This window comes from Notolepis coatsorum (genome assembly GCF_963971535.1).
Source record: "Notolepis coatsorum genome assembly, chromosome: 12".
NCBI classification, from domain to species: Eukaryota; Metazoa; Chordata; class Actinopteri; order Aulopiformes; family Paralepididae; genus Notolepis; species Notolepis coatsorum.
Window position 1 is genome coordinate 19,034,182 of NC_140176.1, and position 72,089 is coordinate 19,106,270.

The 72,089-nt window shown below is 45.1% G+C and overlaps 1 protein-coding gene across 1 annotated transcript; it reads left to right on the forward strand.

Annotated features, from left to right (window-relative positions):
• Positions 1 to 2,747: 2,747 nt before the first annotated feature.
• On the forward strand, positions 2,748 to 38,404 carry anks6 (ankyrin repeat and sterile alpha motif domain containing 6). The gene is made up of 18 exons (XM_084325677.1): positions 2,748 to 3,376; positions 4,910 to 5,128; positions 5,486 to 5,717; positions 6,233 to 6,383; positions 14,656 to 14,700; positions 17,618 to 17,822; positions 18,800 to 18,906; positions 20,754 to 20,905; positions 21,131 to 21,356; positions 22,724 to 22,773; positions 23,519 to 23,713; positions 24,069 to 24,231; positions 24,589 to 24,788; positions 28,572 to 28,764; positions 29,486 to 29,553; positions 32,632 to 32,748; positions 33,722 to 33,818; positions 36,133 to 38,404. The coding sequence occupies exons 1-18, from the start codon at positions 3,009 to 3,011 to the stop codon at positions 36,180 to 36,182; spliced, it is 2,838 nt and encodes a 945-aa protein (XP_084181803.1). The 5' UTR covers positions 2,748 to 3,008; the 3' UTR covers positions 36,183 to 38,404.
• The last annotated feature ends 33,685 nt before the right edge of the window (positions 38,405 to 72,089 follow it).

The window sequence follows — 72,089 nt, forward strand, 5'->3', positions numbered from 1 at the left end:
AAAGGAATGTGAATCACTATACAACTTTCAAAACCACTCTCAAATAGCACCTACTGCAATTCGAAACTGGCCCCCATAAATGTCTGAACCCCCCTCCCACCCCCTCCTAATGTGTTCCCTCCCCCCCATATTATTTACTTCCACCCACCCACCCCCTCCTAATGTGTGTCCCCCCCCCTCGTATGTAAATATTTACTGTTATGATCTCTGTTTAACAGTACTGTATATGTGCATATCTTGTATGTCATAAATGTAACAGTACTGTATATCTGTATGTCATGTATGTCATAAATGTCATGATTAGATTAGATGATTAGATTAGATTATTATATCTGTATATCTGTATGTTGTGTATGTCATAAATGTCATTATGAATTGAAAATGGGGGACCCTGATGTAAACAAGATGAAAGTATTTCTCTGGTCTGCATCCCCTTAACAAGTGTATTGAGCTGTACTGTACTGTCTGTACCCATTCTGCAATCTGTTAATTAAAGTTTTCAATCAACCAATCAATCATAAAAACATATAAAATATAAAAACAGGCACGGACAAAAACAGAAGAAACTAAATCACGTATGTATGTGGCCAAACGCCAACCTGAAGAACAGGTTTATTTTTTTATTTTTTTTAATCTTTTTTCCCCCTCCTTTTTCCGATTTTTCTCCCATCCCACTGTTAGTCGTTATGCCAATTCCCAACCCCCTTCCTGGTTGTTGCGCACTTTCCCCTACTGTTGGTCCGAGAGGCCGGAGACTGTCACATGCTTTCCTCCGACGCATGTGCAGCCAGCCGGCAGCCAGCCTGGTCGCGCAGATTCTCACTGGGAGAGTGTAACGTGTGGGAGGCCGCACTACCTCTCTCCAGATCCTACCCTCGCTGAGCAGGCGCCCCGACCGAACTGTAGGGGTCGCTGTCCACAACGCCCAGGACCCACCCGCCAGCTTTCCCCACCCCCTAATACTGCCAATTGTATTAGTGTGAACGGCCAGCCAAGCTGGTGACAACGCCGGGAGCTGGATTCGAACACGCGAATCCAGTGTCTCCAGCGTTGGTGACGAACGCAATCTCCGCTACGCCACCTGACCGCCCTGAACAGGTGGGTTTTTAGCTGCCCCTTGAACGAGTCCACAGAGGGGGAGGCTCTCAAGACCTGGGGAGCTCATTACAGAGCCTATAGGGCCACAGAGGGGGAGGCTCTCAAGACCTGGGGGAGCTCATTCCAGAGCCTAGGGGCCACTGCTTCAAACGCTCTGTCCCCCTTAGTCTTTAGAACCTCTTAAGCTGCGACAGCCCATATCAGGGCAGTTTTTCTGACTTTTTGCAACCGGCATTTTGGCGACCCCTAGTGGCTCGGGGTGCATATTTTGTAATACAATATATATATCGAATTGAAGACTTATTTGTTGCCTGTCGATAGCGACAAAATCCGACAAAATCCGTTCAGCGGTTCTCGAGTTACATGCCGTATTTGAGGCTTGTGCAAAGTACACGGTATTGCGCGAAATACCACTCCCGACTTAGGCTGCAGTAGTTCCATCTAGATCCGATCTCGAAAATGATTGTGGATCGTTGTAGCCAATGAGTGTGGCTTCCAATGATATGTGTGTGAATCAGGGATCTAGGTGAACAACTAAATTCTTTAACAGGAAGCCAAATGAATTGAAGTCTATGAGAAAACTGAGTTTTTCTTTGTACACAGTTTACCCAAATCACTCCTAATCACTCATTTCTTTATGATTTGGATATGTACTACATAAGGCTTCAGGCTATGGCTCCGTCTGGATTTGTAAGCCATACCACCTTCTGGGGAAATACTACCTCTGGACTACTAACTACTACAGAAAAACTTGAGTAACAAGTTTTTTTTACAACTCAAGTTCAGACCTATGTAACTCTATTACGTTAGCACTAATAGTGAATTTTGGTTTGCAAAAAAAGTATGCAGTCCTCAAAAACTAAAACTAAAATGGACAATTTTGGGGGCGCTTGCTAACAGGTTCCTGGTTCACCAATCACCGCCCTGATCAGAAGACCTCAGGGACAGGCTGGAGTTATATAGGGGTGTATGAGGTCCGAGGTGTACGTGGGGGCTGATATGTAACTTAAAAAAAAAAATAAAAAAAAAATCTTATTTTAAAGTCTTAAGCCTAGCCGATTTATGTAATTATATTTATAATTATTATACATTTATGAATTTATTTATGTATTTATTTTAGAATATTGTTGCCATGGACTTCATTAGATATCCGGGCTGCAGTGCTTTGTTTTTAATTCCTAAAATCCACGTCCACTGCAGACAACTCCCAGCTGTTGTTTTCGTCATTTTCATGGGGGAAAAAACGTTTCCTCCGGATGACATCACTTATGGGCTCAAAGTCAAACTCAATTAACTCTTAAACCAAATGAAACCGTGGGACGTGTGTGTGGGAGAGACAGTACAATTATGTTTCATACTATCAACCAATGGCGGGGAGGAGTTTTATCATAAGGGGAAATAAGCGGCCTCTCGCAGAAAACTATACACTATACATTCTCATGTTGCGCATGCCCAGAGCAGACATGGGGACAGATTCCAGGAGAAGCATGCAGCTGCAGAGCCGCAGCGCCAGCAGACCGCCGGTCCTCAGACCGCCGGACCCGAGAGCGCCGCTGGCTCTGCGGCTCTGCAGTTGCATACTATTGGATTCCAGAGGTTGAGACGGGGAACGGGACGCTGAACGGGACAACACCGGCATACGTCCTGACTCCTGTCCTATACCTTCGAACCCCCCCACACACAATGATGATTGTACGAACCGGCGCCCCGGTGTAGGTTGGCCAACGAAAGTACGTGTTATTTTTTATGGGAGATTCGGTTTCTCTTATCGTGCGTCATCATGATTCCCAAACACGGGCCGCCCGGCGCTGGAATAAGAAGAAGAGGGGAGGAGAGGAAAAGTTTTGAAACAGCATCGCAGCAACAACAGGAGTTGGGAAATAGAATAATAACGTTTTTTTAATGAGGAGATGAATCTCGGCATCCCCGCGAACTCGCTTTTGCTTTTCCGCGCCTGCGATGAGGGCGACTACGAGACCGCCCGGGGGGTCCTGGAGCCCGGCGGCGGGGCGAGGGAGTCCGGCGGCAGGCAGAGCAGGCTGCGCTGCTCCGAGGCGGGCTCGGAATGCAACAACGCCGCGGACAGCATCACCGCCGCCGCCCACCGGGACGCGTCTCCGCTGGTGCCCGTGGACTGCACCGACGAGGAGGGCAACACCGCGCTGCAGTTCGCCTCGGCCAGCGGCCACGAGAACCTGGTGCGGTTCTTGCTGAGGAAAGGGGCCTCGGTGGACAGCCGGAACAACTACGGCTGGACCCCGCTGATGCAGGCAGCTAGGTGGGGCGGCCGCCGGGCTCGAACTAAACTTTAAAAAGTGTCTGATAACTCTATAATCACAAACATGATATAGATGCGAACAGGTTATTGCTCATGCTACAGCTCTGTTATCTTCTATTCCGTTCCGTTATAGCATTATGTGCCTTAACAGTTAACCATGAAATTACTCCCATTTCCCCCACATAATATACATCTTCGTTAGAATATAATAGAATATAATATATTACCTACAATTGCCCAGAGCGTATCCGGGTTCTTGCACACGGGAGCTACAACATAATTACACCTGTTATAAGCCACTTTACAAAAGTGCAGTAGTAGTATGAAATATTTGATTGAAGTTTATTTTATGCAACAACAACAACCAATCAAACAACAAGTCAGATATAGCCTCAGCCTTAAGCCATTCAAATAATAAATACAAAAAATGTAAAAAGTCAAACTCAATAATTTGTCATTACATATTTGAAAAGGAGTGGGAAGAAGTTTACACTTATTTAATCCCACCCCTTTTTACTCATCATCAGATCATACTTTAATAACTTTACTATACTTGACTAACTGCTCTCTTTATTATCAGACTTATAATGAAAAATGAAGTTAGTTATGACATTTTTTTTTTTTAATAATTCCTTATTATTATTTGCCAAAACTGTAGGTTACCCTGTATACCATAGTTTCTCTCTCTAGGCCATCCTTCATCCATTCCCAACCAAACCTACTGGAAGACATTAGACATATCCATCCCTTGGTCTTAAGGCTGCCTGGCTGGGCCTATAAACAATGCCTAGTGGTACTATATCAATAATATACATGTATAATATAATATACATTTTAAGCCATCGAAAAGGTAAATAAAGCTATACGGTATTGTAATCGTATGAGTCTTTTCAGATCTGGCCAAAAACATGTATAAATGTTGTGCAGAAAATACTGTAGGCCTATACTTTACTTCATTGCATAATGAAATGTGCTATCATTCAACAAAGAGGCCTGTTTTAAAAATCAAACAAACATGCGGCACGGTGGTGTAGTGGTTAACACTGTCGCCTCACAGCAAGAAGGTCCAGGGTTCGAATCCCGCTTGGGGACCAGGTTTCCATGATGCCAGTTACCCAGGTGGGGTATCTCCCAGGCCTTTCTGTGTGGAGTTTGCATGTTCTCCCCGTGCTCGCAAGGGTTTCCCCCCCCGATAAGATAAACCCAATGGAAAAACATGCACAACAACAAGATCGCTAACGCTGTGGCGTCCTTGACGAAGACGGACAGGAGCACTTGGATTGGTCCCCTGGCGCGGCTCACGTGGCGCCTGTCTGCTCCCGGCTGCCCTTGGGGGGGAAGGACGACGGGATGGGTTAATCGCAGATACGCATTGTATGCATGGTTCGCATGTGTGCCAAATGATGACCTCGGAGCAGGTCCTAAATTATTATTATTATTATTATTATACATGATTTTAGAAGCGGTATCAAATTCAGTATCAGAACTGTCCCCACCGGTCCCAGCCCTGCTCCCCTCCTGTCCCCTCCCCAGGTTCGGTCACCTGAGCGTGGCCCACATCCTCTTGGAGAACGGTGCCGAGATCAACGGACGCAACCGTATGGGCGCCAGCGTTCTGGCAATGGCGACCCGAGGAGGACACACCCACGTGGTCAAGCTCCTCCTGGAGGGCGGGGCTTATGTCGACGACTACGACCACCTGGCGATTGTCGCGGAGGGCGTCTCTAATGGCAACAACAACAACAGCTGCAGGTAAGGCAGTCCGTGCATGCCGCGCCCTGAGGGTACAGACAGACAGTCATGGGATTCTGGACTAAATCATATCTAACAACAATAATCTTCTCAGATGGGGGCCCCTGAGACAAGATCTTATCAAATGTGACATGTTACGTATACATTTTGGGGTTCTTGACATGAAAAAGTTTGAGAATCGATGTCTTACACAAAGGGCATTGGCCTGTGAGCCACGGCTAGTGAGTGAGTGAGTGAGCGAGTGAGTGAGTGAGCGAGCGAGCGAGCGAGTGAGTGAGTGAGTGACATTGCCGCTCGAGGTGCTTTGTATCTAAACATGTAGATGGAATCCTGATCTGTATTCCTGTTGTTCCATAGTGGGGGTGGTTTTGGCAGTGGTGAGGGCTGTGTGAGTGGAGGCCTGGGGGGCTGTGGAGGAGGAGGAGGAGGAGGAGGCAGAGAGTTCATGGACATCACTGCGCTTCTGGTGGCCTGCCAGCACGGCCACGAGGCTGCTGTGCGCCTGCTGCTGGAATGGGGCTCCGACGTCAACTTCTCCCAGAAGACCACCGGCTGGGGAGCCCTGATGCTGGCCACGCTCAGTGGGAAGGTGTGATGCGTGGGAGGATGGAAGGATCGATGAATGGATGAGTGGGAGGATGGATGGATGGATACATGATTGAGTTAAATGGGCACTTTACCAAAAACAACACTGATTTATCTTGCATATAATCTCACACACATCCAAAAACTTTAAACAGTTTTGCAGTCAATTAGTTTGAATATGGCCACCAGTGATGTCATCGGGGACATTGAATCCTTGTGTTTTTTTTACTAATTACAACCCAATGAGATGATAAGGCAACAGTCCCTATAAGACAAGGTCCCTATTTTTTCATCAACATAATTTAATGTTTTTTTGGTGAAGTGACCACATCTTTTTGGTGAAGTGCCCCTTTAAGGAATTGATGGATGAGTTGGTGGATCAATACATGGATGGACATGTGGGTGGTATATGGCTCCTCATAGAACTAAACCATGACATAATAGAATCTCTTGAGTTTTATTGTTGTTCTGCTTTTGACAAAGGGTAGCAAGCAGTAAAGTGGTGTGTGTGTTTTGAAGGTGGGCGTGGCCCAACAGCTGGTGGAGCGGGGGGCACAGCCTGACCAGGTCAACGTTCTGTCCAAGACGGCCTTTGAGCTGGCTCTGCACCTCAAACAAAGAGACATCAAGGCCTACCTCGACTCCATCACCACCGTACGACCACAGACAGGTAGAACTCAAGCGTGTGCAAGGTGTAGACTCTTATGTACTTGAGCTATACTTGTGAGGACCAATCCAAGTAAGACGTAAGACGTGAGAAATGTGTGGATGAAGCGAGGGAGTTTTGGACTATTGACTTTGAAAAGAGGCTATATTAGGGGTCAGAGCTTACCGTTGGGTTTTGGTTGGAATGGAAGGGTCAAATGTAATAAATAAAGTATAGTAATGTGAGTGTCAAAAGTAAAAAAATTAAAAATAAAAAATTTAAAGAAAGTCAAAGTCATGTTTATTGTAATTTTTCCATGTGACATGGAAGCACGAGATACAGTACTCAGGTCTCGGTTATGGCCATAAAATACTAAATAACTAGAATAAATACTGAACCTCATAGGGGTGATGCATCGATTAATCGAAATGCATCAATTCTAATGTGATGATTCAACTGCATCGATTTGAAAATGTTTTTTTGTGTGTGTATAGTTTTTATTGACCTATAGTCCATTCATGCTGAGTGAATCAGTTCCCCCAGCCACATTTGTGTATTCAACATTTTGGGGGGAATTAACTGATAGAAAATGAATCGAATCGAATCGTGGTCAAATGAAGAGATTTCATGATGCATTGAATCGTTGCCTGAATAATCGTAATAGAAATTAATCGTTGTGAGGTCGCATCGTTACACCCTAACCTCCTCATGATAGACATACAAGCTGATTAAATAAAAATCCAGTAAAAACGAATCATTCAATAAAATAAAATAAAAATTATTCAGTAGAAAACGAATTAATTCAATAAAAACCTAGTCTAATTCAATAAAACTGATTGAATTCAATCAAACTAATTTGATTCACTGATTAAAAGCTGGGTTGAACTGTTCAGTAGTCTCACAGCATCAGTGTGTGTGTGTGTGTGTTTGTGGTGGGCCGGGTTTGGGGGTTGTGCCTGTGTGTATGTGACACAACTGGGTCTACTGCAATTAACATTAGGATGAGAGTGAAGCCAATACTACGCCTTTAGTCTCTCCTAAAGGACACTGTCACAGATCAACACCTTCACGCACCTGAGCCCTTTGATGTCTGTGTGCTTCTCACACAAAGTGTGGCTAGTGCACCTGTCACTGTGAAGCCCTTTCTCGTGAAGTTTAGATTATTATTTGGCACAATAAAATTAAATAATAGACAAAACAAAACCACATCCTGCGGAACATTCAAGATAGTATAATGCCAGCGGTCATGACCCCCCCCCCCCCAGGGGTTGCAAGGTGATTTTGGGGGGTGGGCGAAAAGACATGCAAATACATTGTGTTTATAATCTTTGGTATAGAAGCTTTTCTCTATTGAAACAATGAAACAATTGGTTAATCAAGTTCTATAGCTCGACAAGGGGAAATAAAAATCATTCTTAAATCAAATCAAATCAAATTTATTTATAGGGCCCGACAACACACGTTAATGTCCCCATGGGCCGTACAGGTCTTCTTTAAACAAGTCAAGAAGACAACATAACAATAAGTCAAGAACAGAACAAGAACACCATAGGGTCCAAACATTTTTTAGATGAATGCAAATAAATGAAAGAATGCAAGCACTCCCAGACATACCCCACGCGAAGGTAAGGAAAAACTCACTAAAACCTAACAATAGGGAAAAAAAGCTCCACAGGCAATGTGGAGGAGAGAAACCTTAGAAGGGCCGTTCAAGGGGGGATCTCCCTTCTTAGATGTCGGTGATAGTAGTGTTGCAGACGGACAGTTGGTAAGCATGCACTCATGTGTGTGGTGAGACACAGATGAGTGCATGCAATAGCAACTGTACATTTTGAAAAATTAAAGATAGAGCTAATAGCGATAGCAACTGAACATTTTGAAAGATTAAAGATAGAGTTGATAGCGGATCTATTTGAGGCACAGGGGCGGCGCAAGAGGGTCACGTCCTCCCCGTCTTAGTCACGGGACATTCAACACTCCGGTCGTTGCTCAGGGACAGCCGGAGACAGGGGGAAGGGGGGTGGCGCAGAGAGGGTCGCGAACTCCCCGACATCATCGCGGGACATCCGGCACTCCGGTCACCACTACGAGACCTCCGAAGACAGGGGGGCACGCAGAGGGGGTCGCAATCTCCCGGCCTTCGTCACGGGACGTCCAACACTCCGGTCAACACTCCAGGACAGCAAGTCATAGGAAGACAGGGAGACGGGACAGGCGTTAGACAGCTCATGAGATTGTAGTAGGCGGACATAGCAATAGATACAAGTGGTAGGCATATATGTGAATGGAGTAGATATATGAAGTAAGCGTATTATGTGAATAGAATAGAAGTACTTAACCCAGCAATGAAACCGCGTTGACTGTTAATCTGTTAACAGTCTGTTAATCAGTTGACAGGACCACGGACAGACGGCGGTGAATAACTGATCCAATGCCTCGGAGGTGCATGTAGAGCAGTCACTACAAGCTTGGCCAAGACCCCGAGGCATCCATCACCTTGGTCAGCGCCAGGAGACGGGTACTCAGAGAGAAGGGGGAGGGAGGGGGGGGGGGGGGAGAGGGGGGGGGGGGGGAAGAGTTAGAGAGTTCCCATGTTTGTGGTGCTGCAAAAGAGCAGACATGTAGTACCCTGTAGTGCCATGTAGTACCCCGTAGTGCCATGTAGTACCCTATAGTACCCCATAGTGCCATGTAGTACCCCGTAGTATCCTGTAGTACCCTGTAGTGCCATGTAGTACCCTGTGGTGCCATGTAGAGCTATGTAAGCCATGTAGTACCCTGTAATGCCATGCAGTACCAAGTAGTACTCTGTGGTACCATGTAGTACCCTGTACCCTAACTAAACTACCCTATAGTAAACTACCCAGTGGTACCATGTAGTACCCTGTACCATAACTAAACTACACAGATTAATCTAAAGGTCAGTCCCCGACCAGGTGAGATCAAGGTAGGTTGAAGGAGAGAGAGAAAAGATGAGTCTTAAGCAGGGATTTAAAAGCTTCGACAGAGCAGGCGCCCCTGATGACGGCAGGTAATTTGTTCCACAGGTAGGGAGCGCGGTAGACAAAGGCTCTGTGGCCGGCGGATTTCTTTTTAACCCTAGGGGTCGATAGAAGCCCCGCATTTTGTGAGCGCAGAGCACGAGCGGGCGAGTATCGGGAGATGAGATCAGATAGATAGAGCGGTGCAAGCCCATTTAAAATTTTGTAGGTGAGGAGTAGCACTTTAAAGTCAGAGCGGGCTTGGATAGGAAGCCAATGTAGGGCGGACAGAACTGGTGTGATGTGATCAAATTTTCTAGTTCTAGTTAGTATCCGTGCAGCCGCATTTTGCACGAGTTGAAGATTTTTGATGCTTGAATTAGGTAAGCCTGAAAAAAGTGCATTACAGTAGTCCAGACGTGATGAGACAAAAGCATGAATCAGGGTTTCAGCATCAGCCAGAGTTAAAATGGGGCGTATTTTTGCGATATTACGAAGATGGAAGAATGCAATTTTGGTGACATTTTTTATATGTGCATTAAATGAGAGGGAGGAATCAAAAATGACTCCGAGGTTTTTTATGGTGGAGCTCTGGGATACATGACAGGTATCAAAGTTGAGGGAGATGTCCTGAAACAGGCCTCTGTGGTTTGGGGGGCCAACAATTAACATCTCAGTTTTATCTGCATTAAGGAGTAGAAAGTTTTGCGACATCCATTTTTTGACGGCAAGCAAGCAGGCCTCAAGGTTTTGTAGTTGGGAGGAATCATTTGGCTTAATAGGTATATATAATTGGGTGTCATCAGCGTAAAAATGAAAGTTTATGCCAAATTTGCGTATGATATCGCCGAGGGGTAGCATGTAAATCGAAAATAGCAAAGGGCCCAGGACAGAGCCTTGTGGGACACCACATTGCACTGGGAGGGTCTCAGATGTTAAATCATTATAGACCACGCAGTGTGTTCTATCAGTTAAATAGGATTTAAACCAAGCTAGTGCGAGACCCCGAATGCCAACATGGTTCTCAAGCCGACCTAGAAGAATCGAGTGATCGATAGTGTCAAAGGCTGCACTGAGATCAAGCAATAAGAGCACAGAGGTGAGGTTTGAGTCAAGAGAGAGCAGTAAGTCATTTGTGACTTTGGTAACCGCCGTTTCGGTGGAGTGTAAGGCTCTAAAGCCAGATTGAAATGATTCATTAAGATTATTGTTTGATAAATGGTCAGTAAGTTGCGTTGCGACGATCCGTTCTAACACTTTGGATAGGAATGGGAGATTGGAGATAGGTCTGTAATTTTTCAAGATTAGATGGTCAAGGTTCGGTTTTTTAAGTAATGGTTTAATAACGGCTGATTTAAAGGCCAGGGGCACCACGCCAGTAGACAAAGAGGTGTTGAAGATATTGAGTAGGGCAGGGCCTAGAGTTGGGAAGAGTTTTTTGATGAGAGTTGCTGGGAGAGGGTCAAACAGACAGGTTGAAGGTTTAGCCGCGCCAACCAGTTTAGAGAGGGCACTAAGTGAGACGTTTTCAAGGCAGCATAGCGTATGACTGGAATCAAAGTCAGGGGGAATGCCCGTCAAAGGTTGGGAGGGACTCTGATTGTTGAGTAAAGCAACAATTTCATCTCTAATGAGGTCAATTTTCTTGGTAAAAAATGTCATGAATTCGTTAGCCGAGAACGCATGGTTTAGGGCACTTGGTTGTTTCTGCGTAAGTTTTGCAACTGTGTCAAACAGAAACTTTGAGTTGTTTTTGTTTTCATTTATGAGCCTGGAAAAATAAGAGGTTTTGGCAAGTGAGAGTGCCTTTTTGTAGTTACGTAAACTATCATTCCAGGCGAGGCGGAATACTTCGAGTTTGGTCGAACGCCATTTATGTTCAAGTTTGCGACAAGCCTTTTTAAAGGAGCGCGTTTCCTCCGTAAACCAGGGAGTTAGTTTTTGCGGAGCACGTTTAATTTTAGGTTTAAGGGGAGCGACAATGTCGAGGGTGCTACGAAGGGCGGCATTAAGTTTGTCTGTAAAGAGATCAAGGGGGCCAGAGTAAGAGAGGAAGGGAGAGAGGGTGTCTGGTAGGCAGTTAACTAGAATTGGGACAGTTGAGGCGTTAATACGACGGCTCATGTAGGATTCTACACTGTCTGGGCGAGAAACCGTCAGATCAATTTGAAATTTGATGAGGTAGTGGTCTGAGAGAGCAGGAACATAGGGGGAGACGGTCAAATTTGACACAGTGAGACCGCGGGCTAGGACTAGGTCAAGGGTGTTCCCACCACTGTGAGTGGGTTGGTCAACGATTTGAATGAGACCGACAGAGTCAATGATGTCGGTAAAAGCCTTATTTAGGGGATCTAGAGTTTTATTGGAATGAATGTTAAAATCACCAACAATTAAAATGTTATCTGAGCGCATAACAAGCTCAGAGATGAAAGTTGAAAATTCATCTAGGAAGAGGGTGTAAGGGCCTGGGGGGCGGTATAGGACAGCCATTACAAAGGATGCAGTGGAGGTAGGAATCAGACCGCCACACTTTCTGTTGGGTGGAGAGGGATGCAACAGGAGCACCTCAAACGAGGAAAACTTACAGTTTGCGTCGGATGTAAAGTTGTGCTTAGAGTCATAAATTAGAGCAACTCCGCCTCCTTTCTTGGAGGTGCGTGCGATGTGGGAGCTACTAAAATTAGGGGGTGAGGCCTCGTTTAAGGGCAGAAAATCATTAGGTTTAAGCCATGTCTCAGTGAGGCCAAATAGGTCGAGACTATGGTCTGTTATCAGTTCATTTACCAAAAGAGCTTTGGTTGGCAGAGAGCGGATGTTGATAAGGCCAACCTTCACACTCTCTGTATACTTAGCAGCGCGGTTTTCAGCCATGCGGGTAGGTTTAATCGCAATTAAGTTGGCATGGTTTATCGCACAAGGACGAGCTGGGTAAAGCGGAGCGTAACGGGATATTCTAGTTTTGATTGGGTATACAGGTTTAGGGGTAGAGATAGAAAGAGAGGAGTGGGGAGCCTGGTGGAGGAGGGACCGAGCAAGAAAGGTATAAGGATTGGCAGGGTCCATCAGTTTAGCATGACTAGCAGGCTCGCTAAGAGCCTGCACCCTGGCATGCTTGTGGGGTGGCTGTCAGCCCGAAGCTATAATCTTGTCTATATTGCGAGATAAGAGAGAGGCGCCTTGCATGTTAGGATGCACGCCGTCCTTTCTCAGCAAGCCAGGGCGCCCCCAGAAAGAGGACCAATTATCCACGAACCCTAAGCCCTGTTCTTTACAGTATTTTTCCAGCCATCGGTGTAGAGAAGCTGTCCTACTCACGAACTCATCATCATGCCGGTTTACAGGCAGGGGGCCAGAGAAGATTACTCGATGCCGACTCATCTTTCTGGCGAGGTCAGAAAGCCTAACTATGTTGATCTTTGTGACCTCAGAGACTTTCATCCTACAGTCATTATTTCCGACGTGTATAACAATATGGTCGAATTTATCTTCAGTGGGTGTGATACGTGGGTTACCTTTTGCCTTGACTATGCTATTCGCCAGAAATCTCAGGTTGGCTTCAATGTCGGTAGCTCTGGCTCCCCCATAACATTTGATCTCGGCTGGCTTGTCTAGCAAAATATGCCGGGTGATGGAGTCGCCAATCACAAGGACGGAACGACGGGGTTGCAGTGGAACCGGCTGCGTACTGGGACCGGAACCCGCAACACGTGTAAAATCATGTTGCGGAGCAGGTGCTGTTGAGGCCAAGGCCGAGCGGTTACACTGCCGCTTCGTAGTGGGCGCAAACGCCTTGTCCTGAGCACTATGTCTGGGACTCTCCAGACGAGAAGACCCCGCTAGAGGCTCCTCAGAAAAGCCTGTAGTGTCCAAGACGTCTAAAGCTGACTGTTTTCCTGACTCAAGTTCAAGGACACAACTCTCTAACAGAGTTAACCTTTCTAGGAGAGAGGGACAGACAGGACAGACAGAACACATAGCCATGCTTACACCAGGTAGAGCAGGAACAAATAAAGATACGAAGTACTATGGATCAGCTGCTAAAGGCTATGTGTATGAAGCCGATTGAAGGTTTAGCTAATGAGCTAAAACCAGTGGGTCGAGTAAGTTGACAAGCTAACAAGGCAAGACCAGAAAATGCAGGTACAAAGGAGTGGCCTGCTAGAGGAGGGCAGGTGAGGGGCAGTAGATACTCTAGTGCACTCGGTTGCCTCCTCAGATAACTCCAGCAGGAAAACTCCAAGTCTTTGTCTGTCTTAGTCGGTCGCCGGCGCTCTGCTGGCGCTTGGATAGACTACACTTAAATCCCTATTGAATATTGTCCCACACCTGTAGGGGGCTAGTCCCTGACTGATTGGACTAATTACCACAGGCTGCTCAAGTCAAACCCAATGGGGTTGCACAGAGCCTGATTGATTAACAACAAACAATTATCAAAATATACAATGGATTGAGTACTAACTTACATTACTCAGCAAGAACACAGTGAAGTCAGCTCAGGTTTTAGAGAAATGTGTGCACAGGCAAATGTATTTAAACAAGCTTTGCCTCTGACTGATTGGACTAATTACCACAGGCTGCTCAAGTCAAACCCAATGGGGTTGCACAGAGCCTGATTGATTAACAACAAACAATTATCAAAATATACAATGGATTGAGTACTAACTTACATTACTCAGCAAGAACACAGTGAAGTCAGCTCAGGTTTTAGAGAAATGTGTGCACAGGCAAATGTATTTAAACAAGCTTTGCCTCTGACTGATTGGACTAATTACCACAGGCTGCTCAAGTCAAACCCAATGGGGTTGCACAGAGCCTGATTGATTAACAACAAACAATTATCAAAATATACAATGGATTGAGTACTAACTTACATTACTCAGCAAGAACACAGTGAAGTCAGCTCAGGTTTTCTTCTCTGTAAAATGTAATAATTCTTTCCATGCTTAACTATGTATAGATTGGATAAATAAATACATACGTACATATTGGATACATACAATAGATTTGGATAGATACAAGACTTGCAGTCCAAAGTGCTTCACAGCAGTAAAATAGACATAAAATGGACATAGAATAGACATAGAATTAACATATAATTGATGTTTATTTTGGCTTCCAACGATTATGAAAACAAGATAATCGACTTTCAGCCAGGTCATGTTGTTGTTTTTCACTTCATTTTAATTTAAAAAGACAATAAATGCATGACGTGTGTACAACCCATGTTGGTCCATGTTGGTGAGCGACCTGTTGAAGTGGGCCTGTTGTTTGAACCCCTCAGAAGTCTATCTTCTCTCTGTCTTCTCTCTGTTCAGATGATGAGAAGAGGAGGCCAGATGTGTTCAGCGCACTCAAGTTGGGTGAGTTGAGTTCAACACAATATCAATGTTTTGTTTGAAGAAAGGTGTATGGTATGGTGTGTGAGAGAGAGAGAATATAATTAAAAAAATTATGTTTGTTAAACCACAAAAAAACAAATGCATGCAATAAGATAAGATATTCCTCTATTGATCCCCTTGGGGAAATGCAGGCATCATAGCAGCAGGGAGGAGGGGAGAAGGGGAGTGACAGGTATGGGCATAGTAATAGTAGAAAGACAGGCAATACAAATTATAGTACAGTAGAAAAGTAAAAAATATGCAGTGTAAACAATGGACCTAATTCTCGAACATGTTCATAACTATCTTTGTAAAAAGTCCTCCTCCGGATTCCTGAACGTGTGAAACGGTCTTAATAAATGGCCAAAATCATCACAGCTGTGTTCCCATGACTGAAGAACATCACTCATTCGTACACCTTCATTTGCATAAAGAAACACCCTGCCAGCTCCTTATAAGGAGAGGCTAACCAGTGCATCTGGTTTGTGTTAACCCTTATGGGTTAGATTAGAACCCTTTGATTAGATTAGATTCAATATGATATGTGCAGCCCCCTGGTTCTCCTAATAAAACAAGGCATTCGAATAATAGAAGTCTACTGTTGCTGGAACGATTCATTACGCACATATACAGTGTGTGTGTGTGTGTGTGTGTGTGCAGGCACGTGCACACATAGAGGCCAAGGGGTGCTTGAGCACCTGCCTTTTTGAGCCTCATCAAAAAAGTGCCCTTTTTGAAAAAAAAATATATATATATATATATATTTGTTTTACCGTTACGCATATAGACTGCCCTTCCAACTGAACAATTTCAGGATAGAATCAAAATATTAGGTAAAGAGAGAGAGATGCCCCATATTCCATTGCAGTTTGCACAGCCTTCTCACCGTGCCTCTCCGCGGACCTATATATTTTATGCATAGCGTGGGTGGTGATGATGATGATGATAGAAACCGCTGTGGCGCATACAGTTGAATGCTGGTATTACACTCATTGAGGGACACGAAGAAGTCAAGTCCGATGGGATTTGGGAATCTCAAATACAAATCGGGATTGGAATAAAAAATGCATTTATATTAAACAATACAGAATATACAGCACTTCTTGGGGTCTGTAGGGTAAGCACTTATTCCCTCCCCCCTGAACATTTATGGAGATGTATGGGCCTTTTAAGTCAGTGATAAAAGTGTCTTTCAAGGATAAGTGAGCTCCTGCACTGATTATTATAGTTCAATATTCAATATTTGATCACCAAAACCCCCCAAAAAGCATAAAAAGGGGGGCCCCCGCCCGAAAAGGGCCCTTAAAAATCGCGCTGGCGCACGCACTCGGTTAATATATACACACAGGTATAGTGCCCTTTTCAGCCTTTGAGCACCTGCCCCTCTAAAGTCCTGTGCACGTCCCTGTGTGTGTGTGTGTGTGTGTGTGTGTGTGTGTGTGTGTGTGTGTGTATGTGTGTGTGTGTATGTGTGTGTGTGTGTGTGTGTGTGTGTGTGTGTGTGTGTGTGTGTGTGTGTGTGTGTGTGTGTGTGTGCTTGGCGCAGGTGGCCAGCGCGCATCTCCATATTATCTGCATCAGGATGCTGCATGGTTAATGCAGGTTTAGTTCTTATTGCGATTGGGTTTAGTTCTTATTTATTTAGTAATTTGCCGTGTGTAATGCTCACGATGCCTCGTTGTTCTCAAGTTCTGCTGCCGTTAGGTCTCCGGCTGCTGGCAGCGGTCCCTGCCCACTGTTGTGGAGCCTGATGGCCACAGGTACAAAGGACTGGCGAAGGCGGTTAGTGGTGTGTCGGGGGGTATGAGTCTGTGGCTGAACATGCTTCTCATCTTGACTAGCTCCTCGTAAGATAAGATAAGATATTCCTTTATTGATCCCCTTGGGGATCATAGAGAGGGTGGGAGGGATTATCCAGTATAGCGGCCAGCTTCCTTCTCATCCCCCTCTCTGCCACCACCTCTAGTCTGACCAGCTCGCCTCCCACCACGGAGCTACCCTTCCTCACCAGCTTGTTCAGTTTGTTGGTGTCCCTTGAGTTGATGTAGCCCCCCCAGCATACCACAACATAGAAGAGGATGCTGGCTACTACAGACTGGTAAAACGACTGCAGCAGTCAATTGCACACATTGAAGGACCTGAGTCTCCTCAGGAAGAACAGCCTGCTCTGTCCCTTCCTGTAGAAGGCCTCTCTGTTGTCGGACCAGTCTAATTTATTATTTAGGTGTACTCCAAGGAACTAATATGTCTCCACCATCTCCACCTCATCCCCTCGGATGGTGATGGGAGTCGTGGGGGGTCTCTTCTTGCCTCTCCGGAAGTCCACCATCAGCTCCTTGGTCTTGCTGATGTTGAGTTGGAGGTGGTTGCTGTCGCTCCACCCCACAAAGCTTTCCATCAGGGCTCTATACTCATCCTCATTGTCGTCAGTGAGGTAACTAACAATGAAGGAGTCGTCGTAATCATAATAATACTAACAAATCAGGTGATAATCACAAAAAATTAGGGATGCTCGATATTGGCTTTTTTACCGATACCGATATTCCGATATTGTCCAACTCTTAATTTCCGATACCGATATCAACCGATATCAACCGATACCGATATATGCAGGGTTTCCCACCCCAAAAAACGGAATAATTTCAGGTAACTAATAATTTCACTGGATATATATATAACAAATATTGTTATTGTTTTTAGTTTTTTTTAAACCGATACCGATATTTTCCGATATCACATTTTACTGCCGATATCGGCCGATAATATCGGTCGGCCGATAATATCGGACATCCCTACAAAAAATGCATGAACAACAAACTCTCTCTTAGAAAGAAAGAAAAAGACAAAGAAAGTACTTTATTTCTCATTGTCTGTATATTTGTGTATTCGTATTAACTAGGTAACTCCCAGCTCGTTAAGGAGATCCTGGAGGAGGACCCGGCCCAGGTAAATTCATCCAATCAGGAGGGAGCGTCACCTCTGATGATGTCGGCAGTGAGCGGCCAATTGGAAGTGGTGCAGCTGATGGTGGAGAAGAACGCTGACATCGACAAGCAAGACGGCGTCCATGGCTGGACTGCACTCATGCAGGCCACCTACCACGGGTGAGCATGAGCTGTCATTACACGTTTCAAGTTTGTTTATTAAATATCACAATAAAATACAGGTACTTTACAGTGAAATGCTTGGTTATGTAGGAGCCCCTGAGTGTGCTTCATACAGTAAAAAAAAGTAAGTAAGTAAGTAAAAAGTAAGTAAAGAAAAAAATAAAAGTAAGTAAAGAGGAATATACAATATACATATATACAATATACAGTGCAATATACAATCTAAAGTAATAAAAATTTGTAAACAGTGAGGTACAATGCAGAAAATGAGGTACAAAACGTTGAGGTAAGGTGCAATTTCAAATGAGGTATGAATGTAGTGCAAATCTCTTTAATAATAGATAAATATAATGTAGTGTTAAAGTGTCTAAAGTGAGTGTTAAGGTGAGCGTTTGTTTAAAAGTGAGTGTGTTCAACCATTATCTGAATTAAAAAAAATAATATAAAAAAAAAAAAAAAAAATCTAACCCTAACTAACCGTACTGTCATGCACTTGTCCTAATAAACTAACCTACACTGTAGCACTCAACACTTTGATGAACATTGTTACTCAGCTGATAGAGTTGTGCCCTTCCTGATGGCTTGTCGTACAGAACTTGTAAGTCGCTTTGGATAAAAGCGTCAGCTAAATGACTAAATGTAAATGAAATGAAAATGTGTGCATGTGGATGTGTGTGCAATGAGTGTAGATGATGGGTTGTTACATGGAAAGCACAAAGGGGTATTTGTAATCACCCGTGTGTGTGTGTGTTCATGTTTGCCTGTCCTTAACCGTGATACCCAGCATTTCTTATCCAATTTGGCATTAAAATATTGTCCAAAACAGTCAAAGATGGATGTCTCTCTCTCTCTCTCTCTCTCTCTCTCTCTCTCTCTCTCTCTCTCTCTCTCTTTCTCTCCTTCTCTCCCTCTCTCCCTCTCTCCCTCTCTCCCTCTCTCCCTCTCTCCCTCCCTCCCTCCCTCCCTCCCATTAGCAATAAGGACGTGGTGAAGTACTTGTTGAACCAGGGAGCAGATGTCAACCTTCGAGCTAAGAACGGATACACAGCCTTCGACTTGGTCATGCTGCTCAATGACCCGGGTACTGTTTGTCCCTTATACTGTCTATATAGTATATCCTGCCTATATAGTATACTATACTGTCTGTCCCTTATACTGTCTATCTATATAGTACCATTTTGTGCTGAATATAAGACTTATACGATTTTCTTAGAATCTTTTTTGAAAAAGGGGCTTGTCTTATTTTTGGGGTCTAGACCTTTAACTCATTCCCCGCCAACAACAAGTTTACTCGTTATTGGGTGCCATGCGTTGAACGCCAACAACGAGTAAACTCGTTATTTGGTAGTTTTTTCTTTTATTCAATATTTGTATTCATTATACATCCACATACATACATCGCATCCTGCTAGATGGCAGTGTTGCCCACCCTTTGAAACCTTATATCTCACCCTGTGTTACACTTAAATCCCTCCGGGCGCTAAAGTTAGACGGAGCCGAGTAAATCGCTTGATTCGACCACTTCGAAATGCATCTGGCACACTATATCCATAAGTTGTGCCAAATTATGTCCGGGACCAGATGGACACCAATACTGAAAATCGCGATCAGACAATTAGAATATTCTTTTTGGAATAACCCCGATCAAAGGTAAAGACTATCTGACATCAATTTCAGCTTGATCCAACAATGTTTTCATATCGATCCAGCTGATCAGCGTGTGTAGTGTTCAACACGAATGCCGTTACTGGCCATCAAAGCATAAAAGAACGCCCCCCCCCCCCCCCCCCTTCATGCATTCATGATGAAACATAATACCTATTATATACATTTGATTTGGAAATAGTAGTGTGTCCAGGCAAGAAACGCCAACGCTTATAGTAGAATACACGTAGCACCCTATCAGATTTTCAGGAATGATCCCGGATCACTCCTAAACTATACATATATTCACCACGGGATAACGTGCAAATGTATGTATGAAAAAACTCTTTTTTGCATGTTCGATGGAAGAAAGTCACTGTCAAATGACCATAGTATTGTCTCCATAGCTATAATATAGAATATAGATATAGCTCTCCAAACATAGTGACGCACAGTGAAAATATGCTATGGAAACCTGGCATGTTAGCCACAAGGACCAGGCTAATGGCTGGCGCCCAATGTGTTAAATGTCAACACATAATTCACAACAGCTCGAACAAAATAACAATACAATAACAACAATAACAACAGAGGAGGACTTACGATTTAAGATCATGGTGATCAACGAAGCAGAGTCATCAAACAACTGTCGAGCAGCCAAGAAATATGATGTTACAGAGTGTAATGTTAGAAGATGGCAAGCCCAAAAAGACATGCAAACAGTCAGAGGAAAGATGTTGACCAAAATATTTTAAAAACAATAGCCTATTGTTTTATTCAATGTGTTTTTTAATAAAATATTACTTAAATTTTTTCGAATAAAATAATGTTTTTTTCCCAACGATTTGGTCTTCAAAAAGTACATTTCCAAAAAATTTGTCTTGAAAAAGAGAAGTGGTCTTATAATCAGGGCTGTCTTATATTCAGACCAATACGGTAAATACTATACTGTCTGTCCCTTATACTGTCTGTATGGTATATACTATACTCTCATGCCTCTGATTCATACTGTTCCTTCTTTCCCTCCTTCTGCCCTCTCTCCCTCCCTTCCATCTTTCCTTTTATCTTCATTCCCTTCTTTCCTCCCTCCCCCCTCCATCCCTTCTTCCTTTCTCTCTCACTTCCATCATTGCTTCCTCCCTCCCTCCCTTCTATCTATCTTTCTTTCTTTCTTTCTTTCTTTCTTTCTTTCTTTCTTTCTTTCTTTCTTTCTTTCTTTCTTTCTTTCTTTCTTTCTGTCCTCACTCCCTCACCAACTGACTATTTGTGTGTGTGTCCCACCAGACACTGAGCTGGTGCGTCTGCTAGCCTCAGTGTGTATGCAGGTGGATAAAGAGCGTGGGAAGCACCGTGGCAGACCCTCCATGAAGCGCTCCAAGAGTCGACACTCCCTCAACAACGTGCCCGTTCCTCCAGACGACAAGGGCGGCCTCAAGGTAAACCTCAACTGAACTGAACTGAATAGAAGGAATATAAGTAGGGAATGGTAGCGTGTCCTCAGAGTCTTTGTCTCCTGACTGGTAGGTAGGGTGTCCTGAGATGCTTTGTCTCCTGACTGGTAGGTTAGGGTGTCCTTAGATGCGTTGTCTCCTGAATGGATGGCATTCTAGTTTTTATCAACCCATTTAGTTTCCTAACCTATTTGCTTCCTCCAACATCAGTCCTGGTGGAACAGAATGTCCAATCGGTTCCGCCGGCTGAAATTGACTCACACCCTGAGGCACGGCCTTTCGTCCAATCGCCTGGCTCCATTCCCCGACGACATGGAGGCCTCACTGGACGCCACCATGAAGTCGGCTAACAGGGCCAACGGGTCGCTGGCCCCGCCTCCTGCCCCGGGCGGGAGTGACGTCAGCAACGCCTGGGCAGTCAAGAGCAAAGATAGTGGTGAGCAGCAGGGCCCGCTTTCAATTCAATCCATTAAAGATTATTGTTGATATTGTCATTGTCGACTTACTAATGATTGAATATCCAGTACAATCCTTCCTTATGCCAAATGTTTTTCAATATTCTAATTTGAAAGGTGATCCACTTCCTGAATAAATTTAACTGAGAGTGAAATGAACCCAACCCACGTAAGCATAGTAGTACTGTAGTTGAGAAGTATACTTGAAATATGCTAAAAGTACAGTATATTCTAGAGAAAACAAACAATGGTACCTTGTGGGCTATTGTTATGACCTGGCTCAAAGTCACGACACACACTGGTTCAAAGGAATAACAAAAGGACATTTATTGTAAATTAAACAAATAATATCAAATATAAATGGGATGTGTAAAGACAGTGGTGTCAGTAGTGTATGTCAGTGAATGCATGTGTAGTGGTGTAGGGCTGTTGTACGGTGCAAAGCAAAAGACAAACAAAACTACCGTAATATGACCAGGGTTACAGTAGGGCCGCTCCATTATGTAAAAAAAAAATCATAATCATGATTATTTCGATTTATATTGAAATCACGATTATTGAACACGATTACTCATTGATTTGAGAACATCATATGACGACTTGTTTGTTTTACCTTTCTGGCTGCCTTTCTGTCATCTTCTACAAGTTACCAAAGCGGTTTCAAAATAAGTGGAGAAACGCCTATGTGAAGGAAGGGGGCGTGCTGCATTCACAAGACAAAATGAGAGCAACAAGGCATGCGGCACAATAATTGTTTTATTTCAATTCTCTCGTTTGTGTGATCGTGGGAAGCCAAAGTGGTAATTGAATATCTCGAGCTGCAGCCACAATGAGCCCAGTGGTGGGTCATCATCAGCGGTAACGACACCCCTCCCCATCCTGCTGGACAGCCAGTCTTCTGAAACACAGAACAAGACACAAGGCACCAGCAGAGCAGAGACACCAATAGACATGGGGCAACAAGATCTTCCTTTCTGTTGCTGTAAAAGGCAGCGGTCAGGAAATCCCACAAAATATGAGCCTTAAACCTCGGAAAACAGAAACAATTATAGTCGCTGGAGACCGCGCTACTTCCATTTCCTTTAAAGCAACCATGAACCTTCCATTGTTCAAAATACCCACGTCTGTCGAGCCAAAAAGACATGGGAGTGTCCAGCCACTAGCCTCATTATATGGGATTCACTTGGCATCCTTGTGTTAAACCCTGAGACTTGAAAGAATGTTAATTGCCACCTACAGTAGGTATACTATCCAGTGAATGTATTTATTTGGGAACTTGTGTGTTATTCTGTGACGTGGATGAGGGAGTGTTGTAACGGTGATATTGTATCTTTTGTGTCTTGTCAAGGTCTCAGCAGGGTTGCCACGGAAAAGGACGACTTTCTAATAACCACTATGGTGAGAGTGTTTGGAACAGTTTCCACTGTACATTACTATTTAAAAAGCTTTTTTTTTTGTGATTGTGAATATCTGTGTATGTGACAGATCTGTTAGATTTGTCAGAAGAGATCTCGGTATAACGAGATAAAGATATAGAAATCTATGCAGTGGGGCAATAGAAGAGCTTTGTGCTTTCCGATACCAGTTTCCTCTCTGTGCGTTCAGTAGAAAAAGCTATCTGGCTCCATGTTAGCCTAGCTTAGCACAATGAATGGAAGCGGACATGGCCGGTTAGCCTTAGGGAGAGGTGTTAGTTGGACAATGCCTAGGCTAACCGACCATGTCCGCTTCCATTCATTGTGCTAAGCTAGGCTAACATGCAGCCAGATAGCTTTCTACTGAACGCACAGAGAGGAAACTGGTATCCATCTTCTTGTCTCTCTCTGGAGAAGACGATAAGCTAATTTCCCCAAATGTTGGCGTGTTCCTTTAAGTTTGATGTGTCTGCGATGAGTCTCCATGCTGTGCAGTATAGACCTATCTGGAATTAATCAACACCCCTCTCCAATCAGAATCGAGAAATGAGAAACCTCGGGAAGAGAACAACAGGAGAATTGTTGATACAGTTCTACATTTCCATACACTGTATTGAACACTGTACATACATTTTCTTTTTACATTTCATATTCTGAATTGAGATCGATACACCTGTAGAGATGATGGTATGTTCCAATTATTTTTTAACTGTACCCCTCCCCCCCAGTTGAGGAATGGCGCGCCCTTGACGCGGCTGCCTAGCGACAAGCTAAAGGCGGTGATCCCTCCCTTCCTCCCTCCGTCCAACTTCGAGCCGTGGAACTCGGACCGTTCCCGTCTACTCAAGGAGGGCAAGAGCGAAGCGCCCCGCCTGCCCATGCCCCCACAGAGGAAGCTCCACAGCAGCGGGAACTCAGATATCGTGAGTCTGTGGTGTGTGTGTGTGAGTGGGGTAGAGAGAGAGAGAGAGAGAGGAATGAAGTGTGTAAAAGGGGGTATAGAGACACAGAGAGAGAGAGAGCTTTCAGCAGTTGTCATACTGTAGCTCTTGTCATGTAAATGCATTAGTTGTTCTCAATCTGTCTTTTATTCTCTCTGTCTTTTATCTCTCTCTCTCTCACTTTGTCTGTCTGTCTCTGGTTGTCTCTCTCTCTCTCTCTGTCTCTGTTTGCCTCTCTCTCTGTGTGTCTGTCGTTCTGTCTCTGTTTGTATCCATTTGTCTATCTCTTTGTCTATCTGTCTGTCTCTCTCTCTCTCTCTCTCTCTCTCTCTCTCAGACGTCCATCAGTCGTGTGGTCAGCAGGTCCATTAAGTTTCCCAGCATCCCCAAGGGCCCGTCCTCCTCCTCACCGTCCAACTCTGGACACTACCACTCTCCCCACTCCTCGGGGGGGTCCAGTGGTGTGGCGGGGGTCAACCGTGACTCGCACAACCGCTCAGGTACACACCTATACACACACACATACACACACACGAAGAAGAACAAGAAGAAAGAACTTACACACTCCTCTCTTCCAACACTCGCTTACTGGACAACTTTTCAAGGCTAAGGGCTCTTCATCAGGTCAAACACACACATGCACAACAGATAAGCAGATAGACAATGCAAAAATACACATACACACACATACACAGGAAGATACTCAGGTGTGGAAATCCCATCCTCCCTCTCTCTCTCTCTCTCTCTCTCTCTCTCTCTCTCCTTCTTCATTCTTGGTCCTATTAGTTGAATGTTACACCACGGTATGCCATACAACAGTATACCCCATATCAGTATTGTCCCTCTCTCTCCTCCAGGGGGCAGCGCAGACAGCGTCCTGTCCCAGATCGCAGCTCAGAGGAAGAGGGCAGCGGGCCTCATGGATCCCAAGGTCCACGGTCCGGAAAACCCACCCAGCCAGCCCCAGGCCACAGCCCAGCTCCCTGCCTCGGTCCCCAGCCTCCCAGACATCCACTCCACCCCCAGCCTGGTGGCCTCCGACGTCCACTGCAGACGGGTACAGTACATGTGCTATGTTTCCTCCCCGTCTTCATCCTGATAATGTCAACTCCTCGAGACGACGAACCATAATAATAAGGCCCATTTTGATGTTTTCTGGACAGCCACGTTTATTTGCACTGGGGCGGCAACACACACATAATATAATAATAGTTTAATCTGTTGAGTATTGACTATTACTTCGATTAATCTGATAAAGAGTGCAAAAAATATAAGGTTTTTATAAAGTGTTTTATACAGTTCTTCTCAAAACATAAACCTGTTTAAGTCTTCAGTTTGAAAGGAGCTGAACGGTTTAAATGATAATATAGAAAAACATAAAACACAAACTGTAAGTGTTGACAGGCTTTGCTATACAGTACATTGCATGGCTTCAACAACAGGTCATGGGGGTGCTTCTTAACATACAGTAGACCCAACTTATGGATTTGAAATATAGTTGCAAACTATTCTTATAATCGTTTAGTTGACGATTAGTCGGTTAGTTGTTGCAGCTCTAATTTGCTGGAGTAAAGCCAATCTGAATCATTTAGATTTTTTGATACGTCACTCGAGAGTACTTGACCTCTACTGTCTTTAGCTATGCATGATCACTCCCAACTTACCATCTTTAGATAATTGGGTTTGAAGACAAAAGAGACGTTATTGTCGGTTAAAGGTTTTCAGATGTTTCAGACGACGTGAACTCATCTTCTCAAATGTCTCTTCTGTCTCCTCGGAAGGATCTGGTCGTGTTTGACAGAATATAATGAGGTTTTCTTTTTCATAAAATGGTTGAAACTGAGAAAGACTCAACGTATTTGGTAACCATATCAGGCATAGGACACGAGGATGACGCAAAGGGTATTAAATTAAAAAAACAAGCTTCCTGCGCAGTTTGGGGGAAATTCCTGTAGGCTGAGGTTTCACTATCCCATCTGGTGCTGTTTTGCAACTGATTTGAAGGGTCAGGGTTGGGATTGAAGTTGGATCCAACAGTTGTTGTTGTTTTTTGTTCCCCCCTTGTGCCCTTGTTTAAGAGAGTCACATAACTAAGCTTCCTCCTCTGGTGTTGGAATAAGGTAATAATTAAAACTGTTAAAGTGATCATTATTTTCTGACAGCATTTTTCAGCAATTCAAAACCTGCTCTCAGAAGGTCTCATTGAGTCATGTACTCAATCAACCCTGTTGACAGCTTTGCCTAGTTTATAAATCTACAATCTTTTTTCAGCTAATCTCATAATTACACTGTGCTGTCAGAACAGTATTATGTTTGTAGGTGAACTACTTACCTACCTTGTTTAACAATGAAGAAATGCGGCGGCTGGGTGGCGCAGCGGACATTGCGCTCGTCACCAACGCGAGAGACACTGGTATCGAATCCGGCCGTCAGCGGTGCCTCCGGCTTGGCCGGCCGCCATACTGGCTCAATTGGCAGAGTCAGCGGGAGGGAAGCCGGTGGGTGGTAATCTGATCGTTGTAAACAGTGACTCCTACAGGTCGGTCAGGGTGCCTGCACAGCAAGGACAGGAGATGGCGAGGGTAGTGTGAGCCTCCCACACGTTACACCTCGCCAATGAAAGTCCGCGCTGGCAGGTGAAAAGAAGTGGCTGGCTGACTCTGCATGTATCGGAGGGGACATGCGATAGATTCTTCAACCCTCCCTACGACCGGCCAGTGGGGGGCACATGCGAGCAACGACCAGGACAGGGGAGGGAGAATTGGCACGAGAGGAAATTGGGATGGGAGAAAAACACAGAAAAAAGGAGGAGAAAAAATGGATAAAAAGAAAATATGAAGAAATTCCCAAGAGAAAGATGTATGTATTGTAGTTGAAATCTATTCATGAAAACGATAATTTTTTTCACAGTGAATCTGTGAAACAAGATTGTGCCAATGTTATGTACTTTGTACATAATGATCACTTTGGCGAAAAAAGATAAGGCTTTCGTTTTGGGAGAAAGAGAACCAGTGCTGTGTAAACACTGGCTCCTTCTTGCCCTCTACGGGTCAGACAATAATTATGGCAGCTTTAAAGGGGAACATCACTTTGGCCTCGGAAAGTTCAATCAATATCTGTGAACATGAGCTACTGTCTCTCACTCAAAGCCAGAAACCAGAGAAGAAAGACTCAAACTTGTGTTGTCATCAGGTATAACGTCTGGAGCTGCTCCATAGACAATGAATGAGATACTGATTTTGTGGACCCACATAAAATTTTATTTTTTTATATATCAAATGAGTTTTATTTTATACTAGTGGTATGTACCTATGAAGTAAATATTCCCCTGGGTGCTCTCAGTGTCATCTATATTAACATCTTTCCCAATTCATTGTCTATGGAGCAGCTCCAGGCTTTATACTTGATTACATCACACATTTGAATTTTAACGCTGCATTTATATATAACACTCTGGTTTTTTTGTGAAGGAGAGGGTTGTTCGTTTTCACTAATATGTTTGGACTAGACCATAGGAATAACATGTATGAATTCTGAAACATTTCTATTTTAGATACTTCACTATATGGATTACCTATACTGCAATTAACACTAGTGTATTTGTTTGTTCATTTGGCACATTTTTACTGATAATATTTGTCTGGAAATAGGCAGTTTTCCTACTAGTGGTGAACTCTAGTGGGCTGGCATGTCATGTCAATAGCACAATTATGGATTATGGAATCCATTACTCAACTTAGGGCTGGGCGATATCACGATACACGATATATATTGCAATGTTTTGATATTTCCTCTAAAGCACTTAAAAACGCTTGATTTAACCCTTTGATGGATACAGTCACGCCAATATGATGATTATATAAACCTCTGTTGTCAAGCCTCGTCAATATACCCCCCCCCCCCACCCCCTTTCCCCACTAATGGAATTGGTGTCGTGGATCACTCCCCTGTGAGCGTTTCCAGGGTTAGCGGCTAATGTTAGTTAGCTTAGTTAACGGCTAACTTAGTTACCACCTCTCTGGGGGTGTGTGTGTGTACGTGACGTAAATTGGGCGAGTGTGTCTGTGTGAGGGAGAGAGGAAAGTGCTGCGCTAAACTAAGTCTCATCTCAGCCGCGGCAGCTTAGAAACTGACGTGAGGCTTTGTGCAAAACATCACGATGTCCACGATATGTTTAAAAAGTGTATCGTTAATGAATTGTACCCGATATTTATTTAATATCGTCATATTGCCCACCCCTAACTCAACTGTCAAATCATCCATGCCGATTCCTCAACCCTGTAATCAGCATAAGTGACCACTACAGAAGCAATACAACATAAATCATGACACAAATTTGAATACCAAACTCCAAGGCATGTTTTACTAGTGGAAAATGTCAATTGCCAGGGGAAACCTTTATTGTGAAAATGACTAGTATATATAATTTGACAGATTGTACTCCAACACCCTAATGAAAGCTAAAAATAGACAATACCCTGTCCACAGCAGGGTACGCTCCTGGGTGGTACAGGGTAAACAAACAATATTTCAGCACACACCACGATACTTAGATTGGCGCTATTGTATTAATAGATTACATGAAAACAAACCTAATATAAAACTTAAAAGTGCTATAGATAACATTCAGCTGCTAAATGTCGCACAACATTAATTTTAGACCTGCCAAAATCTTTAAAATGATAAATTCATGAATCAATATTTTTTGGGGGGGGGGGAAAGCAATACTTTTATTCCACACCTTTCTAAAGGTTCCGTTGATATATTTATTCATAGAAACCTTAATGAATGAAAGCTGTGAATGTGTCACGACAATGTTAACCTCATGTCTCGGCAGCAGAAGAGGGACCTGAAGAAGAGGCCGCAGTCGGGGAACTCCTCCACGTCCAAGAGCACCTCGCCCACGCTCACCCCGTCCCCCTCGCCCACGCCCAAGCCCCCTGCCGGGCCGGGGGACTCCCTGTCCTCGGCCTCCTCACACCCTCGCTCCAAGAGCAGTGGGGGCTCCAGCAGCGGCACCATCACTGACGAAGGTGAGATGGTCCGTAAAAGGAACACGCCACGCATTTATCATGTCCATGATCTCACACGTACTATTCCAAAACTATCAAGACTAAATCATTTGTACTCGGCTGTATTTCATACTACCTGGAATATGTGACATCATAATGACATCACATATTCCAACTCTTAAAGGTACATGCCGACATTATGGGAATTATGGTTACCATCTTCTACAGAGTCAGACAAGAAGAGATGGATACAAATTTGCTCTCTGTGCGGTTCAGTAGAAAGCTATCCGGCTGCAAGTTAACCTAGCTTAACACAAATTAATGGAAGCGGATACGGACCACTAGCCTAGCTTAAAACCCTGGGAGAGGTGTTTTTGGCCAACAGCTAGGCTAGTGTTCATATCGGCTTCCATTCATTTGTGCTAAGCTAGGCTAGCTTGCAGCCGGATAGCATTGTACTGATTGATCTCGCTGCTTTCTACTGCACCGCACAGAGAGGAAATTGGAGTCCATCTTCTTGTCTGACTCTGGGGAAGACAGTAAAGTGCATTTCCCATAATGTCGGCGTGTTCCTTTAACTGTAGGGAAATGTACTATACAAGTTAAGATGTTACTTACGTAACCTTTCACGTGACACGGAACGACTAGGCTCAGCTTTGCGTTCGCTGAATGCCACCATAGATGTAGGTTGATGTTCCCTACGCGCTGACTGACGCGCTCTATTGTGTTTTTCCCTCCTCAGACGAGCTGTCCAGTATCCTGAAGAAGCTGTCACTGGAGAAGTACCAGCCAATATTTGAAGAACAGGAGGTACCGTGTGTATTCCTCTTGTCCGAGACGGACGTACCGCATGTAATCGCTCCCGATAGCACAAGGCACATGGCGAGGCAGTGACATGGAAAAGACAGGACCGAGTAGGGCTGACCTTCGAATTTCTTTTTGGCATTCGAAGCTTCGGGCCGAGATTCGATTTTAATTCGAAGCGTCGAGATACCTTTTTTTTTTTTTTTCTAATTTACCTTTTTTTGTTATTATTATTTTTTTTTTTATCTTGTGGGACTTGTACAGCACTTTGTTTAACTTTGTCAGTGCTGTAAAGTTTAAACCTTTTTAAATCTTAAGACAAACTAAACACTTTGCTTTCATGAAATATTGTAAGCCGTCATTTGAGGCTTTATAAAAGCAGCACAATGAACACAAATCTGTCAGTGCCGAGTCCGACCTCATCTTAAATAACAAACAGCATTGTTGCTTGTTGTAGTTAACAAAGAGAGGCAGAGTTGATTTTGCAAAAATAAAAAAAAATCTTTTTTATATATTCGAATTTAATTTTCCCATTCGAATCCCATGCCCATCGAACAAAAGCTTCGAAGTATTTAAGACAGCCCTGGCGAGTAGCAGACACAAGTCTAGTGAAGATCTCGTTTCTGGGTCTCTTTTTCCTTCTACCTTCATTTATCCAGGGGAGGCTGAATGAACACACGGCAACGCCCTGCTTCACGCTCACCGCCGTTGCATTCAGCGGCACTGCTCAGTACAGATAGTCTCCCATGTCCGTTGGTAGGGGCGTCACGATTAATCGACTGCATGAGAAAGATTTTATATATACAGTAATAAATAATCCATTAAAACAAATTGCTCTTAAAAATATTTCATCGGTGGCAGTTAAATGTCCCTAAGCGTCTCATCTGACGGAAATACAAAAGAAGAAGAAGAATTATTTCATTCAGAAGCTCTACGATTGGTCAGAAATGCTCTAAAAGACTGTTAAAGCACAGCTCTAATTTCAGAAAGCATTCATAAAAAATTTAAAGCAAGTAAATGTCAGTGTTCAATTGTCATGGTCAAGCAGCCACAGTCTTCGCCCCAGGAGGCTGAAATGTTAGAACTTGGTAACAGGTGGGCAACGAGTAACACGGGTAACGAGTCTCTCCTCACGCAACATGCACACACACCGAAATCTGGCACACTTTTGAACAAAGTTATACTGTGATAGAGTGCCGAGAATGAACGCGTTCACAATTACGTTCATCTAGCAGAAATACAGTACGTTCAGTTCACGTTCGCCCAAAATATGCATGAGTTCAAGAACGATCGTTCATTGAACGCGTTCAGGTACATCACTGGCTGTGGATGACAGAGAGAAAAACTAAAATAAGTCTCCATGGAAAAAATACAGCACATGGGAAAAATTACAATGAAAAAAAAAACATGATAGAAAGGGAACGTCAAAAATCACGGGAGGGTTGTATGCAGGGAAATACAACAGCAAGAGAATTCAACACATAAAAAAAACAGCATTACGAGAAGTAATATAGAGGATACTTGCCAGGCCATTATTAGGGAAGATCTGTTACTGATGAACGGAGACCCAGGCTTCTTGTAGTGTAAAGTGATGAATAGGAACAGGTGTGGAGCCGCCATCCATCAGCGTGATTTCTTTCACCTGTGCCGATTGCATGCCCATAGAGCGAACGTCGAAGTGCAGGGTGTGTGAGACAGACACGGAGGATTAAGCTGATTGAGGGGGGTGTGGAGGTGAAACCGTAACATGAAATTTGACATGAATGTGTGAGTGAATGGGTAAAATGTGAGGAACAAATTGTAAAGCGCTTTGGATAAAAGCGCTATATAAATCCAGCCATTTACCATTTATAACAAAAAGGCACATCACTTCTACACGGATTCACATAACGTGACACAACCTTGATCCTGGGGCAAGGACACACACACACACACACAGAGACACACACCATTTTGCCACGGCCCCTTTCATAACTCATGAACTGTTTGTGGTAGACTCTTGTGGCAGGGGTCATTGGTATCTGCAGAGAGTTCCTTTTTCATTGGTGTGAGTTAGCCTTGCCCCCTATACTTTAGCCACACACTCCTTGCATAACTCATGAACCATTGTGTCATTGACTCTTGTGGAAGGTATCATTGAGTTACTTTTCCATTGGTGTGGATTTGGACACTGGGTTAGTGGGTTCACAAGATTTATGTGTGCATGCAGATCAGGCCAACAGCAGAGCATAACCCTAACCCAATTGGAGAGAGGGCCGGTGTTCAGTGCACTAAGGCCATTAAACCACCTACTACTAATCACCTGCATAGACATCTATCCAAGAAAGAGACAGGTTAGATAAAGATTTGATGAGCTCGCTGTCCCATGTCAAGTAGCCTATTTGGGATTTTAATGACCAGCTGAGAACATAATCCCATGTGAATCTGCCATGTCATTTGTATTTTGGTGTAGATTTGAGTGTATTTTGGTGAAGACAGGTCCCCTGATAACATTAATCCAATATGAATGCACACCCCAGTAATTTTGGGTCCAAATCTGGCTTTGCAGGAGCCAGTCAATGTATTATTTCCTTGAGGCAGTGCACTTATTATTACAGTAATTATTCTGAGGTTATTTTTAACATATTCAGATTAAAAATCATAATGGGTCAAATCCAGGAGCATGTGAAGTCAAGTTCAATATCAAGACACCTTGGTAAAATAATATCCTGTGGAAATGTGCCTTTGTAAAAGAGATCTGGGAGTAATTCTCAATTCCAGACGGTCCCCAAGTAACTAATATAAAGTCCTGTGTGAATAATAAGTTCCTGGTGACTCCTCTTCGCTCGACCACAATGCTCTCACTTAACAGAGTTCTGGGTCACTCACATGGCATTTTTATTGGCTGCTATTTCTTATCAACAATGATGCCTTGAATTTCAAACTCCTATTCCGTTATAGGACCTGGACTAAATGATAGGTAGTGGTAAAACCCAAAGGTGGGTTTTTCAGGCTTTAGTCATAGCCCTAGTGTGGCCCTCTCTCACTCTCTCTTAACCTCTATATCTCTCTCTCCCTCTCCTCTCTCTCTCTCTCTCTCTCCAGGTGGACATGGAGGCATTCTTGACTCTGACCGATGGGGACCTGAAGGAGCTGGGTATTAAAACAGATGGACCCAGGCAGCAGATTCTGGCTGCCATCTCAGAGCTCAATGCTGGGAAGGTGCGCTTCATTTACCATAATTGACCAGTTGTGCAAGGGATACTGATAGAGCTTTATCTTTAAAAACACATTATTACACATTAAAACACCTACTTTAATATGACTTAATTAATTATCTGCTCCATGATATTTGTTATCATGATCATGTTCTGATCTATTACAGGATAGGCCATAGGGCCTGACGCTGTCTAGAACAGTGTTGGTCTGTCTGTCTGCATGTCCTCTCAAAAGTAGACCAATCACAGCTGATGGTTTCACTGACATCACATGCTGAAACAGCTAGCTAGCTAACTAGCTCTGAGCTGCCTATCAAGCCATGGCAGAAATTCATTCCATTCATGGAAATAAACATGATACAAATGTGTCTGACAATCATTTTGGATGACAGAAAGCAAGCTACATTCACCAGCAACACACAGGAGCTTTGCCATATACTCTTTGAGAATAGAAGTAGATAACCTTAGCCGTGTGCTAACTGCGACTAGTCTTGCGCTAACTGCAATTAGCAATGCTAACATAAGTGAATGTTTGCTACTCAATATTTTATATTGTCTTGTACAAAAACGTTCACAAACCATACAATGCAGGGAATCATCAGCATGGCATTCAGATGACATCATGACAGCTAATTGAAATATTGAGTAGCATAAACGGATGCTAGCTATGCTAATTGTGATTGGACTTTGCTAAAGTTTTTCCTACTTCTGTTTGGAGGTCAAATGTATATGACCTCCAAACCTGTATATGTATATGGCTTTTAATGTTAGTTGCTTAAAAAAAAGAAATCTCCTTCCATCCATTATAAAATAATTGCAAAATTACTTCTTGGAAGGCCATTGTACAACCATTTTCCAGTTGAATGAAGGACCAATTCTAACACTAGGACCAGTGCCTGACTAAGAAAACCAATATTAATAATACTAAAACTTACAAGGTGCAAGGTATCCAATAACTATTTACTGTGTGTCTACAGGGCAGAGAGAGGCAGATCCTCCAGGAAACCATCCATAACTTCCAGTCCTCCTTCGGAAGCAGTGCCAGCAACCCCAGACCTCCGGGTCAGCCCCGCTGTGAGTCTCCAGCCTTCAGCACCGGGACACGGACCCAGGCATACAGTAGCATCGTGTTCAAATCAAATCATGTGCTATTTGCTCCAATTGCTGCCTTCACATGAGGTCGTGTTTACTGTGTTCACGAGAAGAGTCCATATGAATGGCCCAACGTTTTTTTAATGGTGGAACCTGTGGAAGTTAATTTCACAGTGGAATTATTGTCATTTTAATATTTCTTAGTAAATTAATAATAATATATCTAAGAAAATGTTTGATATTCTCAATGGTCTCATCTTTTTCCCGTCATTATGACTTTGCATTTAGTTAGCTACAGTAAATCGTTAGCCTCTGTGGCTTCCAAGACGCATTGCCCAGTTGCCTAGCAACAGTGATTTTTAATCACTTGAAACTTGAAAAGAATATTGTGTCCTCGACTTCCCATGTCGAGACCACAAGCTCACAAGTTCCATTTGAAGGCAGCATACATGTTTACCCAAAGCAATGTGAGTGCATACATTTTTATCATGGGTGGCGCAGTGGGAATCCATCCTCTTTACCCCGGTAGTCTTAGCTCGACAGTGTGTCTTAAGGAGATGAGTTACTGTAGCTGCATGAACTTGCTGCTTTTATCATGTTTCATGCGATCCATCAGTGCTATAGACGTATCAAGAAGGCAAAAAGGAATGTAATCCTGGACAGAACATCATGGCTAGTACAGAGAACCCAACCACACAACAAAGTCAGGCAGACAGGTAGTGGTAAAACCCAAAGGTGGGTATATTTAATGAAAGGCCAGACTGAGGGGGTCTTGGGGTGAGGGAAGCCAGGGGAAGGACTGGGCTGGGAGACATGGCTAGAGGGGAACTGGGCAGACATGGGGCAGAACAGAGTCCAGGGAGAGTGGGGGCAAAACAGGCTGGGGCAGGGGTCCAGGAGAGGCAGAGAGGAGACAGGCGGAATCTTCTGTATCACAGGAGAAAAACAAGTATTGGGCAAATGCAAAATATCAGCCGGTGGAACAGTTACAAGAAAGACTAGGAAAAATACAAAAACAACTAGAAAATGGCATGTATCAGACAAACTGACACTACAATCTGGCAATGAGTGGGTGGAAAACTAGAGTAGATGTACTGTTGGGTTGATGAACTGATGGAAGGCAGCTGTGCAGACTGGGCAGGTGAATTGGATGAACCATGATGAGTTGGGGACCAGAAGATGACCAAATATGGAAACAGGACGCTGCTGAAAACGAAAGAGAGGGCAGACAAACAGAGACAGGCAGAGAGAGAGAGAACAAGCGAGGGAGGAGAACTTGGCAGGAGTGGTGGAGATGACGAGTGCTAGACAGGGGTTGGGATGATGAGGGCTAGACAGCTATGACAATCCTAGCGATATAAACAATCAATCCATGCCAAAGCTAGATATGTAAAAGATGAAAGACTCACATGCTGATTTGGCTAAATGACATCCATTAAAAATTCCATTTTACATTAACAGTCATGCCTCAACGAGCCATTGTATAAATAAAAGCACTACACCAACACTGCAAATAACAGTGGATAAATAAATAAGAACTAAACCCAATTGCGCGGATATAGCTATAGTGGAATAGACTGTACTAATATTCCATATACCGTCTTGTTGCATGCTCCTGGCCACCTGCACTCAGCACACACACACACACACACACACACACACACACACACACACACACACACACACACACATATACTGTATATGTGCGGAATTAACCCTTTATCCAAAGCACTTTACTATTTGTATCTCACATTTGACCCATTCACACACCGAGGGCAGAGGTAACCATGCAAGGTGCCAACCTGCACACCAGGAGCAATTAGGGGTTAAGTGTCTTGCTCAAGGACACTTCGACACGCTGCCCGGGATAGGTGGGAATCGAACCGGGAACCTCCGGATTACCAGACGACTGCTCTGAGCCACTGTCTCCCCCCTAGAAGTCATTTGAATAATAGAAGCCTACTGTTGATGGAACAATTCACTACGCACATATACAGTATGTGTGTGTGTGTGTGTGAGTTGAGCGCAGGTGGCCAGGAGCGTGCAACAAGATGGTATATGGAATATTAGTACAGTCTATTCCACGACTATAGCTATATCTGCGCCATTGGGTTTAGTTCTTATTTATTTATTCATTTTCGGACATACTATAAATGTAAAACGTAATTGTTAATGATACAAATATTGTCGTATTTATTATTATTATTATAATAATTAATAAAAAATGTAAGAAGACAACAGGTTTATACTTCTCCACCTATCTGTGTTTCTGTCTCCCTCCATCTCGTCCTCACAGCTCCTACAGGCTCTATGAGACATCAGGTGCGTTCGTCCAACAAGAGGTAACTGCTTGCCATCCCCCTCAGTGCCGGAGCACAACCTTTCCAGGAAGTAGGCCTACCCCTGCAGGTCATAGGTGAACCTAGGAGTCAAAGGTGAAATGCTGATGACTCCGCCCCCCCACCCCACCCCACCCCCCGATCAAGCCCTCACACGTGTCGTAGCCTTTCCTGGATGGCAATGTATCAGTGCACTAGACACACGCCAGTGTGGGAGGAGACTGCAGCGTAACAGGACCGTCCCGGCCCGGCAGGAACTGCCCTTAAGATGACCACTGCGGCAAGATTAGGGTCCCTTTCTTTTGGGGATCTTTGTGCTTTTCGGACAAAGCTATGTGAATTTTGTAAAACAAAATGATGTGTGGCAATTGCTGTTCTTTGCCATATCGATGAGGCAATAGAGATGTGCCTTTGTTTATTATTTTCTATGGATAGCACTGCCATGCCTACTGCTGACACAGTGGAGGGAGGATGAGAAGGGATGAGGAGATAGGAAAGGTGACACACAGGGAGAGTGTACTGAAAGACTAAATGAAAAATGGTACAAACTATAGACTGGTTTCGGTAGAATTGCGTCGCTGGGGCACAGCTTGGACCCGGGTTCATGTCCTCCCAGCAGACACTGAGACACTGACTGACCGTTGTTTGAGCATCCAATCACGATGGATAAAGAGTAGTTCCAAAATGGAAGTTGTGCCGACATCATGGGACGTTACCTGGCCATCAGCTGGACGTCCTTCCTGGACATTCTAGCGACATGGAAATATGTTGTTACCACAAACGGGCCCATATTATTGATATTAGTAATAATATTTGTATTGGTATTATTTAATCTATTTGATCCATGATCAGATCATTAAACGTTAGTGCTGATCACCATTGGTAATGCATTGCATCAGGCATGGTTGTCACCTGCAATGCTGAGATAAATAATGATTTGACAGCTTAAAAGTTGTCAGGTTGAAAAAGGTATCAACCTCAGGTGTAAAGCATGTACACAACCGATGTGCAGGCACTGTCACCCGTATATATGGTTTCACAGGAAGTAATCAATAATTTGTTATAGAACAACTATAAGGCTATATATCTGTTAAAACATGTTGTGAAGAATTATACCGTGATTTAAACAAGTAGCATTTGTGAGTTATGATAACCTTTTAAACCCTACGGGCCCCTCCTGGGGCCCATTTACCACTGCTGCTATCGGAAAAAGCTCAGTGCCGTCTGAAAGCCAAGGAGCTGAGCTTTATTCACATGTATGGCTTATGAAGGTAATCCAAAAACTGCAGGAGTTATTGAGGAAGTAAACACAGGTAGAATTCTACCTGCTTCAAGGTCAACCATCAAGGTCAAATTCCGCCTAGACAAAAGTGAGGAAAAAGGAGCCTAAGAAGAATAAATCTGGTTCACAAACTTTATTGCAGTTGCGTAATAGTTCGAAGTTCAAAATGTACACGTGCAAAGTTAAATTGATGTGCAATTGTAGTGTCTACTTCACTAAAAACCTGTAAAAATCCAATTCCGATTTGGTTTTCTTGTGTACTGATAACATTTTGATACACACTCAAAACATACAGTAAAGTTAAAACAATAACAGATATTGAAAGCTGAAGTAGTTCTGAAAAAAGGATGAAAAGCACTTACTCACAGCACATTCTCTGACAATTACACAGCAATAACAACCTAAATATACCCAGGCGGACTGTTTCAGGCAAGCAAAATACATTCGAATTTGTCAAATAAAATGTAGGGCGCTGCTTGATGCAGTTTGCATATCACTTATCCTACCCCTATCAAGACAGGGTGACACCTTCAGCCTTACTATCAAAGAATCCTGGCTTACCATCATGTAATGAACTATCATCTCTCGCTATTCACATCACAAAATGAACTCCCCATTCCTAAAATGTCGCATTTAAATAGTACATTTCTAAATGATACTCATTGCCAGCCAAGCTGTTGCCAGGTGAAACAATTGGGCTGTTGAAATCGCATTGGGCGAGACTCGGCCATTGCACTCCCGTTGTATTGATCCCTGTGAATTCCTGAAATGTGTGAATCTCAACTAACAGATTGTTTTCCAACAAGTGGTGGTTTTAATAATTTTTTTTTGTTTTTTTGTTTAGCTACATTTTGTAAATCAATACATGCACTTTTGTTGTGAATTTAAAGGTACTAGTTCGTCTGATCACAACCATTTCACAACCAAATAAAAATTGTCATTCAAATGAAAAAGACACATGCAATTTTGCTTTTTTTCATAGCAATAATATGATCAATATTTCCTGGTTTGTAAGAGAGGGTCTGACTGGACCGTTATTGGACGTGGAAACAACATCACCGTCTGGCCGTCCACCTGAACCAACGTCACTATCCGACCAATGTTTGCTGGGCTGCAACATTTGCTAATATCAGACAGTAGCTGACAGGAAATCAAATGTAGTCCATTCTAGAATGTTTGTCGTAAGGCTCTCAAAATGAACCTTAAAAAAATAATTACACAATTAATCACATGACCCTTTTTGACCCCAACCGGCAACCGCTTCCTATAACTTTTACACAAAGTGTTTTTACATTCCTGGTCACTCTTGACATGCAAAGCGGGAGAGTAATGATCAAGCGACCAGACATCCCCTGAATGTTTTATTTCATTATATATAGTTTCCACCCTGACTTTTGGATTAAAACAAGTTGTATACACGATGCAGTGATGCATCAAGCAAGTAAGTACACATGTTGAGCTACGCTATGCTTGCAAGCTAATTGTGCTAGCTAGGAGTGTTGTTATAATAACAGATTGTCCCAAAGTGGACAGGTCTAATTACAGGTGACACACATTGAGGACGCATTGAGATCCGATCGCTCGGACCACATTTGGAGGTGGTCTGGTTCACATAGGGGCCTCATTCTGTTAGCAGCGTGGACACAAATGCATCCTGGGCCACACTGCAGGGCAGCATAGTCAACTGTACGTCATGTTGTGGCTATGAACTACCTTTTTCTATGCAACTCTATGAAACAGCAGAGGCGCAAAAACGGCTGCTCGCGATTAAGTGCAGCCTGTCGTGTGATTAACGTGTTAAAACATTTGTAATCGTTTGACAGGCCTTTGTTTCGAACAGAGGGCGGGCGTGCACATGTGTACAAAGAGTATGAGTGAAATATGTGTGTCAACAAGACTGTGATGATGGATACGACATTGCGGTTGTCATAACTGCGGCAAGTGTTTGCACTGGCGACGGCAGCAACGATAGAAAGAAAGATATGCTTGTGTCATGTATGTTCATCGTTATTACCCCTCTTTTCCTTTTGCTACTGCCAACTAGTGAGTCTGTGTCTACTTTAGAGATCAGTATTTAAACAGATGACTCTAGCCGGAATATCAGGGTGGCTGGCTGTTCTGTTATGTTCTATTATGATTAAATAAACATTGTGATGATGATTCAATGAGTAAATCATGTTTTCTTTTTTATCTTCTAAGCCGTTGGGACTTGAGGCAAGCCAAGGACACAAATCAAAAGTATTTTACGAGCTTTTATAAACTGGGTTTTTCAAAAGCGGTATGTTGAGCAATCGTCGTTCCCCCCCCCCCCCCCCCCGTGCTGGTTTGTCTCTTATTATCTTGCCCTGTTTGCATGCATCCAAGTATTGTTGGGAAATATCAGTAAGCGATAATCACTCCCTTTAATCCAACATCTGTCTATAATGGGATTTGAGATCATCTTCGAGGCATCCCGTGAGGTCATATCCTGTTTTCGGACGGTATCTGCTGATGTCACCGTGGGGCAAATGCATCTCTGCGAGCAGCAGGCTAATCTTAACCTTCGGGAAGTACTGTGATGGTAAGCAGAAAAGAAAAGTTTGACTTGGCTCCAGACTGAGCCGAGATCCGTGGTGGGCCCGCCGGGCTGGGTCACATCAGCTGCTTACGTTACGAGCTGCTTACGCTCCTTTGGCACCGTCTCCCCTCTCTCACTGCGATGCAAAGTCAATGGGAGTTTAGAATCCAGATGTGAACTGTGTGATTTGAGGGCAAACCGAGAGCTTATTTGAGTGTTTCCAACTGAACGAGCCACCCAGTGAGCGCGGAGTGTTATCAGTTATGAAAAAGAAAACGGGAGTAGTAGTGTCAGACGATGATCCACCTACAGTAGCTATTATTGTTGGTCTTCGCAATCATTTCACTGACAGCGCTGGGGCTGACAATCGTAACCGATCATCCTCGTTATAATTCCCTCATCTGTCATTCCTCAGTCTCTCCAGTTGGGAACTAGATGGAAGTGGAAGTGGGAACAATCGAAGATAAAAAACCTTCCTTTATCCGTCTGATTCAGATCAATCTGTCTGGCATTTTGAGCCACTCTCTCTGTACTTCCCGAAGGTACAGTGAAAGACATCAGTGTTGAAAACCGGCGGTATTCTCCTTTTAAGGATGAAAACACAACTGTATCTCTTCAAAGTGGACTCGGGTAGACAGCTGAACACATTGAAGACAGGAAGTTGGTAGTAGGCTAGTGGTCGAGGGCACATCCAGGGTACACACTACACATATACACACAGTACATCCAGGGTACACACTACACATATACACACAGTACATCCAGGGTACACACTACACATATACACACAGTACATCCAGGGTACACACTACACATATACACACAGTACATCCAGGGTACACACTACACATATACACACAGTACATCCAGGGTACACACTACACATATACACACAGTACATCCAGGGTACACACTACACATATACACACAGTACATCCAGGGTACACACTACACATATACACACAGTACATCCAGGGTACACACTACACATATACACACAGTACATCCAGGGTACACACTACACATATACACACAGTACATCCAGGGTACACACTACACATATACACACAGTACATCCAGGGTACACACTACACATATACACACAGTACATCCAGGGTACACACTACACCTACACAGAGTACATCCAATTGTCTCAAATCAACACTGATAGTGTGTGGATGTTATGATTACAACAAGCCTAAATTCTCTCTATTTGCCTGCGTGCATGGTCACATGTTCCGCCTCAAGGTGGCAACCTTTTACTGATGCAGTAAAGGAACTGCATCTAGTAAAGTCTCTCTCTCTCTCTCTCTCTCTCTCTCTCTCTCTCTCTCTCTCTCTCTCTCTCTCTCTCTCTCTCTCTCTCTCTCTCTAAAACTCAGGAGTCATTGAAGGAGACTCTCGTTGTCAATGGCGCCGTATGTGGCCTATGATGAGAGATTAAAAAGATGCACGCAATCAATTTAAAACATCCAATAAATCAATCACCAACACACAGTCAAAAATAAATACAGCTGAATATGCTAATACCGCATCAGATAAAAGCAATTACAAGATGCCATAGGACGGTTATTAATCAAGAATCTACACACCGTCGTCCAAAAGGGAAAAGAGTACTCAGTTTTAGGTCACGTTGTGAGAGATTCCATGACTCTGCTGCATCAATACAAACAGCAGTCCCTCCAAGATTCTAGCACGGGGTACCTGAGTAAATGTTCACCTTTTCTTTTTTGCTTTTCACAGTTTCACATAAAAATATTTGGGGGCGGCTACGTGGTGCAGTGGGCAAGGCGCTCACCACGAATACTGGAGACGCTGGGTTCGCCTGTTCGAGCCCAGCGCGCCACATTGCTTTCAGTTTAGCTGGTCGTCCGTACTAATACACATTGGCAGTATTAGGGGGTGGGAAACTGATGGGTGGGGATCGGGCGTTGTGGACAGCGACTCCTACAGGTCGGTTGGTGCGCCTGCGCAGTAGAATCAGGAAGCGATGGGGGCGGCGCCCCTCCAAAGCGCAGACCCCTGACGCTGAAAGATCGTGCCGCGCAGGTGAAAAGATGCGACTGCTGTTACCTCGAGTATCGGAGGGGACTCGTGCTATGTATGACTTAGTCCACATTGCAGCCGGCTTGTGGGAGGCAAGAAACAGCGTTCGAGACAGAGGAGGGTTGAATTGGATGATACGAAATTGGGATGGAAAAAAAATAAAAAATAAAAAAATAGAAAATGGGAGAAAAAGTGGATCAAAAAAAATATTTGGCAAAATTCGAATTAGTCTGACCTCCTTTGATTGACAGGCAGTTAGCCTGTTTGATTTCAAGGAAGACCGTATAGAAGACCAATCAATTTGAAGCACAAGGACATTCCTCCAGTGCACTCTTTATGTGTTCTCTGTCACCCCCGTATGCAAATTTCTTGCAGCCGGATAGCTTTCTACTGAACGCACATGAAAACACCAACATTGCTGGCAACAGTGGAGGAAGTTGCAGTAGAAAAAGAAAGACTAGAGACTACAGTCATGGAGTATGTAGGAATGCAGGGTGCAAAATAAGGGGGGTCTTTGATTGGCACTTGAGACCTCCTGAAAGCTTCAACATCAATTGTATTTAAAAGCTTCATGCTATATTATGTTATTATGTTATTTGATACTATCTTGTCTAGCACAGTCTCTGGAGCGTAACAGTAAGAAGCATTTTGTATGAAAGTATTCTGTACTTCTGTATGACAACTATTAAAGAACTTGAACTTGAACTTGAACTACAGTCATGGAGTATGTAGGAATGCAGGGTGCAAAATAAGGGGGGTCTTTGATTGGCACTTGAGACCTCCTGAAAGCTTCAACATCAATTGTATTTAAAAGCTTCATACTGTATGTCCATTATTCAATTAGCTAAATATTTAAATGTGAATACAGAGAATCTTTGTCATGTCATTTCTTTTCAAGTTTATTTCAGGAACAACGTACAAAAAAAACATTAGTCTCTGAAGAGAACATTTGCATTGCACCAGATTATAGCTTTTGCTATTTACATCTCCAGTCCCTTGTACATATACAATATAAAACAATACAATAAAAACATACAATGTATAACAATACAATAAAGGCCAGAGGCCCCAGTAGTTGATTCTCTTTAGGCAGGGCCAGGATTCAGAAGCACAGAAGGCAGATCTACCAAGTCCAGTATGGTAAACATGGTAAATGGTGCATTTATATAGCGCTTTTATCCAAAGTGCTTTACAATTCTTTGTTCCTCACATTCACCCATTCACTCACACAGATGGCGGAGGCAACCATGCAAGGTGCCAACCTGCACATTGGGAGCAATTAGGGGTGTTAAGTGTCTTGCTCAAGGACACTTCAACATGCTGCCCGGGAGGAGCGGGAATCAAACCGGGGACCTTCCGACTACCAGACGACTGCTCTACCTCCAGAGCCCCTGTCTCCCCCAGTATAAACTCTAGGCACTTTAAATGTAAGCCAATCAATGGTTTGAGTGCCATAGGGTCCAGAGGTCCATTCCAATAATGAAGTAATGTGATTTGGACAATCTCTAATTATGGCTTTATATAGAAACAAAAGCCAGTGCATTCTCCCCGTCTCTCCACCAAAGAGGACCACCCAACCCTATTGTACAGGACACAGTGGTGAGTATTATAACTATCATATGTGATACATTTGATGGCTGAATGATATACAGAGTCTAAGGGCTTAAAAGTGGAAGATGCCACATGTCTCTAAATCACATCTTCGTCGTCCAGAGCAGACTGGAAAACAGCTTCAACAACTCGTTTTCTGCTAATCATTGGGAAGCTGGCTCTATTTCTGTACAGAAATCCAATCTTTGCCACAATTTACTGGCAATAACGCTCACATGGTATTTAAATTTAAATCTCTTGACAGAGAGGGTTAACAAACAATCAGCACAGACTTAAAATATGGGTCTTTACAAGACTAGTGTGATTAATATGCTGATTGTTGATGGTGATTTATAGGCTGCCGTCACATGTAAACATTGGACCTGGAGTCTGTATATCATTCTACTTTCTGATGTATTACTGGTGTTGAATATGGTGAATATTGTTATGGTTTGTAACCGACCCCAATCGCACAACACAAGACAGGTATGAGAGTAAGCCAAGAACTGGGCATTTATTGAAACACACAGAAAAAGGCACTGTCCCTTTAAGGGAGAACACAAATTACTGGAAAACAAGAAATGGGAAAATAGGCACAGTGCCTTTAAGAGGCGAGCTGGCTAAGGGGAAGGCTAAGGGAAGGCTAACGGACTGGGACAGGGCAGGGGAACAGGCAGGAACAGGGAGGACTAGGAGGACTGGAAAGGGAGGACTAGGAGGACTAGAGAACTGGACAGGGAGGACTAGGAGGACTGGACAGGGAGGACTAGGAGGACTAGAGAGGGGAAAACAGACAAAGACTGGGATACAAGCATTAGAAGAATGTTGCTGCTCTGCAGCTTCTCCCGGGAAGGTTCGTCTGAGGAATCCGACAGTGACGTCAGAGCCGCTCTGCAGAATCCTCTCGGCAGCTCTCCGAGGTGGAAACGGGACAGAGAGGGAGAGAGAGAGCGGGTTAGCTCAGAGTACAGTTGGGAACAGAGCAGGTGACAGGAGAAGTGACTTGTCCCAAAACAGAGTAATCCAAGTGACTGAATCTTCGGTGTAAATACACACTGCGAGTAATGTCCCAACAACAATCCACGTGATAGAATCTTCGGTGCAAATACACACAGTGAGCGAAGTCCCAATTATAATCCAAGTGATAATATCTTCGGTGTGAATACACACAGTAAGCGATGTCCCAATAATAATCCAGGTGAAAATATCTTCGGTGTGAAATCACACAGTGAGCAAAGTTCAAGCAAATATTATCCCAAATGAACAATCCAAAAAGCAGGCACAGGGTGAGTGACAGTCTGAACAAAAGCAGGATCTCTTCAGTGTTTAACACACACGAAAAATGATAGGGTCAAAAGACAGTCTTGCAAAACTCACCCAGGCGCTGTGCGTAAAGAGAGCAGGATCAAACAGGGCGAGCGCGTCGCTACGGGGAACGGGTTGTCCAAGCGGAATACTGAGTGGTGCGCGGCGGTTTGGAGTACGCGCCGGTACGGAGAGCGTGTCTGGCTCGGAGGTCTGGATGCGCGTCAGGATGCGCGTCTGGAGTGAAGAGCGCGTCTGCTGCGCGGAGGTCTGGATGCGCGTCTGGAGTGAAGAGCGCGTCTGCTGCGCGGAGGTCTGGATGCGCGTCTGGATGCGCGTCTGGAGTGAAGAGCGCGTCTGCTGCGCGGAGGTCTGGATGCGCGTCTGGATGCACGTCTGGAGTGAAGAGCGCGTCTGCTGCGCGGAGGTCTGGATGCGCGTCTGGGCGTCTGCTGCGCGGAGGTCTGGATGCGCGTCTGGACGTCTGCTGCGCGGAGGTCTGGAGTGGAACACTGGAATACCTCCCGTGGAAGTTAGAGAGCGCAGTCCAGTGTCTCCTTCCAGGCAAACGGCGACAGGAGGCGAAGGCTTGAGCGCATCTCACGCCGGAGATGAAAACAGCATAACAGACAGAAACCGAAACTCCCGTAGGAGCCTTTAGACAGAGAACCTCCCGAAGGAGTCTTGGTGATAGAGATATGATACGGAACGACCCGACAGGAACTGAGGGGAGAGCGAGGTACTTAAATTAGAACTAGGCACTAATTAGAATACACATCAGGTGCGTGATGGTAATTGATACTCGAACTAAAAGTGTGTGTTCGGCACCAGACCAATCAAACACATAATGACAGGTAGTCCAAGGGTGTGGCTGCTGAAGAGCAAACGAGAGTAAACGAGCGCGAGGGTGGGGGCTGGAGAAGTGAGGAGACAGGGGATTAAGGTCCAGGGAAGAGGCAAACCTCACAGTACCCCCCCCTCCACGGGAGCCACCGGGCGACCCAAAAACACAGACAGAGGGGCAGGGGACAAAACAAGGCAAAAAACAAAAAGTACTGGGCCATGCTAGCGGGGAAGCTACACCAAAAGTGGGGCTAGCAAAGGGGCAGGGTAGCCGAGGGGTAACCAGGGTAGCAGAGGGGTAACTAGGGTAGCCGAAGGGTAACTAGGGTAGCTGAGGGGTAAGTAGGGTAGCTGAGGGGTAACTAGAGGAGCTGAGGGGTAACCAGAGGAGCTGAGGGGTAACTAGAGGAGCTGAGGGGTAACTAAAGGAGCTGAGGGGTAACCAGAGGAGCTGAGGGGTAACTAGAGGAGCTGAGGGGTAACAGCCAGGGCACTGATAGCCACAGGGCCTATGCTAGCCGTACTGCTACATTAACATAGAGGCTGCGCTAGCTGCCGGAGCTAGGCTGGCAGACAGGGCTGGACCAGCATGAGATAACAAGCTAGCTGGAAGGACAGTCCTAGCTGTGGGGAACTGACCTTGCTAGCTGAAGGGGCAGTCCTAGCAGTGGGAAAAACTGACCTTGCTAGCTGAAAGGGCAGTCCTAGCAGTGGGAAAACTGACCCTGCTAGCTGAAAGGGCAGTCCTAGCAGTGGGAAAACTGACCTTGCTAGCTGAAAGGGCAGTCCTAGCAGTGGGAGAAAACTGACCTTGCTAGCTGAAAGGGCAGTCCTAGCAGTGGGAAAAACTGACCTTGCTAGCTGAAAGGGCAGTCCTAGCAGTGGTAGAAAACACTGACCTTGCTAGCTGAAAGGGCAGTCCTAGCAGTGGGAAAACTACACAAAAAGTGGAGGCCATGCAGAGGGACCGGGTTAGCTGCCTGGGCATGGCTAGCTACAGGGCCTATGCCAGCTGCAAGGGCTGCATTAACATAGAGGCTGTGCTAACAGCCGGGGCTAAGCTAGCAGACTGGGGCCATGCAGAGGGACTGGGTTAGCTGCCTGGGCATGGCTAGCTACAGGGCCTATGCCAGCAGCAAGGGCTGCATTAACATAGAGGCTGTGCTAGCAGCCGGGGCAAAGCTAGCAGACTGGGGCCATGCTGGTAGTAGAGGCCTAACAAGCTGCAGAGGAGCTAACGAGGCTAACAGGGAAGCAAACAGGGGAGCTAACAGGGGAGACTAACAAGGAAGCTAACAGGGAAGCTAACAGGGGAGACTAACAGGCTAAACAGGGGAGACTAACAGGGGAACTAGAGGGAACAAAAAAAAAAGGCAAACTCAACATACACCGTCTGTGCTGGCTGGGGTCGTCGATTGGTCGGGTCGTACTGTTATGGTTTGTAACCGACCCCAATCGCACAACACAAGACAGGTATGAGAGTAAGCCAAGAACTGGGCATTTATTGAAACACACAGAAAACGGCACTGTCCCTTTAAGGGAGAACACAAATTACTGGAAAACAAGAAATGGGAAAATAGGCACAGTGCCTTTAAGAGGCGAGCTGGCTAAGGGGAAGGCTAAGGGAAGGCTAACGGACTGGGCCAGGGCAGGGGAACAGGCAGGAACAGGGAGGACTAGGAGGACTGGAAAGGGAGGACTAGGAGGACTAGAGAACTGGACAAGGAGGACTAGGATGACTAGGAGGACTGGACAGGGAGGACTAGAGGGGAAAACAGACAAAGACTGGGATACAAGCATTAGAAGAATGTTGCTGCTCTGCAGCTTCTCCCGGGAAGGTTCGTCTGAGGAATCTGACAGTGACGTCAGAGCCGCTCTGCAGAATCCTCTCGGCAGCTCTCCGAGGTGGAAACGGGACAGAGAGGGAGAGAGAGAGCGGGTTAGCTCAGAGTACAGTTGGGAACAGAGCAGGTGACAGGAGAAGTGACTTGTCCCAAAACAGAGTAATCCAAGTGACTGAATCTTCGGTGTAAATACACACTGCGAGTAATGTCCCAACAACAATCCACGTGATAGAATCTTCGGTGCAAATACACACAGTGAGCGAAGTCCCAATTATAATCCAAGTGATAATATCTTCGGTGTGAATACACACAGTAAGCGATGTCCCAATAATAATCCAGGTGAAAATATCTTCGGTGTGAAATCACACAGTGAGCAAAGTTCAAGCAAATATTATCCCAAATGAACAATCCAAAAAGCAGGCACAGGGTGAGTGACAGTCTGAACAAAAGCAGGATCTCTTCAGTGTTTAACACACACGAAAAATGATAGGGTCAAAAGACAGTCTTGCAAAACTCACCCAGGCGCTGTGCGTAAAGAGAGCAGGATCAAACAGGGCGAGCGCGTCGCTACGGGGAACGGGTTGTCCAAGCGGAATACTGAGTGGTGCGCGGCGGTTTGGAGTATGCGCCGGTACGGAGAGCGCGTCTGGCTCGGAGGTCTGGATGCGCGTCAGGATGCGCGTCTGGAGTGAAGAGCGCGTCTGCTGCGCGGAGGTCTGGATGCGCGTCTGGAGTGAAGAGCGCGTCTGCTGCGCGGAGGTCTGGATGCGCGTCTGGATGCGCGTCTGGAGTGAAGAGCGCGTCTGCTGCGCGGAGGTCTGGATGCGCGTCTGGAGTGAAGAGCGCGTCTGCTGCGCGGAGGTCTGGATGCGCGTCTGGGAGTCTGCTGCGCGGAGGTCTGGATGCGCGTCTGGACGTCTGCTGCGCGGAGGTCTGGAGTGGAACACTGGAATACCTCCCGTGGAAGTTTAGAGAGCGCAGTCCAGTGTCTCCTTCCAGGCAAACGGCGACAGGAGGCGAAGGCTTGAGCGCATCTCACGCCGGAGATGAAAACAGCATAAACTCCCATAGGAGCCTTTAGACAGAGAACCTCCCGAAGGAGTCTTGGTGATAGAGATATGATACGGAACGACCCGACAGGAACTGAGGGGAGAGCGAGGTACTTAAAGCCCACAGGGGCACTAATTAGAATACACATCAGGTGCGTGATGGTAATTGATACTCGAACTAAAAGTGTGTGTTCGGCACCAGACCAATCAAACACATAATGACAGGTAGTCCAAGGGTGTGGCTGCTGAAGAGCAAACGAGAGTAAACGAGCGCGAGGGTGGGGGCTGGAGAAGTGAGGAGACAGGGGATTAAGGTCCAGGGAAGAGGCAAACCTCACAGAATATCGTTGTATTTTGTATGGAAAAAGTCAGCTGGTCTTCTCTACCTGAGAGACCTGCTCAACACTGGTACGTGTTTATCTACAGTACATGGCCCTTATTGGAAAACTACCAACGTATAATTACAACAATGTTAAACTGGGTCCCCCGGTTGCTGTGGAACCCGATCCAATGGCTTATGCTTCAGGTTCCTGGAGTTAATTGGAAACTTGGAAAGACTGCTTTTATTTTGGTGTGCCACAAATTCATGGAACAATTTACAGTGTATTATAATTGATCATTGTGTTTATTTGTTTCACAACTTATCGTGGGACACACTGACTCACCGTCTGTTGGCTCCCCCATCTAACCCCCATCTAATCAGAGAAGCTCAAAGGCAGTTTCACTGAATAAACACAGAATTTAGTGGTTAGTCTATAATATGGTCCTCATTGCCGGACTGTGTTGAATGAGGAATGTGTGTAGATGTAGATTCAACCACTAAAAGTGCTTATTCCAACATAATTCCATTTAGAAAGAATGCCCTTCAAGGCACTTGGGATGCCATAGGTTCCAATCCAACTCCTGACCTTTCCTGTCCTGTGTGTTCAAATTCTGCGACAAAAGAAAATGACCTAAACTATTAATAATGTCATACAAAAAAAAAAAGATAATATATAGGATGCAAAATCAGTTCAGAGAGGCAGACACTCATAGCCCTCATGTTGCCGCTAGCAACGCAGTGTTGTTGTTGAAACCATTATTGATGGCCTGGATAGAGACTGGCTCGACAGTCGGGCGACAGGATTCCTGTTGGGTTTTAATGAAAAGCATCGCTCAGTGTCAAAAATGGTTGAGAGGGCCAGAAGGGCTGGGTTTTCATGTGTGAGCAGAGAGAGAGAGAGAGAGAGAGAGAGAGAGAGAGAGAGAGAGAGAGAGAGAGAGAGAGAGAGAGAGAGAGAGAGAGAGAGAGAGAGAGAGAGAGAGAGAGAGAGAGAGAGAGAGAGAGAGAGAGAGAGAGAGAGAGAGAGAGAGAGAGAGAGAGAGAGAGAGAGAGAGAGAGAGAGGAATACTTTTGGAATATATTATCAGCTTCCTGACATGTGGGAAGCAAATGGGAATGACTCATTCAATTTCCTCTCAATTGTTTTCAAACATATCAACCTCTCAACTCGTATGTCGGCCATGTTATGGGTGTAATTGAAGCGAGTCAACTCTTTTTTTGTGAACACCAATACGGTAGTCATGTTAAGCTGTAAGGTCCCCTTATAAGGGGACCCTGCTTTTCTTTATCATAAATCCATCAATAGTGACCGTATTAGATCCCCATCTGGGGTATCATTGGAAAGCCACACTCATTGGCTACAACCCTGGCCAAAATTGTTGGTAATGTGTACTTTGGCGCACGCCTCACATATCGGCATGTGACTCGAGAACCGCTGGACGGATTTTGTCACCTGGAGAGGCAATCGACAGGCAACAAATAGGGCTTTAATTCTATTTATATATTATATTAAAAGAAATGCGCACCCGAGCCGCTAGAGGTTGGCAAAGTGGTGCATTGCGAATCGTCCTCAAGAGGGCCCACATGTGGGCCCTTGGATGTTAAGAGGTTGTGTGTGTTTTTTTTTTTTTATGTATCCAAGAGTAAAGACCTTAACCCTATCAAAACAGCAGTCAAAGTGTATATTTTCGTTTTTACCAATGTTTTATAAGATTTACAGAAAATAAGAATTTATCGAAATAATGCTAATTATATCTCTTTTATCGTAAAACCGCGGGCGTCATTACAGACCACTGTACCAAGAGATGAACTCACCTCTTGGCAATGGGTCTGGATGCCTCTGGGGAGTGAGTTTTACTTGCAGTACCGCTTAACGTCCACAGCCACTTCACTATACACAATCCATCGTGACTGTGGATAGACACACGGTACCTCCTTTACACTTTATCATTTGTTTCCAATTAATCAGATCTATTATTACCCCAGCCAGCTTGTAAGTTCCCTCCAGCTCAAGCCAAGATGTCTGCCGCAGGGGTTGGAAGTCATGTGTCTATGTCAAAATATGCTGACTGAAAGAAGCTGGCTCCAAGTGACTTGAGGCCAGAGTTAAGGGTCCAGGGAGATGGCGCTGTGCAAAACATGTTTAGAGCTAATGGAGAAAGAATGACTACATCTGTATCATGTTTGTCCAATGATCCCAAGCTGATGGTCTAAGGACTCAAAGCCTTCTACTGATCTACTCTTACTGTTCAGTAAAAGCGATGGATCGGTCCTCTGCATTGGCCGATACTGAAATGTTATTATTACCCCGACTAGGTATCGGCAGTGAAAAGGCAGTATCCGTATCAGCATATCCCGAGTTTACTTCCTGTCGCTGTCGCAGTGTTCGCTAATATCAATGGCTGACAGGAAATCAAATGTTGTCCCATTTATTAAGCATAAAATCGAAACCGTCTACCGTAAATTGAATGTATGAATGAATGAAAAGTTTATTTTTTAACATGTATTCTTTACATTCCTCTAAATAAATCATAATATTGGCCAGGTCTTGCTCGAAAAAGAGATCTTTGATCTCAAGTGACTACCTGGTAAAATAAAGGTAAAAAAAAAAAAAAAGTCAAGCTTTGTCAAACAGAATAATCAGAATGAAAAAGAAATTATAAACAAAAAGTCAAGAGCAATGTAGTTAGTTGACATGTTCAAAAAAGGAGTAAGCTTATTGATCCCTACCGGCTTACATTAAAAAAATATCATCCATTAATTTTACTTGATATAACATAATTTAGTATAATACATTATATAATATACCTTTTACTATAGTACAAAAAAAAACTTGAGTCGCTTGACAGCAGTAAATACAACACTACATAACACAATATAACATCACTTTTTTATGTTTTATGTTAACTGTTTTTCAGCATTACTCATTTCTATATTTCTCTAATGTGTATTTTTTAAGCTGCTTTTTAAACTATACTATTTGCCAAGTTAATTGTACAATGGGATTTTCATACGAGCACATGCCTCTCCTATCATGCACTCATCAGTAACTCGGTGTCAAGTTGAAACCATCTGTGCCATAAACCGCGGTACCGTTGCCTGTTGTGCACAATCAACAACCTCTCTGCAGTCACAGAGCACCTGGCTTGAGGTGGTTTTCCCAGCATGTTGGCAATGAGTGCTGAGTGGTAATGAGGTTCATTACATGGTCACTGCAGCCTCTGGCTTAAGGGAAATTCCACCGCAAAGCATCATTAAACAAATTTACCAGATTGAGTCATAACTGATGAACTCTCTACTCTACAGTATGTCGCTGATCACCAAAGTGATCTCTGCTCTGAAATATCGGGAGTGGGAGGTGCTAATTTGGTAGAGTTATACATCATAATGAGACCTGGCTCTACCCTCACTCAATTTAGAATAACTAAATGTCTCCCTCGATTAGCTTCAGAAAAAATGGACAACGCACATCCTCCGTTCCTTGGTGCTGAGCCAAACTGTAGAAACAGTAGTACATAAAACAAAGCGGGGCTCGCAACTCGCTTTTGATGCTCCAAGGTGTTTTTAATTGTGACAAATATCCCTCGATCAGCTTTCCACTCTCTCATCAGGGTAACGGAGTATCCAATAGTAAATGCTCACCCCTTTAAGCAACCTTTAACCATCTTTGTCTGACACCACCCTTTTTCTCTTCAGTGTAGTCCTTTGTAAAGCAGGAAGCATGCGCAATAGTTTAGAACTATAACTCTGGCCTGACTATATGTACAGAGCTGTCTGTGAGCTCATTTTACTCTCAGGTAAAGCAACCGTTCTACAAATACAAGAGACCCAGAGTGGAACTCCCCTTTAACAAACTGATGTGGTCTTAGTCTCTCCACCAGGCTCAACTGCCCGTCTTGGGTTCCAGTTCCTCCCTCTAGTTTGATTTGGGACCAAGTTACTAACTACTGCATCTTTGCTTCCCGATAGCAACAATGCTGTTCGCGGGGCGGTGTGTGTGTGTGGGGGGGGGGGGGGGACCTGCGCGCGGAGTGTTTGCACAGTGGTCTCTCTCTCTCTCTCTCTCTCTCTCTCTCTCTCGCTCTCTCTCGCTCGCTCTCGCTCGCCCTCTCTCTCTCTCTCTCTCTCTCTCTCTCTCTCTGTCTCTCCCTCTCTCTCTCCCTCTCTATCTCTCTCTCAGAGTGCATGCAGAGGTGTCGGGTTTCACTCTGCCTCCCAGTATGAGGAAGTGGTTTCCACTCGCTGTTTAGTCTCTGTAGATTGTGGGCGGGCATTAGCTCCAACCACAGAGCCAATCGCATCACTGTCCGCTTACCCAGGCCCGGGTGACGTCACGACATGCCTCAAATCAGGATGACCTAATTAAATCTAGCAGGAAATGGTCTGAGCTGAATCAGAGCAATCCGCCAATATGGTATTTAGACACAAAAACACATTGATACTAACTGCTATTACTATAATACAATGCTAGAGACTGAAAAATGACATTTATAATGCATGTCACCTTTAAAACTTGACACTATACTGGTAGCTAGTAGAGAATGTCTTTCCCATACCATGCCATACATTTAGTAATTTCCTAATTATAGAAATTAACCAACCGCTCAAGACTTTCTACCATTGATATTGGCACTTCTATACTGTAAATTGCCAAAAATCGAACTGCAAACACCATAACTTCAACCTGCCTGGAAGCCCCCACTTCTCCATCTGTTATGGTTTGTAACCGACCCCAATCGCACAACACAAGACAGGTATGGTGGTTTGCCAAGAAACAGATATTTATTGAAACACAGGGAAAAACAGGGAAAAGGGCACTGTCCCTTTAAGGGAGAATCACAAATGCAGGAAAAGGGAACACTATGGGAAGGTAAGGGAACGCCTAAGGGAAGGTTAAGGGAACGCCTTGGGACAGAGGAACTAGAGACTAGGTAAACAAGGGACAAGGAGAACTAGGGAGAGAGGACTAGGGACTAGGAGAGCTAGGGATAGAGGACTAGGGACTAGGAGAACTAGGGAGAGAGGACTAGGGACTAGGAGAGCTAGGGATAGAGGACTAGGGACTAGGAGAACTAGGGAGAGAGGACTAGGGACTAGGAGAGCTAGGGATAGAGGACTAGGGACTAGGAGAACTAGGGAAAGAGGACTAGGGACTAGGGGACTGAGGCCCGCGGAGGCGGGCTGGGAAACAGGGAGGAACTGGGAGGACTGGTGGAAATCATCTGGGCCGCTCTGCAGGACAGAGGAGATAGTTAATGCACAAAGGGGAAAAACAGAGCAGGTGCAGAACAGTCCAAATAATCAAAGTGAACAAAGTAATAATATCTTCGTGTGACAAACACACAGGGGGAGATGTAAAGTCCAAAAATACTATTCTAAGTGAGAACCAAAAACAGAGGCAATACGCTGGGAGAGTGACATCACAATCTAAACTCACCCAGCGTATGCGTAATGGTACAGGAACAGGCAGCGGGGCGAGAGCGTCGCCACCGGGGCGCCGGCTGTCCGAGCCGAGGACAGAGTGGTGCTGGAACAGGCGGCGGTGGCGAGGGTATCGCCACCGGGGAGCCGGCAGTCCGAGCCGAGGACAGAGTGGTGCTGGAACAGGCGGCGGTGGCGAAGGTGTCGTCACCGGGTAGCCGACTGTCGGAGCCGAGGACAGAGTGGTGCTGGAACAGGCGGCGGTGGCGAAGGTGTCGTCACCGGGTAGCCGACTGTCGGAGCCGAGGAACAGAGTGGCGCGCCACACCTTGGTGTGCGCGTCGGAACAGAGAGACGCATCGGGGTGCGTCTGCCAGGAGGAGTGTGCCAAGCACGAGGATCCTTGGAAGATGCGCGTTGCGCGCTGGAGACTGGAGAGCGTGCCAAGCTCGGAGGTCTGGAAGATGCGCATCAGGCTGGGAGTGCGCGCTGGTACGGAGGAGCGTGCCAAGCTCGGAGGTCTAGAAGATGCGCATCAGGCTGGGAGTGCGCGCTGGTACGGAGGAGCGTGCCAAGCTCGGAGGTCTAGAAGATGCGCGTCAGGCTGGGAGTGCGCGCTGGTACGGAGGAGCGTGCCAAGCTCGGAGGTCTAGAAGATGCGCGTCAGGCTGGGAGTGCGCGCTGGTACGGAGGAGCGTGCCAAGCTCGGAGGTCTGGAAGATGCGCGTTGCGCGCTGAGGACTGGAGAGCGTCTGCGCTGGTCTGGATGTGCGTCAGGACGAACAGCTGCGCGGGGGTCTGCAGTGGAACGCTGGGGTGCCTCCCGTGGAAGTACAGGGAGCGCAGACCAGTCTCCCCCACAGGCAACGGCGACAGCTGGCGAAGGCTGGAGCAAACATCTCGACGCCGGAGAATGGAACAGCATAGGCAGACAGAGGATCTCCCGAAAGAGTCTAGATGTTTAGAGAATATGACTCGGCAAGTATACAACACGACCCCACGCCAAAACGAGGGGAAGCGCCCTCGTATTTAAAGCCCACAGGGGAACTAATTAGCCTGCCACCACAGGTGCGAGAGATAATAGAATATCAAACAGGTGTGGCCACTAAGGGTAAGGAACGAGAGGGTGGGGGCTAGAGAGAGTGAGTAGGGAATTCCTAACAGTAGGCTTAAAGAAGACAGAGAATAGGGAATTCCTAACAGTAGGCTTAAAGAAGACAGAGAAAAGGTAGTGAGCAGCGGGCAAAACCTCACAGTATCCCCCCCTCCAACGGGAGCCACCCGGCGACCCAAAACAAATACAGACAGAGTGGCAGGGGGCAAAACAAGAGGTACTGGCCAAGCCAGCAGGGGAAGCCACCACAAGAGTGGGGCTAGCAAAAGAAACAGGGTCGCCGAGGGGTAACTGGGGGAACTGGTCTAGAGGAACTGGTCTAGAGGAACTGGGTCTAGAGAACTAGTCTAGAGGAACTGGTCTAGAGAACTGGTCTAGAGAACTGGTCTAGAGAACTGGGCTAGAGAACTGGTCTAGAGAACTGGTTTAGAGAACTGGTCTAGAGAACTGGTCTAGAGGAACTGGTCTAGAGGAACTGGGTCTAGAGAACTGGTCTAGAGCAACTGGTCTAGAGGAACTGAGGGGCAAGCAGGGTAGCAAAGGGGTAACCATGGTAGCACCGGGAAAGGGCTAGCAGAGGGAAGGTTGCTGCCAGGGCACTGATAGCTACAGGGCCTATGCTAGCTGTACTGCTACATCAACATAGAGGCTGCGCAAGCTGCCGGAGCCAGGCTAGCAGAGGGAAAGGGTAGCTGCCAGGGCACTGATAGCTACAGGGCCTATGCTAGCTGTACTGCTACATCAACATAGAGGCTGCGCTAGCTGCCGAGCTAGGCTAGCAGAGGGAAAGGGTAGCTGCCAAGGCACTGATAGCTACAGGGCCTATGCTAGCTGTACTGCTACATCTACATAGAGGCTGCGCTAGCTGCCGGGGCAAGACTAGCAGACAGGGGCTCTGCTGAGGGACTGGGTTAGCCGCCAGGGCATGGCTAGCTACAGGGGGGTCAAACAGGGCAAACGGGAAGCAAACAGGGGAGCTAACCGGGGAGACTAACAAGCTAAACAGGGAAGCCAAACTGGGCTAAACAGGGGAGTAACAGGCTAACAAGGGAGCTAAACAGGACTAACAGGGAAGCTAAACCGGGCAAACAGGGAAGCTAACAGGGCTAACTGGGGAGCTAGAGGGAACAAGAAAAAAAAAGGCAAACTCAACATACACAGTCTGTGCTGGCTGGGGTCGTAGACTTGGTGGGGTCGTACTGTTATGGTTTGTAACCGACCCCAATCGCACAACACAAGACAGGTATGGTGGTTTGCCAAGAAACAGATATTTATTGAAACACAGGGAAAAACAGGGAAAAGGGCACTGTCCCTTTAAGGGAGAATCACAAATGCAGGAAAAGGGAACACTATGGGAAGGTAAGGGAACGCCTAAGGGAAGGTTAAGGGAACGCCTTGGGACAGAGGAACTAGAGACTAGGTAAACAAGGGACAAGGAGAACTAGGGAGAGAGGACTAGGGACTAGGAGAGCTAGGGATAGAGGACTAGGGACTAGGAGAACTAGGGAGAGAGGACTAGGGACTAGGAGAGCTAGGGATAGAGGACTAGGGACTAGGAGAACTAGGGAGAGAGGACTAGGGACTAGGAGAGCTAGGGATAGAGGACTAGGGACTAGGAGAACTAGGGAAAGAGGACTAGGGACTAGGGGACTGAGGCCCGCGGAGGCGGGCTGGGAAACAGGGAGGAACTGGGAGGACTGGTGGAAATCATCTGGGCCGCTCTGCAGGACAGAGGAGATAGTTAATGCACAAAGGGGAAAAACAGAGCAGGTGCAGAACAGTCCAAATAATCAAAGTGAACAAAGTAATAATATCTTCGTGTGACAAACACACAGGGGGAGATGTAAAGTCCAAAAATACTATTCTAAGTGAGAACCAAAAACAGAGGCAATACGCTGGGAGAGTGACATCACAATCTAAACTCACCCAGCGTATGCGTAATGGTACAGGAACAGGCAGCGGGGCGAGAGCGTCGCCACCGGGGCGCCGGCTGTCCGAGCCGAGGACAGAGTGGTGCTGGAACAGGCGGCGGTGGCGAGGGTATCGCCACCGGGGAGCCGGCAGTCCGAGCCGAGGACAGAGTGGTGCTGGAACAGGCGGCGGTGGCGAAGGTGTCGTCACCGGGTAGCCGACTGTCGGAGCCGAGGACAGAGTGGTGCTGGAACAGGCGGCGGTGGCGAAGGTGTCGTCACCGGGTAGCCGACTGTCGGAGCCGAGGAACAGAGTGGCGCGCCACACCTTGGTGTGCGCGTCGGAACAGAGAGACGCATCGGGGTGCGTCTGCCAGGAGGAGTGTGCCAAGCACGAGGATCCTTGGAAGATGCGCGTTGCGCGCTGGAGACTGGAGAGCGTGCCAAGCTCGGAGGTCTGGAAGATGCGCATCAGGCTGGGAGTGCGCGCTGGTACGGAGGAGCGTGCCAAGCTCGGAGGTCTAGAAGATGCGCATCAGGCTGGGAGTGCGCGCTGGTACGGAGGAGCGTGCCAAGCTCGGAGGTCTAGAAGATGCGCGTCAGGCTGGGAGTGCGCGCTGGTACGGAGGAGCGTGCCAAGCTCGGAGGTCTAGAAGATGCGCGTCAGGCTGGGAGTGCGCGCTGGTACGGAGGAGCGTGCCAAGCTCGGAGGTCTGGAAGATGCGCGTTGCGCGCTGAGGACTGGAGAGCGTCTGCGCTGGTCTGGATGTGCGTCAGGACGAACAGCTGCGCGGGGGTCTGCAGTGGAACGCTGGGGTGCCTCCCGTGGAAGTACAGGGAGCGCAGACCAGTCTCCCCCACAGGCAACGGCGACAGCTGGCGAAGGCTGGAGCAAACATCTCGACGCCGGAGAATGGAACAGCATAGGCAGACAGAGGATCTCCCGAAAGAGTCTAGATGTTTAGAGAATATGACTCGGCAAGTATACAACACGACCCCACGCCAAAACGAGGGGAAGCGCCCTCGTATTTAAAGCCCACAGGGGAACTAATTAGCCTGCCACCACAGGTGCGAGAGATAATAGAATATCAAACAGGTGTGGCCACTAAGGGTAAGGAACGAGAGGGTGGGGGCTAGAGAGAGTGAGTAGGGAATTCCTAACAGTAGGCTTAAAGAAGACAGAGAATAGGGAATTCCTAACAGTAGGCTTAAAGAAGACAGAGAAAAGGTAGTGAGCAGCGGGCAAAACCTCACACCATCCTTCCTATCCCCTCTACAACATTATCTTCTATGTTGATCTCTATTGTCATTCAACTCATCTCTGCCATGCTGCTGTAAAATCTATAGTACTAAAACAAATTCTAATACCTTGGAAGTATTCGTTCACCAAGTTTACAATCACCCCTGGAAATCAAAAACACTCCAAATAAGCCTATGTGGTACCAAACCAGATGCATTTGCCAGGTCTAAAAAGACCACTGTAGCAGTTGACCCTGCCACACGGCACCAAGGTGGCTTGACCCTGCCACACTGCACCAAGGTGGCTTGACCCTGCCACACTGCACCAAGGTGGCTTGACCCTGCCACACACGGCACCAAGGTGGCTTGACCCTGCCACACACGGCACCAAGGTGGCTTGACCCTGCCACACACGGCACCAAGGCGGCTTGACCCTGCCACACGGCACCAAGGTGGCTTGACCCTGCCACACACGGCACCAAGGTGGCTTGACCCTGCCACACGGCACCAAGGTGGCTTGACCCTGCCACACACGGCACCAAGGTGGCTTGACCCTGCCACACACGGCACCAAGGTGGCTTGACCCTGCCACACACGGCACCAAGGTGGCTTGACCCTGCCACACACGGCACCAAGGTGGCTTGACCCTGCCACACACGGCACCAAGGTGGCTTGACCCTGCCACACACGGCACCAAGGTGGCTTTTTACAGGCCTCTCCGACACAGAGACACAGGCAGGAATGATATAAACAGCTTCATTGAAGATGTGGCGTGAAGCACAGATGGAACACTCTCGTGAAGCTCTCCTCACCTCAGCGTGTGTGTGAGAGGATGGTCTCGTGAAGCTCTCCTCAGCGTGTGTGTGTGTGTGTGTGTGTGTGTGTGTGTGTGTGTGTGTGTGTGTGTGTGTGTGTGTGTGTGTGTGTGTGTGTGTGTGTGTGTGTGTGTGTGTGTGTGTGTGTGTGTGTGTGTGTGTGTGTGTGTGTGTGTGTGTGTGTGTGTGTGTGTGTGTGTGTGTGTGTGTGTGTGTGTGTGTGTGTGTGTGTGTGAGGATGGCAGATGTAACACCTGCTCCAAGGTCTGACTGGTTTGATTCAGGGCAGGTGTGACTGCTTAAACCGCCATCCCCACACCACGAACACATGTACATCTTTTCTCTATCTTGGCTGCCTGAATCTCTATTGGTTTACTTGTTTTGTATATTTGTTATTGCTTGGTTGATTTTGTTGTTGTAGATTCTGTTTTGTTGTCTAATGTTAATTTGGGGGGGGGGATGTGCAATACATTGTATTGTGTGTCTAGGAGCCCCTCGAAAACGAGATGCTACATCTCAAGGGGTTATTCCTAATAAAGAATTTCAATCATCATAGCGCTGTTCTCTATAGTTCTATTTCTGGAGACCCTGTCCTTCATGGAATCGCTCATCCAAAGCATAGTCCTGCCCGTTCCGTGGTCTGTAACCTGAGTCTTCTTCCACCCCTGCACTTGCAGACCCTAGGGGGTATTTTTCCTATATTGGTTGTAGCTTTTTTGGGGGCAGCAAAACTGTTTACAGTCTAACCCATGCCAGCCCCGATAGGGTCCATTCCCTCTTGCCAGCTGTCTTTCCAAGCCATCGCATGGACTTTTCCTAGTTGTCAGCTGCTCTATTCATAGCAATAACAAGCTAGGTCTGAATTTATAACCAAAAAAAAGTTGGTTTTCCCTGTGCAGGCTAAGTAATAATCTCAAACATTTTCATGTTGTCTATTGTCTATTTTGCTACCCTTTATTGGCAATTGATATAACACAAAAGTGATTATACCCAGTTCATGAATGATTCGCTGTTCTTGGCTGTCCTACACACACTGGTTTCTGGTAGGACATTCCTACAGGAAGTGATTTTTTTTATGTCACCAGCAGCAACAGCAATTTGTTTGGAATTAAGTGCAAAAATGCAACAGCAACGATCGCTTATCATCACTAATAGATGCCACCAAAACAAACAAAAAGGAATTTTTAAGGTGTTGTAATAACAGTGCTGCCGTTATTTCCACTATGGATGTGCCTGTATAATCTTTAAATCAATTACTTTGTTGGATTGTCAGTGTGTACTGTGTAGTCCATTTGTAGAGGGGAGGGGGGCCCAGAAACACATTTTGTGCACAGGCCCCAGAATGTCTAGTTCCGCCCACTAGACTGTGTCCAAACAAACAGCTGTAGGCTCTGATACCAGGCGAGCATTCTACTGGCAACCTTCATCTGCTGCCAGTGAGTCATTTGCTCACAGGCTCTCCCTTCATCGTTGAACAATGTTTCTCTCCCTCTCTCTTCTCTCTCTCCCACTCTCTCTCTTCTCTCTCCCTCTCTCTCTCCATCTTCTCTCTTTTCTCTCTCCCCCTCTTCTCTCTCTCTCCCTTCTCTTCTCTTCTCTGCCTCTCCTTTCTCCCTTTCTCTTCTCTCTGTCACACACACACACACACACACACACACACACACACACACACACACACACACACACACACACACACACACACACACACACACACACACACACACTACACATGCAGACACCAACACAGAGATGACACAAACTCACAAATGTACACACAGACACAAACATACGCACACACACACACACACACACACACACACACACACACACACACACACACACACACACACACACACACACACACACACACACACACACACACACACACACATACACACATACACACATACACACACACACACACACACACATTTAGAATCTTTATTTATGTCCACATAAAGACAATGTTTAAAGGACACAAATATTATCAGTGCACTTGTACATTGTGGGTTATTCTGATACAGTCGTGCCCAAATTGACAATGGCAACCAAAGTTACACACACACATGGATGATGAACCTGACAATCAACACACAGATCATGGATACAGATAGCAGCGTCTTCTCCAAATTGCCCGGCTGCCAATAATTGCTGACACTGAGTAATATCTTGCTAATTGTTTGGCTCTTCTTTTCGGAAGACCGGCCATCTGAAGGCCTCTAACACCCAACTTATGGACATGACCCAGGCTTCCAAATATGAAGACTAAAAGTTTACAGTTGTAGCCGAGTTGTGATATGGTATGGTCTAACAGTTGATATTTTAACATTTTGGTTGTTTGACTGTAGTCAAACGTGCAGCCAACTTCTAGGATGAGAACCTCTCTGTTATTAATATATATACATATATATATATATATATATATATATATATATATATATATATATATATATATATATATATATATATATATATATATATATATATATATATATATATATATATATATATATATATATAACAACATCGGGGGTGTTTGCTAAAATATCAGAGAACAATGAATTGTATACACAGATTGAGCATATATGGCTTCACACTGGTGTGCTTATACAGCTTATATGTTGCAGGTGACCCGAGTGTGGAACTGACACTGTCTGCAATCAGATCCACGATCCTATCATGCCTACAAATGTAGAGCCCTTTGTATGCATGACAGCCATTGAGTATGTGAGACATGGTTTCTGTTATCTGTTCGTGACCATGGTGTATGCAGTGTGGGCTATGACTGCCAGGGAACCAGATGGAAAGGTTGAGCATTGATGGTAAAACCTGTAGCCTAGCTTTTAAAGTAAAAATGATGATGCTCTCATCTATAGCTACATTTTTTAAAACTGCGTGCGAGACAGAGTGGTCAGCGGCAGAGAGACAGGCAAGCTTCCCTTGCAGTTTAAGCACACACACACACACACACACAGATACGCATACTGGTACAGTACATGGCACACACAGACACACAGACACACACACACACACACACACACACACACACCAACACACACACACACACACTACACATGCAGACACCAACACACACACACACACACACACACACACACACACACACACACACACACACACACACACACACACACACACACTACACATGCAGACACCAACACAGAGATGACACAAACTCACAAATGTACACACAGACACAAACACACACAGCACACACCCCGCCACGCGCGTGCACACTGTCCTCGTCAGATTTTGAACAGTGACGGGGCAGATTAGAGAGAGATTGGAGGAGGGAGGGAGTGAGGGAGGGAGGGAGGGAGGGGGGGGGGGGGGGTGTAACCTCTCCCTGAACCTTGGCCTGACCGTAAAATAACCTTTTGGAAAGCCCATTCCATAATCCAAATGCCCAACAAAAGATTAACCCACCACAGAGCACCAAAACGCACAGTCCTTCACTCGCTAATATATTCAAATGTAATCAGAGCACTTGATTAAAAGGCATTGACAGAATGTGACAGCTATACTGTGATGTTTGAATGTATTGTGAAGCTGTATAAAATGTTTGTTTATGCTTGGAATAATTTTAAATTAGACTTGTGGGGTATTCAAGCTGGCTATATATTATTATGTTTGAAAGTCATATTATACATATGATTGGTAGGTATTAAAAACACATTGTTATTTCATGGTCATATTTAGAGTAATCCAGTAATCCAGATTCCTGGAACCCCCCCCACACACACACACACACACACACACACACACACACACACACACACACACACACACACACACACACACACACACACACACACACACACACACACACACACACACACACACACACACACACACACACACACACACACACACACACACACACACACACACACACACACACACACACACACCTGTATTTGCAGTTACAATCGGATAGGATACAATAGGAAAATATATATATTATTCTTTTTTTCATTTAAATTGTATTTAAATAAATGTTAAAAAGCTTAAGTTCCATCTGTATCGCATATCGCTCAACGACAACAAAATCTCTGATTGTGGCTTTTTGACCCACCAATGACCCGCTGGCAACAAGTCAGAGGCTTAATTCCTGGAAGCAGGACCTATCTTTTTGTGAAATGTCATGTCACTTCCCAGTTACCACACCTGTTTATTGATGACAAAAGAAGAGCTTTTGAAGGTTTCAGCCGTGATACAGTGTGAAGAGCAAGGTGGGGGTTTATTTTTTTATTTTGGTTTCAGTAAGGTTTCACACTTGAAAATACCCCTTTTGTTTATGATTATAACTTCATTTTAGAGCACTCAATTGGCATAAATCCACACAGTTCAATTAGGAATATATGGTATGGTATGTATGAGGGATGGGCATTTGAAGGCATGTCAATATTCAAATATTGATCATTAGTTTTTGCTAAAATGATTAACCAGAATTTGTATGAGGGCCCCTGTCAGACTCTGTGAGGGCCCCTGTCAGACTCTGTGTGAGGGCCTCTGCCAGACTCTGTATGAGGGCCCCTGCCAGACTCTGTATGAGGGCCCCTGCCAGACTCTGTATGAGGGCCCCTGCCAGACTCTGTATGAGGGCCCCTGCCAGACTCTGTATGAGGGCCCCTGCCAGACTCTGTGAGGGCCCCTGCCAGACTCTGTATGAGGGCCCCTGCCAGACTCTGTATGAGGGCCCCTGTCAGACTCTGTATGAGGGCCCCTGCCAGACTCTGTATGAGGGCCCCTGCCAGACTCTGTATGAGGGCCCCTGCCAGACTCTGTGAGGGCCCCTGCCAGACTCTGTATGAGGGCCCCTGCCAGACTCTGTGAGGGCCCCTGCCAGACTCTGTATGAGGGCCCCTGCCAGACTCTGTATGAGGGCCCCCGCCAGACTCTGTGAGGGCCCCTGCCAGACTCTGTATGAGGGCCCCTGCCAGACTCTGTATGAGGGCCCCTGTCAGACTCTGTATGAGGGCCCCTGTCAGACTCTGTGTGAGGGCCCCTGTCAGACTCTGTATGAGGGCCCTCTGCCAGACTCTGTATGAGGGCCCCTGTCAGACTCTGTATGAGGGCCCCTGTCAGACTCTGTGAGGGCCCCTGTCAGATTCTGTATGAGGGCCCCTGCCAGACTCTGTATGAGGCCCCTGTCAGACTCTGTATGAGGGCCCCTGCCAGACTCTGTATGAGGGCCCCTGCCAGACTCTGTGAGGGCCCCTGCCAGACTCTGTATGAGGGCCCCTGCCAGACTCTGTGAGGGCCCCTGCCAGACTCTGTATGAGGGCCCCTGCCAGACTCTGTATGAGGGCCCCCGCCAGACTCTGTGAGGGCCCCTGCCAGACTCTGTATGAGGGCCCCTGCCAGACTCTGTATGAGGGCCCCTGTCAGACTCTGTATGAGGGCCCCTGTCAGACTCTGTGTGAGGGCCCCTGTCAGACTCTGTATGAGGGCCCTCTGCCAGACTCTGTATGAGGGCCCCTGTCAGACTCTGTATGAGGGCCCCTGTCAGACTCTGTGAGGGCCCCTGTCAGATTCTGTATGAGGGCCCCTGCCAGACTCTGTATGAGGCCCCTGTCAGACTCTGTATGAGGGCCCCTGTCAGACTCTGTGAGGGCCCCTGTCAGATTCTGTATGAGGGCCCCTGTCAGACTCTGTATGAGGCCCCTGCAATGATGGCAAGTTGGTCCTCCTGTCTAATAAGGCCCTTCAGTCTGTTCAAACGTGGTATTAGAACACAGTCAGTTGGATGCGCTTCTTAGTCTCAAATTGGTGCTAAATGCTAGTAAATCTAAATAGATTTTGTTCTCTAGAGCCAGAGCTATAGTTTACAATGACCTTTGTATATCTACTGTGAACGGGTCTGACATTGTATATCTACTGTGAACGGGTCTGACATTGTATATCTACTGTGAACGGGTCTGACGTTGTATATCTACTGTGAACGGGTCTGACGTTGTATATCTACTGTGAACGGGTCTGACATTGTATATCTACTGTGAACGGGTCTGACGTTGTATATCTACTGTGAACGGGTCTGACGTTGTATATCTACTGTGAACGGGTCTGACGTTGTATATCTACTGTGAACGGGCCTGACGTTGTATATCTACTGTGAACGGGCCTGACGTTGTATATCTACTGTGAACGGGTCTGACGTTGTATATCTACTGTGAACGGGTCTGACGTTGTATATCTACTGTGAACGGGTCTGACATTGTATATCTACTGTGAACGGGTCTGACGTTGAAAGAGTCACAGAATGATGGGAGATTTACATTTAAATACCATATGAGGGATCTTGCCAGTAAATTGCGGCAAAAGATTGGATTTCTGTAGAGAAATAGAGCTTGCTTCCCAACGATTAACAGAAGTAAATGTATTGAAGAAGTGTCCCTGTCTGTTTTGAATTGCAGGGATATGATTTATAGACATGTGGCAGCTTCCATTCTTAAGCCCTTAGATTCCATATATCATTCAGCCATCAGGTTTATCACCAGTGATAGTTATACTACCATTGTGTCCTGTACAATAGGGTTGAGTGGTCATCTCTGGCAGAGAGACAAGGAGATTTGCACTGGCATCTGTTTCTATTCTGTATAAAGCCATAATTGGAGATTGCCCAAATTGCATTACTTCATTATTGGAATGGACCATTGATTGGCTTACACTTAAAGAGTTTAATACTGAACTTGGTAGATCTGCCTTTGGCTTCTGTGCTCCTGAATAGTGGAACTCCCTGCAGGGTACATTGAGATGATGTGCACTAGTGTCCACCAAGCAGGTCACCACAATCTGTAATTGTGTTTTAAATGATTCGATCTTCTATTATTATTTTATTTATTTATTTATTTTTGTACTTTATATAACATGTATGATGATTATGTGAATGTAAACGCTTGACAACACTGAAAATCAGGGCTGCCCCTCTGTGTAATCTTAATTAAAATACTAATAATTATTATTATTATAATACTTCTGTAATAATAATAATTAATTAAAGGTTGAATGAATAAATGTCTGCGCATGAGAGTGTATGATGACCTCAAGGCTACTGTGGACCCCCATTTGATTAGATTTTGTCTGAGAAGATTCTTCTGAATTCCATAGCTGTCTATACGGTAGTGGAGAGGGTAAGACCTCAGAGTAATCATTTGTATAATACATATTATGTTCTCTCATTGGGCTACAGTAAATGGTAAATGGCTGCATTTATATAACAGCTTTTATCCAAAGCGCTTTACGATTTGTTCCTCACATTTTACCCATTCATTCACACATTCACACTGACGGCGGAGGCAACCATGCCAGGTGCTCATCAGGAGAAATTAGGGATTAAGTGTCTTGCTCAAGGACACTTCGACACGCTGCCCGGGAGGAGCGGGAATCGAACCTGGAACCACCGGATTACCAGATGACTGCTCTACCTCCCGAGCCACTGTCGCCCCATTTATATTTACCATTTACATTAACTTCTAGTGAATGAAATAGTGAAATTGAACTGTTAAACTGTAATTAAACTGTCTAAATATTTGTATCCCCTGGAACTCCCTCAAGGTACCCCTGGGGGTCCTCGGACCCCTCATTGAGAATCCCTGATCTATGCTGACCTAAAGGAACATCTTGATCTGGACTTTTCTGCAACGTTTTATCAGCATGAACCCTGCAACCCCTCCAACCAACACACAATGCTTATGTCATAACCCTGCACTACCTCATTTCTACCAGTAGGGTCTCTCTTCTCTTGTATGAACCACATCCCCTCTCTGGATCTGTGTCATCTGATGTAAAATAGGTCATTGCCTCCCTTGAACCCAAATACACACACCCCTTTGATTGGACCAAAATCAATCAGGACGGCAGGCTTGAATCCATCAGTCAAGTGTTTTCTCATATTCAAATGTTATACCTCATAGAATAACTAGTGGTGGGACTCGATTAAAAATTGTAATCGAATTAATTTGAGAGTTTATAGTTAATTAATCGAAATTAATCACATTTTACTTGCATATCAATATTTGATGCGAAAAGCAAACATTTTCAATTCAAATGAATTTTGGTATACGAGTGAATCAATGAATATACATTATACATACGTTTAAGCAGCTAAATCCTGTTTTAGCTACTACACAGACCAACAGATCCATGCAATTTTTTACAAAGTGCAGCAATTTTAGGAATTATATATATATATAGCGCAAAGGACCTTTTGTAAACTCAAGCACTTTCGAGGTAAAAGTAAAACACAGTACTTTCAAGTACATTCCAGAACAGTTGACCATTGGGGAAAAAAACTCTTGATTGATCTCAATTTCTCTTATTTACATTTTTTTATGAACAAACCAGACTAAGAAAAAAAGTAATTTGCGATTTATTATACTTTATACTTATAGCACATGCATGAGTCTGGTCTCCTTTGAAAGGTAACATTCTTACACAATAAAGAAAAATCATCATGCGATTTTAAATGCATACATTCTTTTTACTTTTAATTCTTTCTGTAGTTAATTAATCAAAATGTATGCGATAAAGTCCCAGCCCTAATAATAAAAAAAAAAATTGGTAGGATCATAGATATATAATGTAGTATTATAATGTAGCATCTATGTAGGATACATTAGAAAATGCAGAGCAGTTGGTACTGAATGACTGATTGTCGCTTAGGCTACAGTAATTTGTCCATGTTCAGGATGCTCAATGTTAACTTGCATGGCAGTTACTTACAGTATCTGTTAACCATGTGGTTCATATGCATGCATTACCATACGTTATGCCAAATAGCATGACTGCTCGCTAAGCAATTACTTACTGCGTGATAAAAACAGAGGACTGAAGGGAATGTGCTAATTGACATTGACAGAGATGCAGTGTGTGTTCAGTCTGGCATGTTTCAATATTGACACTCATCAATTATGAATGTCCATTACAATTGGATCTGTCATGTCCCAGCCTTTTACTGTTAATGTCTGCCCACCGCCATGCACAGAGAGACGGCATAATCGATGACGGCCGCACTATTGCACCTGGCAGATGCCTTTGAATAAGAGCCGTCAAAGAGTGGCCCACTTGTCCTTATCCTAAAAATTTGTATTTGACCACATACACATGCGCACAGACACATAGACAGTTGCGTGCGAAGGGCACACACGCACACACACATGCACACACACACACACACACACGCGCACACACAGGGTTGCGTGCGAAGGTCTGCTCTTGCGGCAGTGGCTGGGGCTTACCAGAGCACTAAGCCGGGGCTAATCTGGAAGGCAGCTTGGATAGGGTTGCCAGTGGATTTACATCGATACCAAAGCTCCCTATAGCTTTAGCAGTAACCACTGACAGCGTTAACGGGACCTTAGGACCTCCATCAGCCCTGCGTGCACCTGTCACAACAATGACATACAGCACCCCAGACCGACACTTTGATAGGAGGGCACGATGGACAGCCATCTGGCTCAGCGAAAGGTAGAACCCGGGTCAAAAGATGTTCCACCGGCTGTGATGAAGCCCATTGTAATAAACGCCAGTGGAAAGTATAGAGTCACAGAGAAGGATGAAAAGTGAGTATTGATTGACCATCTATTTGTCTACTGTACTATAGAGCTGCATCGATACCAGACAACAATACTGTACTGTAGAGCCACATCGATACCAGGCAACAATACTGTACTATAGAGCTGCATCGATACCAGGCAACAATACTGTACTATAGAGCCACATCGATACCAGGCAACAATACTGTACTATAGAGCTGCATCGATACCAGACAACAATACTGTACTATAGAGCTACATCGATACCAGGCAACAATACTGTATTATAGAGCTGCATCGATACCAGACAACAATACTGTACTATAGAGCCGCATCGATACCAGACAACAATACTGTACTATAGAGCTGCATCGATACCAGGCAACAATACTGTACTATAGAGCTGCATCGATACCAGACAACAATACTGTACTATAGAGCTGCATCGATACCAGGCAACAATACTGTACTATAGAGCTGCATCGATACCAGGCAACAATACTGTACTATAGAGCTGCATCAATACCAGACAACAATACTGTACTATAGAGCTGCATCGATACCAGACAACAATACTGTACTATAGAGCTGCATCGATACCAGGCAACAATACTGTACTATAGAGCTGCATCGATACCAGACAACAATACTGTACTATAGAGCTGCATCGATACCAGACAACAATACTGTACTATAGAGCTGCATCGATACCAGACAACAATACTGTACTATAGAGCTGCATCGATACCAGACAACAATACTGTACTATAGAGCTGCATCGATACCAGACAACAATACTGTACTATAGAGACGCAGCGATACCAGACAACAATACTGTACTATAGAGACGCAGTGATACCAGACAACAATACTGTACTATAGAGCTGCATCGATACCAGACAACAATACTGTACTATAGAGCTGCATCGATACCAGACAACAATACTGTACTATAGAGCCGCATCGATACCAGACAACAATACTGTACTATAGAGCTGCATCGATACCAGGCAACAATACTGTACTATAGAGCTGCATCGATACCAGGCAACAATACTGTACTATAGAGCTGCATCGATACCAGGCAACAATACTGTACAATAGAGCTGCACTAATACCAGACAAAATAAAAGCAATACAAATAGAGTTAGATGGTCACACAGTTAAAAACCTGACAGTCTTTCTTCCTGTTTGATATCCACACAGTTTAATACATTGGCCGAATGTATTAAAATGTTTAAGCTAGGCTAAATATTTTGTAAGCTAGCCTACCTATATGTCCATAGCTTTGGCCAAAAACAAACTTCTTCAATCAATATCTGAAATGAAGGAAAAAATATGGATAAAATAACCTTTGTACTGTCTTTTACTATCATGCACTTTGCCACTAAATAATCGCCCTTGCCTATATTACTACCTACTATGCTAATATGTCTTTACTATACTATGCACTCAAAACTGTAGCACCCCAGTTTCAACACTGTTTGACAAACAGTGTTACTCAGCTGAAAGAGTTGTACCCTTCCTGCTGACCTGTTGTACAGAACTTGTAAGTCGCTTTGGATAAAAGCGTCAGCTAAATGACTAAATGTAAATGTAATAGGCTGCATCCCCAATTTTCTTTTGGCGGTTGCTGGGAACCATCAATAAACCAGTAGTAGATGATTATGATGTTCTTTGCCACATACTGTAGTTGACAAGATAGTTGGCAATGTAGTTTGGTCATGTTCCATTTAGGGCTTTGTAAGGAGGAGAACCTTAACACTTTGGCGACCAGAGTCCCGCGGCGATTTATAGTCCAGAGGACCGAGCTTTGTCAACAAACCGATGTACTTTCTAACAGCTATATATATACTTTATAGTATTGCTATCTGTCCATTCTCATTGTCACTTGAGTGCATAAACCGTGCCTTCATAATGGCTTAAAGAAAATAAAAATCCATCGGTTGATTGTCATTTTATAGCGCCGTGAATATAAGGTTTATCGCAGTTTTCGCCTCGTCTTTTTTCTGGGGAGCTAGATATGAGGCTAAAGGCTAGTCACGTTATATCAAACGCCATTTCTGTTGTATATATACAAATGAAATAAAACAAACTGCGTAGCATCCGGACTATTACAGAGCATCTATGGATGAAATGGGGGCGGCGGGGGACGCCGATCAGTATTATTGATTAGCAATACAGTGTGCGTTCAAGTAGCCATTTTCACTGATCGATCACTTGCGTGTTACAACAATGTCCAATCCAGCTGTAATTTGGGGGAATAGTATCCTACCGTCAGCCCATGTGATCGCCGGCAGCATTTCATCATTAGTCATCGGAATCTGGTAGATCGATATGTCCATTGGCTGATCATAAATCCCATTATTCCAGGCTGAAATCTGCGTTCGGTAACGTGATCAAAGATGGAGTATGTTCGGCTGGGATCGAGGCTCATATGAAATGCCCCAGACAGTAAAAAAAATTATTTTCCCATTCGGCCTCAATGATACTGCAGTGGAGCGATGGCGCCCCTAAGAGGATCTGGCCGGCATTGCATGTCGCCGATTTAAATCTGGCGGGTAAATCTGCAGAGCCGATCGGGGACCTTGATCCGTTTATTAATATGGAATAAAACAATAACAACTTGCCACGAGTTAACTCGTGGCTCTGGTCCTCAACGGGTGGAATCGAAACACGAGTTAACTCGTGCTTGGGCGGAGCCAGTGCAGAGTAGCTAACTCTGTGTGTGTGTGTGTGTGTGTGTGTGTGTGTGTGTGTGTGTGTGTGTGTGTGTGTGTGTGTGTGTGTGTGTGTGTGTGTGTGTGTGTGTGTGTGTGTGTGTGTGTGTGTGTGTGTGTGTGAGAGTGTGTGTGTGTGTGTGTGTTCGTGTGTGTTCGTGTGTGTGTGTGTGTGTGTGTGTGTGTGTGTGTGTGTGTGTGTGTGTGTGTGTGTGTGTGTGTGTGTGTGTGTGTGTGTGTGTGTGTGCATGCGTGCGTGTGTGTGTGTGTGCCCCCCCCGCCTCCGGGAGGCCAGTAAACAGT

What these genes read in the sequence shown, in the direction of transcription:
- anks6 (XM_084325677.1), top strand. Translation starts at nt 3,009, where the DNA reads ATGAATCTCGGCATCCCCGCGAACTCGCTTTTGCTTTTCCGCGCCTGC. An exon ending in ATGCAGGCCACCTACCACGG is followed by an intron (nt 17,823 to 18,799) that starts GTGAGCATGAGC and finishes CCCTCCCATTAG; the next exon opens with CAATAAGGACGTGGTGAAGT. An exon ending in ACGACAAGGGCGGCCTCAAG is followed by an intron (nt 20,906 to 21,130) that starts GTAAACCTCAAC and finishes CTCCAACATCAG; the next exon opens with TCCTGGTGGAACAGAATGTC.